The sequence below is a fragment of the Trachemys scripta genome, chromosome 4 (assembly GCF_013100865.1).
Source record: "Trachemys scripta elegans isolate TJP31775 chromosome 4, CAS_Tse_1.0, whole genome shotgun sequence".
NCBI classification, from domain to species: Eukaryota; Metazoa; Chordata; order Testudines; family Emydidae; genus Trachemys; species Trachemys scripta.
The window spans coordinates 92,580,154-92,652,242 of record NC_048301.1 but is presented as its reverse complement, the minus strand read 5'-3'; the positions used below and the strand labels follow the sequence as shown (position 1 = coordinate 92,652,242).

Genomic DNA, 72,089 nt, shown 5'->3' with positions numbered 1-72,089 from the left:
TAATGCATATGCCAAGTGGGCAGAATTAACGTTGCACAGGCAATTTTCTAACTTGAGTGTTTAATTTTGCAAACAATGTCTTTTACCATGCGTTTGTGTGTTATTTATATAAGCTAAATATGCGCTCAACTGGTGAGACAAGAAGTTAGCACTGTTTTGCATTGCAAATTAAAATGAAATGCCTAATTTAAATGTTTCAAAGATTTTATTTCCTGTACTAAAACACGTTATCACACCAATACTGAAAAAAAGTTCACCTAAAGATACGAAACAGTTCATGAAAAATAGTTCATTTACAGAAGTTTGTTGCACCTTCCATGAATCATTCAAAGCTATTATATTAACAAAATAAACAGTCACAATTCCAAATGGCATGCAAATAGCCAAATTATACCATTAACTGACATGCATTTAACGAGATATGACACACATGCAGGGGAAGCTCAAGTTTATGTGTGTCATATGGAATTATATGCACTTAAATAGAGTTGTCTGAACTTGTCTTTCATTTCCATCAAGCCAAAAGATCACAGTGAAATAGAAAGGAATAATGATTGATCTGAAAATAAATGTAATGTGTTTCAGCTGCATTGGTCTCATCCATCATATACATTAAGCCCACAATTTTAAAAGATTTGACAAGTCCAGGTATAAAGTAAAATAGAGGTATTATTCAATTATGTTTCAATCTACTTTATTGTATAATTTTGTAATAGAGTTGAATCTGAAAAAGCCATAAACATAAAAGCGGCCCCTGAGAAAAAGGAGAATACCCAGCTGTCTAAGATTCATTGCCAGGGAGTTCATTTACCTGAGAGAATCCAACTTGAAAGTAGATATGTGGGTAGTGTTTTACGGCTTGATTGACATCTTGGATTAATCACAAGAAGATTGGTGCCATTACCTCTCAAATTACTCCTTCCTACTAACAAAAATGTTGAGCATTAGTGCATTCAAGATGTCCCATTTGATATTTCACCACATATACAGGACATTACAAAAAGAACAATCCGGGGAACGCTAAAACTAAAATAGACAGGAAGTGAAAACATTTGGGCAGATTAAAATATTTATATGTATGTATGTTTACAACTCTGACTCTTTGTTTTACGTTGCTACTGTTACATGTTGATCTTGGTATGATGCATTATTGCTGTTGGTTAAACTGGAGACATAATTGAATAGTACTGTACAAATAGAAAACTTGCTCTGTAAAACCTTTTCGGGGAGGGATAGCTCAGTGGTTTGAATATCAGCCTGCTAAACCCAGGGTTGTGAGGTCAATCCTTGAGGGGGCCACTTAGGGATCTGGGGCAAAAACTTGGTCCTGCTAGTGAAGGCAGGGGGCTGGACTTGATGACCTTTCAAGGTCCCTTCCAGTTCTAGGAGATAGGATATCTCCATTAATTATTATTATATTATTATTTCTCTGTCTATAGTTAAGTAGGATTTATTTACCTCATTTCGGAGGGAGAAAACGTTCTGCTTAGGGAAAAAAAAGGATGAAAGAAAAGGGGGAGAGGCTACAGCCACTGTTTACTTGAATGTGGGGGGAAATGATCTCAGAATATGTTGGTCTTAGCAGTAAAAAATAATAAAATTATTCTGCTGCAAAGGAAGTCTAACACTGTTATTCAATGCTGGTAAGAACAGTATGGAAAATATGCTGACAACAAAGTTTTAAAATGTTTTGATGTGGTAAGGTGGACTACCATGAACAGGACAAATCATTTCTAAATCAGAACTTAACACGTGAACTTAATGAGACAGAGTGAATGAGATAGAATGAATTCCTGGTCCCAGTGAAGTCAGTGTGAGTTTTCCCATGAACTCCTTGGTGACAGGATTTCACCTGTAGGGTGTACCAATATTCCACTGATGTCTGATATTCTGCTATATGCTTTGAACCTTCCAGGCTTGGAATGGCATGCAATTTGCAATACCTTGGGTGGAAGTGCAATGAAATACTATGTAGATCTCACACAGTTTGTGCATCTATGAAGCTGTACACATTTGTTGATTCTATTTCTCTATTCCATTTCATACAGGTATCATAGACATGCATATGGAACAGAAGTTTCATTTGAAAAACAATCACCACCACATTTGACGGGAGTTCTACTTAAATAAGGACTGTAACATTGGGGCCAATTATCAAGATTTTCAAAAACTACTGCCCTAGTTTAGCCCTTTTCAATCTATATTTAGGCACCTAAATAAATGGCCCTGTTTTTTAAACTGCTGAGCTCCCAGCAGCTCCCTGTGACTTCTGAAGAGGACAGATCTATTGGGTTTAAGGCACTGGACTAGGAGTCTCAAGATTTTGGGTTCAATCCTCCTACTCATCTCACAGACTTCCTGTGGGACCTTGGACAAGCTTTTTGTGTTTCAATTCCCCAGCTATAAAAAGGGGATAATATTTCTGTTCTCCCACCCTCTGTCTGCCCTGCCAGACTGTGATCAGGGTCCATCTCTTATTATGTGTATGCACAGCACCTAACCCGAGACTTGGACCTTTGAAGGTTTCTGTAACACAAATAATAATAAACAAGAAATTAACAAATTTTCACCATATACGAATTGTGGATTGCTTTTACAAATAAAGGGTCATATTGCACCATCACAATTTGCTATTGATTTCATCATGAAACTCTGCTTTAATAAATAAATACAAAAAAATCAATGGTACAACTTGGTCCAATTTTTTTCAACTGAACATGCAAATTCTGAACCATGTGACTATAAATGGTATTTTGATGGAACAATTGCAATTGGAGGTTTTGTGGGCTTTCGGATACTAAACAGAATACTTGAGGCATGAGACACCATACATGACAACAGCGTTGCCCAAGTGATAAAAATCTGGTTCACAGTCTATATAGATTGGATAGGATCCAACACCCACTGAAACCAATGGAGATACTCACAATGGCTTCAGTGTGTATTGGATCCATCCCTTAATGTGTTATGCATTACTTGATACATTATACAAAGAAAATAGATTTGCTCAGAGAAAGGAACCAAAAAAAATCAAAAATATCCACATGAGAATTAAAAAAGAAAAACACACCCATAAAGTGACATAATGACAATCCATTAAGTCTACAGATCATGATCAGTATATTTAAGAAATGAGACAGAACGAATTAAATAGGGGAGGGAAAATAGTTTCCACTAAATATCTTGGAAAGTATCATTCGTTCAGTTACAACAGTGAGTAATAAAGTTGCACTCTATTCAAATCTTGCAATTCTTCTCCTGTTTCCATTGCACAAAGAGGGACATGAAAGATAATTGACAAAGCAGAGGACATTCTCATTAGTAAATTGATGTCTCAGCTAATCAATACTGGAGTTGCTTTATGAGTTCTTAAAGGACATAGTATCAACTTTATGGTACATTTATTTTATCCTCTTATATATTGTTTCACAATTAGTATTAGGTAAATAAAAGACATGTAAAATCTAGTTTATCTTCCAGGGGCTAAGTACCTAGCACTTTGATCTGGGGGAAATCAATTCATTTGGAGTTGTAAATGTGGAGAAAAGACTAGGGAGTGTTTAATTTTACATATAGTTACTGTTTGGGTTGGGCAAATTTGAAGTTTGAGAACCTCTCTATTTTTGGAGTCTGTAAAACTACTGTAGTTTGAGCTCACCTTCCCCTTTTTCTTACAGTAATTTAAAGCTATGAGTTTTCCCAAAACAAAGCCCAATGTTTTTTCCCCCTTAGCTGCAGCAAAGGTTATGCTATCTGTTAAAAACAGAATAATTCCTGAAAATTAAGCTGGCACAAGATAGGATGATCAGCAAATGTGAAAAATCGGGATGGGGTGAGGGGTAATAGGAGCTTATATAAGAAAAAGACCCAAAAATCAGGACTGTCCCTATAAAATCAGGACATCTGGTCACCCTAGCACAAGAGGATGGTATACATGCAAATTCAGTGCATGAACTCAAGGAGTCTTCATTTCCTATACAGAGGTATTTCCAAAAAGGAAATGCAGTTTAAAAACAAACAGAAGCCTTTAGAAGTGAATCTTAATTATTGGATAAGTAGGAAAGATCAGAGAAACAGTATTTGAACTTGTTTTATTAAAATTTCCTCTCCTTGATATAGTTTAGAAACAGATTTAGAAGACACTAAGCCCCATTTTCACTAATGGAATACTAATTTTAAAAAGATAATTGATGACATTCAATCAAGAGAGCAGATTGACAGGGATAGATGAGATAACAGGCACTGCAATGATTGTGTCATTTACATTGACAAAGCTAACTGTCAGACTTCTGAACACTACCTCACCTCTTTCTTCTGTCAAAGCCACAGAGCTGGGTGTTGAGTGACAAATCTTATCAGGCATAATATAGAACATATAATATACTTGGAAGGATTAGATTTTTATCAGCAAATGTTAATTTAACTGCACACACACAAACCGATGAAAAATATTTCCAACGATAATCAAAATGTACAGCTAGGCAAAGTAAGAAAAATGCTACTTACGAACTTCTTGGACTTTGATTTAAGGATATTTACATTGTATCTTTTGACATACAGTAGAACCTCAGAGTTACAAACACCAGAGTTACAAACTGACCAGTCAACTATACACCTCATTTGGAAACGGAAGTACAGAATCAGGCAGCAACAGATACTGTACAGTACTGTGTTAAACATAAACTACTAAAAAAATTAAGGAAAAACAGCATTTTTTCTTCTATATAGTAAAGTTTCAAAGCTGTATTAAGTCAATGTTCAGCTGTAAACTTTTGAAAGAACTAGAACTAGAACGTTTTGTTCAGAGTTACAAACAACCACCATTCCCGAGGTGTTCATAACTCTGAGGTTCTACTGAATGATGTTGACAATTTGGGTTTTAACATTTATAAAGCTTTATATTTTTGGAATTTCAACATCTACCATACCAATTATTGTCTGTCCCTCCTCAATTTCCCACAACTGTGTAAATTTAAATAAAAAGAATGCTTAAAAAAAACATTATGCCAAAACTATAAAAAATTTAAATGGAATTCTGTTATTACTAAATATACTCTAATAAGGCAGAACAGACCATTATACTTTGAACAGTTCTGCATAAACATCCATTGTTATTATTAGGAATGCATGCCATGTGAACTCAATAGGCAGTCATGTGAAAACCTGGACACCAGTAAACAGAATCAAATAGTTCTAAATATAAACAATTCTAGAGACAGATTCCTAACAGCTTTCACAAACAATTCAGATGTTGAGTAAATGTCTAAAAAATAAATTGTAATGTCCCCAAATCAGACAGATCACTAGACAATCAATACAGCCAGTGCCACAATACAGCAATTGATGTGAAGTGCCTTGAAATATTCCCCAATATTGAGCTAATCATGCTGCTGTGGCCAGCAAATTCATCTAAGTGTTTCAGCATGGAGCACCGAAGGACAGATGTGCAACCATTCCTGCCACACTCTCAAGCAGTAACAGCGGATGCCACAGTTCTAGAGCCACCAGCAAGGACAGGCTAACTGCAGTCAGGAGTACTGGGAATTGGGCACTGGGGATGTGACAGCACCCCCTGGCTTGAAGTGGTTTCCATCATAAACAGGGTTTACAGGTTTGTTCAGTGGCTTTCAGCATCCCCACTATAAAAACTGTTTTAGCACCACTGACTGGAGCTGTAAGCCTCATGCCATATGAGCTGGCATTGCAGGTCTACCAATGTTCTCAAGCAATCTGATTGTCAAATATCTCTAGCTTTCAGCTCAACAGTTGAGCCTTAATCTCCACAACATCTCCATTTCTTCTACTAGCCACTGATCTATTTACAGATGTTCCTGGAAGCTATCCTGTTTCATAAAAGCTATGTCCTAGAGGAGGTAGTCAAGGAAAATGACATGTCTCAGACTTAAAATTCCACCACACACAAAACTGAATTTTTAAATTTGATTTGTATATTTGTGTTTCCTTCCATAGCTTTGCAGCACTTCCATTCAGGTCAACTGAAAAGCTTTCTAGAATAGTTTTAAAAACCACCATAATTTTCAGAACAAAATTTTGAACATTTTTAACTTTCTTGATTCTTTTCCTCCTCAGCAACACAAAGGCAATGCAGCCTGTCCTAGAGTAAAAGATAAACTGAAACGGCTGCCAGTAATGCTAGAAAGTAATGAAATTTCCAAAAGTAGTATCTATGCAATGGCAATCTGACCAGTTGCAATATATAACATGTGCATTGTAAAATAAATATCCTATCAATTGAACAGATACTTCTATGTTCACAAATCTACAGACTCTTCCAAATTAAGTAGATCAGTCTGTCTCTTGTATACACCAATATTTTTCTGGAAATCTTCGACCATTGCAATACTACCAATGTAGTTCCACAACTGGTTGCACTTAATAGCTGTGTAATCCACACTCGCAGTGTAGAGTAACATCTTGGCTGGTTCTATGCAGTGTTGGTGTAGATGTGTTGGTCCCAGGATATTAAAGAAACAACCGGGGTGATGTAATATCCTTTACTGGACCAACTTCTGTTAGTGAAAGAGACCAGCTTTCAAGCTACACAGAGCTTCAGGTCACCCTCAGCCACCTTGTCTCTTCACTGGTCCTACGAATGTATCAACAATGTCACATCTCCTTATGTGCTAGTAGATGTAACTTTTTATATTAACTGTCTACATATACTCCAAAATATACAGCCGTATCTTTTGAGAACCCTAAGGGAGACAGGCACTGGTATGTTTATGACTGAATTGTCTAATCTTGCTTAATGTTTACACTGTGGTAAAAGTGTGACTGATCTAATGTAGGCTAAGGTTAAGGTTAACCTCAACTTTCTCAGCATTCAGAAGCCTGTAAAGACTGAAAATTATTTCCAACCCGCTGTATCCTTTCCAGGTTGTCAGCTTGACTACATCTCAAATGCAGGAAAAGCAAAGGCAAATGTCTAAAACCTTTTCTAAATTGGGGTTCTAGCCACTAAATACAGTCTGTGCTGGTATTGCCTGATTTGCATAGGTACAAATCATGTCTACAATGGATATTTGTACAAGCAGAGCTCCACTGGTGGCTAGAACCCCAGCATAGTCAAGCTTTCTCTCATCCAAAGAAAATGCTTAGGCTAAAAATAAAAAAGCGCTAAATGTTTCAGCAAAACAGACAAGAGCCTCATTAAAAAAAAAAGACTGCCTATATAGTGGAATATTGGTACACCTGCCTATATAACATATTAGCTACTATCCCAGATTTCCACAGACACCATCTTATGTCATTTTTAATGACTGCAATGCCAAAGAATTATTGATGAGAAGATGAAACACCCATATTCCATAATTAATATACTGTGCATTGCAATACGTAATTGTAAAAAAAGAGAGCTACTGGTATTTATGTGATGTTTCTTCCAGGCTGTAAGTCTAAGACAGTCAATGATGTCTCTCTCTGAGTAGGTTTTCATTTGACATAGCCAGATCCTTTTTAGTCAGCAGCCCTTAAAATTTATGGCCATAAAGGCAGGATGTCAGAAAGTTTTCCTAATAATCAAAGTCAATAACCATAAAACCAGAAGGAGGCTGTTTCAGGTCCTGATTCACTGTTCATCACAGCACTTAAGAACGTGCTTAATTAAAGCAGTATTGTGAACCACCAAGCATTCAAAAATCACTAGTCAGGCCCCCCAAAATGAGTGGCTTAAAAATGACATATGAAAAATAATGTATGATGTGTTCTTTTTCTTTGCCTTTGTAATCTTTAGCATGCACTTGGGTACATTTTCCAGCTTTTCTCTGAAAACAAGGAGGCTAGCAATTCACCATTTTTAAACTAAAAGTGAGATTTTTTTCCATCTAATCACAAGTCCAAGAGCCAACCCTTTAAGAAGAACAGTGCTTGCCATAAAACTCGCAATAAAATCTCAAAAATTGGCAACAGTGTAAATGCACATGCTGAAGTCCTACTGAAATCAATTGGACGTGTTGCCATCAACAGGACATTAATCCATACCTAAAGTTATGTATGTCCTTAAGTGCTTTGAGGAACACGGATGGACTTAAGCACATGCTTTGCTGAATTGGGGCTTCAGAGAAGAAGAAGAAAAGAAGCATCCCTTTACTAGGAGATGGGATTTTAGCCCTCTCAGAATTTTACTTTTGTCAGTGTAGAACTAGGGACTACGGGGGGGAAATATTTGGAACAAAAAGCAGAAATTTAAGGGCTGAATCCTGCACTGAGACAACTGTCGGGGTGCAGAGGAAGGGAGACTGTGACCAGGCCAGGGGGTGTCTATCACCGCTGGGATGGCACCTTCATCTGGCTGCCCTGGGGAAATAGCTTGGGAGGCCAATGCCCCTTCCTGCAGTTACACGTCATCCCTTCCCCTCTGTCTCTTTGTCTTCAGCCCCTCTCTCACTCCAGGAGCTGCTGTAGCCTCTTCATGACTCAGTACTCCTGCCAGGTCACTAAGTGGGTTCCTCTTCTAGGGTAGTCTTTCAAAGTCTCTTCTATCCACATGGCATCAGGCAGTCCTCATGCCCACTGTCCTGATCCTGTCACTCCCACAGTGACTCAAGTTGTCTTCCTGTTCACTACCCCAAAAGAATACCACTCTACCGTGGTTACTGGGGGAATTGAGCCCTGCCCTCTAATCTAGTTCCAGTCCAGGGCCCTGTAGTGAAGAGTTAAGGTGTGCAGCTCCACCATCTTAACCTTCTCATCCCTGGACTCCCTCCTACTGGGCTCCTTCTCCCTTACCTCTGGGAGAGAGAACCACATGCTTCCCCCGTGCTGTCTTCCCTACTGTTACCAGCCGCCTGGCTTTGTAGAAGCCCTGCCTGTTCCCTCACTGGTAAGCCTTCATCTAATTAGCTTCCTCCAGTTTAAGTCTGGGGTTTGCAGCCTAATTGGCTAATTGCGCCCACTTGACCTATTTCAGCCCTCTCAGGGCCAGTGTGGGGAGTATGCCCTACCACAGGGACATAAATAGATTATAATTAAAACCAGGACCATTAAATGGCACAGCTACAGCAATGATAAACTAGGGAAGAACTGTGGTACCATACCAGGTGGATGTTGAAATCCAGCTGAAGTTATTCTTTCTTTATACAAGTGAAAAAATAAACAAGGGAGTCTTCTATCTGATATTAGCACAGACGTATCAGCTAGCACATTTTACCTCTGCATGCCTCACATATCCCAGATCATATTTCAACATTTTCAAGTGTATCTGTTTAAGGTTTGATTTTTTTATTAGTATTATTTTGCATTTTAAAAACAGACCAAAATTTAGTGGGTTATATCCCAAAGTATTTTTAAACAATGCATTTTAATCATTTTATTTTATAGCAAAGATGTTCTAAGGGTTAATACATTATTTACTTTGAACTTGTATGGCAAAAATGCTGAAATATGATGTGTAGCAATGGCTGCTGCAGATATTAATTAATACCATTTCTGATGGGCTGTAGATACGGTCTTTTAACCAAAAATATCAGTGACATCAGCTCTTTGTTTAAAACTGGAGAAGGTGACAGAATGGGGACATAAAAACAAACCTAAGGAGAACAGATACAATAATGACATAAGCATCTTCATATTTCTCTATATTTAAAACATATCATTGAAATTAGTTTTTAAATCTCTATTTTTCATATTTTTATTTTTGCAAAGTGCTTTTCGGAATTCAGAAGAATGATAATTGGATTTACCCTTAATACAAGAAATAAATCACCAAATGTTTCCAGCTATGATGATATTTTCTCTTGCAAGTTATGAAGCTATTTGTCATCTATCAGAAGGAATGTTATAGTCAATTACTACCTTTAAAGAAAGGCTGTAAGGTGTTATAAATCCAACATATTAGCAGGTTTTTACTGAGTATTCATATTTTTTAACTTTGGGGAGGGTTTTTTTATTACTTTTATTCGTTCATTGATTCTGCTCCAAGGTCAATACTGGAGAATCATGTTTAGAAAAACTGTCACTCACAACAGGATGTTTCTTTGAGTGGTGGCAAGGAGATTGGGAGAATGAGGAAAGGAGAGGAGAGAGAAGGAGAATAGGATGGTATAATCCCTTCCACATAAGGTAAAGAATGTGAATCTAGTATTGAACTCTAGCTCCTATTGAGATATTGCACAGATTGAACAAAGGAAAGGGGAAATGGAGAGAATGTGGCATTTACTAATTTATGGTGAAAGGTTCAAGGCTTCTTTACTTTAAAAAGTTGACAGGGCCAACATTGATTCCAATCCTTAAACTCAATAGAAGAATCCGGGTAGTTCCACTTATCTCACAGATGTCCATTATAATTTCCTGGAGTCCATGCACAGTGGAAAAACAATAGGTTACTGCAGTGTCCAGCTGTCATAGAAATCCACTGAAATCGCTAACTTTTGTGGGGGTACACCATGCAGAAAAGCAAGATACATTAAGAGAAAAGAACAAAGACAAGTTTTAAAGTGTGCTTCTAATGTACACATTTCCAGTAAGGCCCTTTTACACCATTCTGACGCGGTAAAGGTACCATAAAGTGGTGTAAATGTAAAACAAAATTAAAGATCATGTTGAAGGTTAAACATAAATCTATCCTAGAAATTCAAAAGTACAGCTGAATCTGTTTCTATTATATCCTTTTGTGCCTAGATACTGCAGATATTAGAAGAAACTTTGCAATCTAAATTACTGTACTCTAGGTGTTCTCCTTATTTAGCACTGTATTCCTCCCTGCTCATTGTCAGTCTAACCCCAACTGGTGTAAAAACTGTCTTCTGCAGCTCCTGTAGCTATGAACATTGATCTCTTTTCAGATCTCCTATGAAAACGTGTCCTCTTCCTCTTGCCTATTATTGGGGTATATACACTGTATAGAACATAGTTTCTGTCCCCCACCCACCTGTCCCCTCAAGGAATTTTGACACTATCTTAGAGTTTGGTTGTGCTTGGTAATAAAAAGGTGACTCAACCACAACTAAGGTCTGGTACAGTGTTAAATAAATGATTCAGCCTATGGCCTATGTGTTTATTTTAAACAAAGGCACGGTTTATTATTTCACATCTACAGCGTGAGTCTGTCTCTGTCTCTCTCTAGTATTGTCCCTTTATTCCTATCCAATACATTTTAATAAGACATAGACTTATCTTTTTTAAAAGATCTTTGCTCTTTTTCTGATTTCCAGTCCCCTTTTCTGCAGTAAGGCAGGAATCTAAGTCATGAAAGATTAGTCTTTGGGTTCACAGTATAATTCATGAAAGCAATTTACTGGGGGACATGTCAGTCACTAATTATGGAGGAGTTTTACAAAAGTTAACTCTGACAACACAGAATGCTTTTCTTAAATTATGTGTGAGTGCTTCAACATTCATCAAAGCACTTCCATATAGACTCTAGCTTTCAACATGTAATTACTCTTAGTATTATTATACCTTCATGGCCATTTTTCACTTCTAAATACTACAAAGAGAAATGAGCCCAAACCCAGAAAAAAAATCCTTGAACTCTGAGGGCTGTTGAAAATCTAACCTGGATCCATATCTGAACTTTGCAGACAGCCCCCAGTATTACAAGGGGATGAATTTCAACTAGAGATCCAAATACCCCCAAACTCAAATATGTGTCTGAATTTTGTGGTTTCAGCCAATCTCTTTCTACTCAGTTATCCATACCTGTTCACATTTGTTTTGTCATGCTTTTAAGTGAAACCATTAGCATGCACAAGAAAAAGAAACTAACTTTATTTGTTTCTACAACATCGTATATCAAGCAAAGTCCCAAGAAGTGTCTTCTCTAAATGTAAGTCTACACCAAAGTTCTGTAGTGAAAAGTGTATCACATTATACAGGAAACAAGTCCTGTGTCCACATATCAGTATCATGTAAAACTTCCATCTGCCTGGTCAATCAGATGAACAGTAGTATGCAATTCAATTTACAGAGAAATCTCTAGAGTGAAATCATACCATCTGTGCAATGTGCTTACTATTTTACAGTTGAAGCATAAACTATTTATCAGTTGCTTTGGATGTTTTCTAAATAAATTGACAGCAGGGATCTATTTCAAAATGTTTCCTATCTTTACATTAGAGAGAACCCCAATCTCAAGGATTAGGATGCCAGCTCTTTCTAGCCCTTTCTCTGAGAAAAAGAAATAACCAACTCTTCATTCTAGTCATCTACAACCCATTGTGAAACATCTACTCCACTTTCTCCACTGGTCTACTGAAAAACCCTGTTTGGAGTACTATCCTGCAGCTTGTGCAGGCTTAGAATGGACTCTCCCCACTGACTTCTTCCCTGGAGTTGTGAAGTCAATTTCAGTGCCCACTATTTAGCAAACTATTGGGTGGCCTCATTCAAGATGTCCGTTAACTGATGTAATTATTATTAGTTGATGCAATATGCGTGGCTCACAACAAATAATTAGCACTCCCCTTAGGTGCCTTTTCATTCTCTAATATTAGAGTAAGGTGGATGATCTCAACAGGAAACTGCATTGGTTTGAATGTGTGGAAGATCCATGTCCTGCAAATGGATGAAACCCATGTAAATTACATGAAAATATTTGAAATATGACACATTCATCTCCTTTGCATTAAAAACTGGCATGCATCAATATCAATTGCTCAGTAAACAGAGTTGAAACAGTGGAGCAGAAGGAGGGAAAAATGGGAGAAATATACATTGATTCCATTGAGACACATAAGCAGAGGCAAAGCTTGAGACAGCACGCGGGGTCATGTGCCACCCCCAGATTTCTGCCTTCCATTTCCCACTGCACCTAGAAATGGCAGGGGACTGTGTGGGCTCAGTCCCACTTGACTCCTAACAACTCGGCACCTTCCCCGCTCTGCGTTCTCCACCAGGGCACAAAGCAGCAGGTCTAATGGGACTGCAATCCACGCTGAGCTCTTCCTCTCACTCCCCAGGTCTGGCTCCCAGGCTCACACCCTCAGGTAAAATATCACCCAGTCACAGCCTCGCCCACCTCCCCCAGTCAGCCCACAGGATGGGGCTTCTCACCTGTGAATGGCTCTGTTCTGGCTGCCAGAAAAAGTCCAGTCAAAGTCAGCAGACAAGTTTAATCTTTTCCCTATGTCTCCCCCTCAACCCAGAGGTTATGCATGGGGTGGTCATGTGCCCCTGCTCCATTTATTCAGGTAGGGTGATGTAAACTAGTTCAGAAAAGCTTTGTCTCTCCAAGCATAACAGCAACCACACAGGACCATGGTTAAGCATAGTTTCCCCTTCAATGATGTATTGCATGAGGCAATTATTTTGCCCCTTACACCTTTGTACTATTGTATTGATATAAAACAAGAGCTCAATGGGCCTGCAGAGAACTTTCATAGAGCTCCCCACCGTCATCAACTGTATTTTTCTCTTTGCTTTTCTTGCTTAAATACTTTTGATACAGGTAGGGTGACCAGACAGCAAGTGTGAAAAATTGGGACAGGGTGGGGCGGTAATAGGTGCCTATATAAGACAAAGCCCCAAATATCGGGACTGTTCCTATAAAATTGGGACATCTGGTCACCCTCGTTACAGGCCTGTGTGACTCTTACTGTCAAAGATGCTTGTGAAGTTAAGGGGCAATGGAAAAAATACATTCCATGCCCAACGTCTTTATGTTTCAAGACGACAATAAAGTAACATGCTTCTCTTAGGGCATGTCTACACATACAGCGCTGCAGCTGTACCGATGCAGCATGTGTGATGAATACGCTCTATGCCGATGGGAGAGAGCACTGTGCACATGAGCCATTATGCCAAAACGTATGACACTCATGGGGGTGGTTTATTCACCCTTCTGAGCGACATAAGTTATGCCGACACAGCCTGTAGTGTAGGCATGGCTTAAGTCACCAAATCCCTAAAAAGGATGCATCGTAACCAGGTGGAATGGCTGCAGCTAGCTATGAATGTTGATATATAAATTGAGAAATGTCTGCTTAGTGAATAGAGGGCCTAGAGAGCTCAGAGACATCATTACTGTGCTCAGCTATTCACTGTGCAATACACAAAAAAGTAATGTGACTTTTCAGCAGTGGTTTACATCAGTAGTTCCCATTTTAAATAATGCTGTCTATTTCTATCAGAGCTAGTATTTTTCCTTTTTCCCCAGGCAGCCCTTAGAACAGATTCAATCCTGAAGACCCTACTCTGGCAAAATGGGAGTTCTGCTTCAATAAGGACTTTAGAATTCAGCCTTCAGAACGAAAGATGCCTCTGTAGCCACAATGCACATGGAACACATACTTCCGCATTTTAAACAGTTACAGATCTACCATCTCAACAGAACTGTAGGATTGGGCCCTAAGTGCTTATTTGTCCTCATTTATCCATTTCCACACATTTCTATGGCAGTTAATATATGGCCTTCCAATAAAAATATTTTAAAATGCCCAAAGCAGTCTAAAATAAATTTGGCACCAAAAAATTGTTCCCAGATTGAATTCTTGTTTAACTAGTTTTAGCCTACAGCAATTTTTTACAGGTAAGCTATAAACCCTTTTATAATAGGGTTCCTAATGGAAATACTGACAGACCCTTAACTATATAGCAGTTTTAGTGGTGCTTATTATAGCATATTGAGAGAGTATGTTCTTAAAGATCCTACATTCTCAGTTTCTAAGAACACCTGACATCTTGATCAATTCATATGTCACTGGTAGCCTAAGTTCCATATTACTTTTTCCTCTCTAGCACAATTTCATTAATTACATTACTTTCTTCACAAAGAATGACTATGACACTGAGTGTTAATGAATTGTTCATTAGTACACATAAAACCAAACTGGATATTAAAAGCAGTGGATGTCCTTTCTACTTGGTAAAAGTCTTAATGTTCACCAACTTTATATTAAGAATTCACTTTGGAGGGCATCTTTTACTGAAGTCTGCTAGAGTGCGATGGATTTAAAGGATGTAATTTTCACTGGATGTACTTAATCATTTTAATTTTGATACATAAATTAGGGCCCAGTATCGCAACCCTTATTCACACGAGCTGCTCTTAATCAATGAAATGACATGAGTGATTTCAGGACTTCTTGCACTAGTAAATGTTGCAGGTCCAGACACTGAGGCCCTGATCCTGCAATATACAATGCACATGCAGACTGCCATGCCCTCCACTGGGCTCCTCAGGGGGCATAGCAACCCATCCACACACATTGTAAATTTCAGGATTCTGGCCTTACATAGCATGTAACCGGGGACCTGATCCAAAGCCAACTGAAGTAAAGTCCGACAGGAGGGAGAACTGTTTCAATTCAAACATCAAATGGAAGAGGAAACAATTATATGACCTCTTGCAAAATCATAGAACATCAACTGAGTTTACAACTCTGATTAATACAATTATATTAATATTCATTAAAATGTATATATTTTTGTTAAAATTAATATATTTTATTGATATTTATTATAAGATCTCCACTGATTCCTGAAAAGCTTTTTGAATGTTTAAAATGGTCTGTAAGTCAGTTGGCTGTCGGGGGGGAAAAAATGGATTCCGCTGTCATGCCACCTACTGGACTTGTACTGGACCCGTAATAGGACTGGCAGTTGGAAAGAGCATGTTGTTCACTGCATGCTTAATGCAGCAGCAGCAAAAAAATCCTGCTCTGATAAGAGACCTTAGGCTAAGTAACTGGTTATTAGAATGCCATTTCTTAATGGAACACTATTAAAATATTACTAGACCTACTGTTTTCACCAACTGATAAACCAGTCCCAAATATGTCTTCTCCAGCCACTGAGTTAACTGCCCAGACAGTTTTTAATTAAAAACAGAGACCACATTTCTGATGCTGTGTGTGCAACAAGTGATTCTGGCTCCCTGATTCCCCCAGAAACCTTTGCATCTCAGTTTGGCAGCACCGCTGTAAGGAATTCTCAGATATTGTGACCCAGGGACCTCTTGATGCCAATTTGCATCGGTTATAAGGGGTTCTTAAGGGTTATAGGGTCTGGTATTTACATTCTAGTTCACTAAAGAGTGTCACATATCTCCAATGAAAGCCTGTGTTACACTGATCCTCATAATCATTGAGAGATGTATGTACGAGTGATATTTAAGGACTTATGATCAGGGCCGGCTCCAGGGTTTTGGCCACCCCAACCAGCCAAAAAAAAAAAAAAAAGCCGCAATCGCGATCTGCAGCGGCAATTCGGCAGGAGGTCCTTCGCTCCAAGCCGGAGTGAGGGACCATCCGCTGAATTGCCGCTGAATAGCTGGACGTGCCGCCCCTCTCCGGAGTGGCCGCCCCAAGCACCTGCTTGACAAGCTGGTGCCTGGAGCCAGCCCTGCTTATGATGTATCTGTATAAAAATTCTTAAAGCATGTAAGGTGACATGCCCTAGAATGGTTCCACCAGAAACCAGGTAAAAAAGTTTATCTCTCTGGCTACGTGTCAATGAAGAAGTGTAACATTTATAATTGAAGCCTATTTACATATGGAGTCAAATGCTAATGGCAGGATGTGAAATCGACACGAAAGAAGCACACACAGGAAAAATCAATCTGTGTATTCGGGGTAGGGGAGTTATCCTGTTTGCAAACTAAAACAATGGTCTGGGGGACTCTTTCTATGGGGTGCCAATGGGCCTCAAGTTATTCCTTCAATTTATAAGGACAAACTACCAGTAGGCTTGATTTTTATCAAAAGGCATCTCAATCAAATTGGTTGAAAATGCGAATTTGGAGTAAGCTATCTTGTAGGAGACAGGGGAATGCCTGTCTCTAGAAACTGTTTTCTGACTTTGTTTTATATGTAACCACGTGTTTCCAGTATTCTTACTTACTTTCACTTGAATCTCTGTTCTTTGATGATAAACTTATTCTTGTTTTCACTATATGTATACCTCAGTGCTGTGTGGTAAGCAAAATGGTCCTCCTGAGGGGACTCTTGCAAGCTGGGGTGTACTATTCTTTCAGTGGATTTAAGAGTTCTGTGAGAGTTCAGTGGAACGGAGGCTGAGTACTCTAGAGAGACAGTCAGAGTACTCGGGGGTTGGTGCCTATCGCTAACCTGTACAGAGACACCGAGGCCTGAGGGGGCCCGGAAGGCAGTGCTTGTATTGCCAGAGACTAGTGGTTTCTGGGAGCTGATCAACAGCAGGCACAGACAAGACTTCCTCACACTAAGGGTAGGTGGTGGTGAGGTGCCGCACAACCCTGGGAACCCCTGAGAAGCATCACTGTGTGAAAGAACCAACAGTGGCCTGCTCCACACAAATAAGCTGAAACTGGTACATCCTTTTGTAACAACAAATTACACTGATAGGAGAACAGATAGGTTGATGGAAGAAATGGAGGACTGACTGAGCAATTTGGGGCTCTGCTAGAACTCCATCTTTGCCCAGGCCATGCATGTAAAGGCACAGCTCTACCTGTAGCTAGCATTTTAAAAAACAAACAAAAGATGCATTTCACTATATTTGCCATATCAGCTGGTCAAGTTATTTTGTTTCTATGTTACTTATTTTTATAATTAATACATTTTTCACCTATGATGGAAAATGTATTACCTACAATTTGGGTTTTTAAAAAAACACAAAGTTAAACAAACCATGGTCAGTCTTTAAAATGCAACCAAGCCAATCACCGAAAGATGGCTGAATTTTTGCAATGGCAGGAATACATCAATCAGATGGATCATTCAACAGGGACAAAAATTAAGAGCAATTGCTCAGTTTTGCTTTTTACTTCATCAAACGACTCTCAAATCAGCAAAAGAGAATGCTGCAGCGATTCCATTTCCCATTAATGCAGTGTTGATTTATCTGACCCAGTGTTTCAAAGCACCAGGCAATAAACATAGTAATAGTACAAAATCCCTTTGTTGGTCTAGTAAAAAAGGAGTTGTGAATTAGTATTGCCTTAGGGCTGGATGGCACTACAGTGTAGCAAATAAAAGTCACTTTGGTATAATTAGCTGAACAAGTTTTCAAGTATCCTTAGAGTCTCCCTGGGTTGGACCTTCCCCACACCAGTACAGAAATTTGATTGAGATTTTGAGAAAAACATACAACAGAAATTTGCAGATAAAACTTGAAAATCCAGACATCAAAGAATATAAAGAATGAAGAAAACAAGAGGCTACAAGAGTACAGGAATCTGTGGCACAGAATTTAAGGCCAGAAGGGACCACCAGATCATCTAGTCTGACCTCCTGTATATCACAAGCCACCAACACCACCCAACAACTGCACACTAAACCCAACAATGAAAATGTACAGCGAAGTATTACAGCCTACTAGGAGACTAGACTATTGTGTGCCATAGGTAGAGAACAAGAGGGACCGAGGTAAACCAATGCTCCAGGCCCCAGCAAGGGCAGGGAAATGATTAAGTGAGATGTATCCAGATAATCCTTGCAAATAACCTGCACCCACACATTGCAGAGGAAGGCAAAAACCCCCATGGTCACTGCCAATCTGACCTGGTGGAAATTTCCTTCCTGACCCCACATTTGGCAATCAGTTTGACCTGAACATATGAGCAAGAACCAGCTAGCCAAGCACTCGAGAATCCTTGGTGCCACCACAAAGCCCTGATTCTTCCTGTCCTATGTCCCATATCTAGCCTGGCCATCCCTGGTGCTTCAAAGAAGGAGAAAAAAATATCCCAGAATACACTGTGGGGGGAGGGGAAATCTCTTCCTGACCTGGCTAAAAATCTTAAACATAACGCTTTGACAGCTGAGAAAGCCCTGCTAATTCCTGAGATATGACCAAGCCCATGAGCCCAGAGACATATGTTCACTAAAAGTCATCAGAGAATTTATTTATAATATTTTGGTTTTATATTAAATGGTACTTCCCACATGAGAATCTCAAAATTCTACTCTTATTAACTACTAAAACATCATAATATCCTTATGAGGGAATTATTTTACCTATGAGTTATTTGAGGCACAGAGAGGTCACATGACTTGCTCAAAGTCAGTGGCAGTGGTGGGAGTAGAAACCAAGGAGTTCTACATCCCACTGTGCCCACCTCATGCCACTCCTTCAGGAGCATAAATGTAAGACTACCATATAGCCCATGGGCCAGCCCCAGCCCACGAGATGTATATATAAATGACCCACATGACACATTCATATTTTGCAGAATGTAAGCTTCCTTTTTTCCCCCCAAAAAATAAATTTCTAGTTCTCATGGTTGCACAGAATCTTCCAAACATGAATGAAGAGTAATAGAAGCAATGACATCTGCTTGAATCTGCAGAGAGAATGAAACAATAACCAAGAAGTGTTAACTCACTATACATTGTGAAGAAAGTGTCTAGTCCAGGTTTGAAACCTAGCCCAAGGACCACAAATAATCATAGAATTTGGCCCTCTCTTCTGCAATTTCCTGGCTATTATGTCCTCATAGCATAATATATTTGATTTGTATAAAAGAACTCTCACAAGAAGAGAGATTTTACTGGTATGAGGTCTGAAAACCATGGTAAGGAGGTTACTATTAGCTCTGTTTAACAGGTATTTTCTGTATCTCTGTTCCCGTGTTCTTACTTCTAAGCAGTATTTCATGAAATGTTCTTTCTATTCCTGCTACTTATTTTCCCAATTGAAGTCACAGGGAATCCAAAACTGCAGCTTGGAGCAAGTTTCTACAGCTGCTCTGGAAGCTTTCAAAGATTTATTTCCTGGAAATCTCTCTGCTCTAGAATCATTTTAGAATTAAAATGAAACTTTTGGATGTTCAAAACATTCCCCTAAGTGTCTTGCTCCTCAGTAGAATGACTCCAAAAATTTGCCACAAGAAATTTATTTGGAAACTTGTGAGCCCCAAGATGCCAGAACTCACAGGATCTACTAGTCCACTCTAATTTTAAAGTGATGGCACTTTAAGATCTGTTTGTAAATACAGCAGAATGTTTTGAAAAGCATCAGCTGTTTTTGTGTAGGATGTCTTTAATCAATGCCGCTATATCCTTTCTATGTTTTTCAAATGAGACTCTTTCCCTTGTGAAAATCTAGATGTCAGCTATACCTCATTTCAAAACAGATGGGAGATATCATTTGAACTGTCTAAAAATCCAAAATAATGCTTGTTTTCAGCCCTCTACACTTGAATCATCTTAACAGTATTGCTATATTTTAGTTTATGTCCCAATTTGCATTATGAGATGTACCTATATGAATAATACATGAGCATACAGTTTCTTTGGAAATCTAAGTTCAAGTGTAGACACCCTCAATGACAGTGTTTGGACTGCTTATTATCATATATAATATTTACCCAATCCCATCTTTGTGAAAATATGTCTCCAGTCTTAAGAAATAAGTAGTAATTTACTTCTTCGTTCTATAGCCATGTTTCTATTCTAAAAGAAGCAACCACTCAGTTATACTACTATGTTAGTTTGCCTGTGTTACTGAATGAAAGCTTCTTGAAGGCAAGAAACAAGAAGTTTTTATGTGGTATTAAAGAAGACAAAATGACTCAAGAAATAAGGAGGAATTATTTTAAAGTGAGAATAGTTGTTTCAGATTATTCATATTTTAAATTATTATTACTTTGTAGATTCTTGCTTATAGAAAAAACGCTATTTACTAATTCAGGAAGTATAGAGATGCTTAGTCTTATGTGTCCAAAGAGCTTATTTGCATAAATTTTGCTCTATTTGTACAAACCAATTTTCTTGTACAGTCTTGTTGCCAGAGGACCATATCCTGCAGTTCTTATTCAAGCAAAATTCCAAATGAGATTTTTGCTTGAGTAAGGGCTGCTTAAATATTGCAGGCTTAATACTTAAAGGTTGAGATTTTCAAAGCAGTGCAGGGAATGTAGCTATTAATCTTCCATTAATTTGAATCAATGCATTGCTTTAAAAGGCTCAGTCCAACTGTCTATTAGAAGATTAAGAAAGGCCCAGTAATTTCACCATTCCATTTATGGAACTCCAGACATCAACAGTGTCAAACGGCTACAGAACTGGTCCAAAGGATGGGACTTTCGAAAGTGCTTAGCAGTGGTCTAACTGCTCCCCATTGAAGTTAAAGTCCCACTGATGTCAGTGGAGCAGAGTTAGAGAAAAACTCATCACTTTTGAAAATCCACCCAAGCTGTCATGGGAATCCCTGGGATCATGAATTCTCTAACATACTGTTTAACTCTATTTAGTTTCTGATCTAATGTCAGTTTGTAGATTCATAGAACATATGGAATAATACATCTAATACTTATAGATTAAATTGACTTTATTAACAACACAACAGAAAAAGTAGAGTTCATACTTAGTTATCCTCTTGAACAGAGTTTTCTGGTATGCTTAAAAAGTATGGATTAAATCTTAGTCTTGGACTATGAGGAGCAGTGCATGTTGCTAAAGTTTGGCATTACCAGTCTGCTGCTGAGTTTGATAGGAGCTATTTCTATTGTTCCACATTCTCAGCTAGATCTCTGAACTCTTAGCTATCTTAGGTCCTTGGAACACTCTCAGAGTGTCATATTCTTGACTCAAATCTATTTAATTTATTCCCTCACCAGTCTACACAATAATAAAACCACTACACCAAGTGGAGAACAAAAACATTTTCCATTTCATTCTGTCAGAGCTGTTACTAATGGCTAAATCTTTTACCATATTGCTTTACAAGAATTTTACTTCCCCATTCTTCAGATTCACCCAGGTTAATTAAAAGCAAACTCTCAGTCACTTTTTAATAATTGAAGAAAATTCCTTAGCCCAATCCTCTCTTAGAAAAAAATCCTGTTGTGTTTCAACACTTTTCTGCTACAGGAATCCCCTTAATCTTCAAGCCCAAGCCCTCACCATTTAGCTTGAAACATTGCAAAACTGACTCTGGGCAGAAACAAAATATACTCAACTGTGCCTTCCTGACTCCAATTCTGCCCTTAGTGAGAGGAAAAACATCCCTTCATCACAAGTTCAAATGTAGAGAATTACCTGATAACAGTCTTCAAATACATTAAGGTCTATTATAAAGAGGATGATGATCAATTGTTCTCTATGCTAGTTTCTTGAATCAGTGTCTAACTTGCTCTTAAAAATCTCCAAACATCCTATAAGAGATAGTATAGATTATACTTATTCCTGCCAGGAGTGCAAGGGACTGGACTAAATGACCTCTCAAGATCCCTTTCAGTCCTATGATGAGGGCCAGCTCCAGGCACCAACCGAGCAAGCTCGTGCTTGGGGCGACAGATTCTAAAGGGCAGCTTCCCTCCAATCCTTTCTTGTTTTTTTGCCTCGCCACTCCGGCTGCCCCACAGGTTTATTTTTTTGCTTCGCCGCTGCGGCCACCCCAGAGGTTTTTTTTCTTTTTGGTTCGCCACTCCAGCGGGGGCGGCGGCACGGAGGAGGGGAGCGCCCTGCTGGGAGTGGGCTGCGCACTCCGTCTGCCCCAGCCAGTGCCAGGTCTGCAGCAAGCCCGGCAGGGCAGCCCACGTCCTTCCCTCCCCGCCGACCGGAGCAGTGTGGAGCCCTCCCGGCAGGTAGCACAGCGGGAGGGGCCGCGTGGTGAGCGCCCCACTGAAGGAAGCCCTGGCCGCCCCCCTTCTCTCTCCCGCCCCGCTCCCTCCCCCTCCCCCTGCTAGCCAGGGTGCACACTCCGCTGCCCGGGGCATGTCTGCAGTGCAGGGAGTCCCCCTGCACCCTGGCTCCGGCCGCCCACACGGTTTTGGTTTTTTTTTGCTTGGGGTGGCAAAAAAGTCAGAGACAGCCCTGCCTATGATTCTATGTCCACTGAAGGTAGGACAAGTACTAATGGGCTTAATCTCCCGCAAGGCAGATTAAGGTTAAATATTAGGAAAAGCTTTCTAACTAATAGGGTAATTAAGTATTTGAATGGGCTTCCAAGGGACGTTGTGGAATCCCCATCATTGGAGGTTTTTAAGAACAGGTTGGACAAATACTTGTCAAGGATGATCTGAGTTTATCTGGACCTGTGTCAATGCAGGGGGCTAGAGCTGAAGACCTCTCAAAATCCCTTCCAGCTCTACATTTCTATGATTCTATTATTCTGCATTACTTACTGCCATTTCAAATGGATACAATAATCATCTTGACAACCAGCACTCAACCAACTTCCAGTGTTGTGTACTTCTGCTGTGTGTTATAAAAGGGCTCTGTGAAGTGATCCTTGTGTTTTCTTTACGTACCCCGCAGTGGTGCTGTTGTGATTAATATTTGTAAAGCAGTTTGAGATCTTCAGATGAAAAGGCACTACAGAAGTGCAGATATTGTTTTTATGAAACTCATTTGTTTTGCATGCTTCACATTTCATTTTGCAATTTGTACATGACATTTAAAAGTTATACATCACTTCCATTGTTGCAGCAAAATTATTGAAAATGTGTCTTTTCAGTAATCTGCCCTTAAGAAAGAGCATCTTCACTCTCCTTCTCTGCATTAGTAGGATTTTCCAAATACGTTTTAAGAGCATTTCAGTTATAGGTCACTGATCATTGTCTTTATTGCAACCAATGTACTAAACATTCAAAGAATAATTTGTGGGGAGAAGAGGAGCGGATTTTGAAAATGAAGTTGTTTGAAAGTAAAAAGTGGCCAGTGATTAGAGTGAGAATTGTTTGCTAGTCACAAACTGCACTGATGACAACTGTCTGAAATGCAGATCACTTTTAAATGTATCTGTGATATTAAAGAATAAAATCTAATTAAACAATAAAGGAATCTGTTCTGGATAATAATTAAATTACAGCTCTGAGAGGGATTAGTTCAGACGATAACCAAAATGTATTACTTACATATTATTTATGTAATTGGTAACATACTGGGCTCAGACAAAAAAATAGAGGCGATTGGGTCCCTTCCCTGAGGAATTTGTACTCAAAAACCCATGATCCTATCTGCACAGTGTGGAGCCGTCATGGCACATCTCACAAAAACAGGGGTTTGCACTAGTGAGCTTGTCCGATGGTTCCTCTCTTCTCAACAGTGTGTGCAGTGCCTAGGTTTTCATAATGTTTGTCTGTGATGAAAGGGTCCATGTAAGCTGTCTCCTCCCACCCCGGCCTGCATATATTCTACAACGCTGCTTCCTATGTGTGACATACTCTCTTCTTCCAATTTACCAGTCTCTCGTCATTCGAGTATCTCCTTTTTAAAAAAAGAACACTTCTGAGAGACTTATGTGAAGTGAATTTGTAATTAAAAAGCCAACACCACATAAACAAATACTAAGTCCTCTTTACCTCTGGACTGCTAACATCCCAAATCAATGAAGTCAAAGCACAGCAACTGCCTGCAAAGAGTACTGTGATTTTGATCTCAACACCGCGGCTGATGGCAGTGATTTTCTAATTTCATACAGTGATGAACTCAAAATGCCATAGTTTACATTCTATTGAAGCCAACCCTGTAAGTTATGAGCCAAACTTCAGCAATGACCTTTATCCTTAGAGAATGCAATATCTCATAAGAAAGGCCATACTGCGTCCGACCAAAGGTCTATCTAGCCCAGTATCCCGTCTTCCGACAGTGGCCAATGCCAGGGGCCCCAGAGGGAATGAACAAAACAGCTCATCATCAAGTGATCCATCCCCAGTTGCCCATTCCCAGCTTCTGGCAAACAGAGGTTGGGACACCATCCCTGCCCATCCTGGCTAAAAGCCATTGATGGACCTATCCTTCATGAACTTATCTAGTTCTATTTTGAACCCTGTTATAGTCCTGGCCTTCACATCTTCCGGCAAAGAGTTCCACTGACTAACTGTGCATTGTGTGAAAAAATATTTCCTTTTGTTTTAAATCTGCTGCCCACTAATTTCATTCTGTGACCTCTAGTTCTTGTGTTATGAGAAGGAGTAAATAACACTTCCTTATTTACTGTCTCCACACCTGTCATGATTTTATAGACCTCGATCATACCCCCCAACCTAGCCATCTCTTTTCCAGGATGAAAAGTTCCAGTCTTATTAATCTCTCCTCATATGGAAGCCGCTCCATACCTCTAATCATTTTAGTTGCCCTTTTCTGATTTTTTTTTTTCCAATTCCAATATATGTTTTTGAGATAGGGTGACCACATCTGCATGCAGTATTCAACATGGGGGAGTACCATGGATTTGTGTAGAAGCAAGATTATATTTTCTGTTTTATTATCTATCCCTTTCTTAATTTAGAACCCATAATTTTATATGTATAGTTGGGATTATGTTTTCAAATGTGCATTACTTTGCATTTATCAACATTGAATGTCATCTGCCATTTTGTTGCCCAGTCACCCAGTTTTGAGAGATCCTTTTGTAGCTGTTCACAGTCTGCCTGGTACTTAACTATCTTGAGTAGTTTTGTATCATCTGAAAATTTGGCCCACTCACTGTTTATCCCTTTTTCCAGATCAGTTATGAATATGTTGAATAGGACTGCATCCAGTACAGACCCCTGGGGACACCACTATTTACCTCTCTCCAGTCTGAAAACTGACCATTTATTCATACCGTTTGTTTCTCATCTTTTAACCAGTTACAGATCCATGAGAGGACCTTCCCTCTTATCCAATGACAGCTTACTTTGCTTAAAAGCCTTTGGTGAGGGGCCTTGTTAAAGGCTTTTTGAAATCTATATCCACTAGATCCCCCTCGTCCACATGCTGGTTGACCCCTTCAAAGAATTCTAGTAGATTGGTGTGGCATGATATCCCTTTACAAAAACCATGTTGATTCTTCCCGAACAAATTATGTTCATGTAGGTGTCTGACAATTTTGTTCTTTACTATAGTTTCAACCAGTTTGCCCAGTTCTGAAGTCAGGCTTACCGGCTTGTAATTGCCGGGATCACCTCCGGAGCCCTTTTTAAAAATTAGCATCACATTAGCTATCCTCCAGTCATTTGGTACAGAAGCCGATTTAAATGATAGGTTACAGACTACACATTTGAGTTTGTTCAGAAAGCCTAAAAACAAAACCCAGTCATGGTAGTGCAGGTGTGCAGCCAACAAAAAACAAAACAAAACAAAAAAACAGAAATAAGGTAAAACACTAAAGAGCATAAAAATCAATATTTTACACAATAGAATGAGCTGGAGGTCGGGTTTTTCCCCTTATGACATAGGTTTGGTACTGCTTCTACATCCTACAACAGTATTTGACTCCCCGCAAAAATCTGTTTTGTAAATAGAGATCTAATAAAGAGCTGCACCAAGCCACAAAATATCAGTGTGGATTACCAACACCCAAAACTGATCAGATTCTGCATTTTGGTTAGTCCATATCTTTGTAAAGGACAATTTCAAACACCTGGATTTCAAACACCTTCCCTCTCCTGACGAAGTTTAGTCTTGTTTAGATCTAAGCGTTGGATCGGATTGATCTCTAGTATTCAACTTTTTAAAGGGACACTGTCAACCTGATTTTAATTGGATCATTTAAAAAAAAAGATCAATTTTCTGATAGAGAACCCTTTAAGTAGTATGGAAAACATGTAGAAGGGTTTCTCTGCTCCTCCACTTTTAAGGAGTTATAAGGTTTTGGGGATAATGCCAAAACCACCACCACCAAGCATTTGTAGCCCAAAATCCCCACCAAGCTTTCTCTCTGTACGCAGAGACTGTGTGCCGCCACTTCAGCGTCAGAGCCAGGTGAAGAGTGTGCATGTGAACTGCACTAGGGTAATGCAACTGACCTACAGAACCCTGAAAAGGACTCTACACAAAATGCTTATAATTACACCAAAGCAACAAACTGAAAACATAGGAGACTGTTCCCTCTAAGTTTGTTCTTACTAATCTTACTAACAATAGTAAGTACAACATTTTTCAGATCGAAATGTGATTTTAATGTTAGTGGTGTCCTTTTAAAAAATATCTTGCTAGGTACTGGAGAATTTTCATAATTTGTGTAATTTCAGTTTACGGCCAGTGACTACAATTGGCGTCATGGAGTTTTACATTAGTAAACTCCCACAGAGTCTGAATGCATTGGCTCAATGACCTGCATGTCTTGAGCCTACGCTCTGAATCAAATTTCTAAGTCTAACACCTTTTTAAGTACTGTGAACAGGCATGGTCTAGTGAACCAAGTGAAGCATTGTAAAACAAGAACTCCTGGAAGTAATTCTGTAAACAAGTCATTTGTAACCATGTGGGGGGGCTTTTAAGCTATGCTCTCTGATTGGGACATCAACTCTAAATCAAGGTTACAAAGACTGAATAATTTATGCTTAATTCATGCTTAATTCTAAATGGGAATCTTTCCACTGACTTCAATGGGTTTTGGATCAGGCACTCCATGTGCAGAAGTACTCAAAGGCCCAGGCCCTGGATTGTGGCTGAGGACCTTTCAGTTCAGCTCTGAATGGGGATGTACAGATGGGGCTGTCAGAGCACTACTCCAGCAGCAGGGCATCAAGGCACACTGGCCGTGTCTCAGATACTGGCAGCTAGGTGTCAGGATGGCAGGGAACTTTACACTACTGGGTATTTCCCTCCCCAGTGGCTAGCTAAGGTAGCTTTAGTGCAGTTTGAAGTTGTTGAATTGGTGCAAAGCTGCATCAACTCTCTGGAGAATAAGGCCTAAAGCATGAACAATGTTTTCAAAACATCTTCACTTGTAAATAGTCCAGGGATAAGCGTAACTATAAAAAATGTACCATTACTCAGTCTATCAGCAGCTCTTTGTTTATTTTTTATTATTCCCCTTGAGTAGAAGCTTTAATTTCATTCAAATACACATTCACTTCAAAGCTTTTAAAACTGGACTAAACGTTTCAGCATTTAAGTTCTAAACTACGTTTCTTCCAGCCTTAGTGGTGAATAATTTTAAACCACTTACTTCTGCATATTTCATCCAATTCAATTAAACCACACTATAATATGTCTTTGTTTTTGTGTACTGTCTCTGTCCTGTTTATTGAGGAACTTTCTTAACAGCTGGATTTACTGCATATATCCATTAACGCTAGGCTACTCCCCCACCCTCTTCATCTCAATTCCCATTAACTGCATTATCATTGGAATGGAAGGGCAGCAGCTTTGCTTACAACACAACATTTATATAAACACACAAGCATGAATCATGCATATTGCACTGGGCTCAGCGGGAACAAAGAAAGCAAATCTCTTCACATGTGGGAATAACAATTGGCTGGTAATGAAGGAAATTAAGTGCACTCCTACACTCATGGGGAAAGGATCCCACTCCTCCTCTAACCACACCAAAATAGTACTTCATTCTGTATGGTTCTGAGCAACCTCAAGTCCCATTGAAGTCAATGAAAGTTGAATGCACTACGCACCATGCAAAATTGGGACCATCATTTCTCACCCACTTACTGAGACTCCCTTCACTACACACAATCTCCCTTTATCATATCTATCTATCAATACACACACATACACACACACACGATTGTCCTCAGCAGTAGATCTCTTTGGTGCTTCACAATGCTCATGCAGGAGCTCCATCTGCTTCATTCACACAAAAGCAAGGGTGGAAGATAACAGGGGCCATCCCCCTTCCCCCTCTCTACTCAGAGTCCTGCTTTCCAGGGAGCAGCAAGATCAAGTAGCCCAAGGCTTCTCATGATGAGGAAACATTTTGTTTCCCCTGTGTAGCCAAGAAGAGACTGCTCACAATCTGGGCTCAAATGTCTGAATAAAGTAGACTCTCATCAATCTCCAGTAATATATTTTTCTCCTAAATGATCACAGCTTTGGACAGCACCCTTGAATCTTTTGTTTCAGACACGAGTCCAGGGAAGCTACAGGAGGTACAGAATACAGCTGCATGTCTGCATAGGAGTTTTAACTGTAGGGAACAGATTAGACTTGTCTGTAAACCGCACTGGTGTTCTATTGGCATCTGTGTGCAATTCAAGGCATTGACTGTAATCTATAAAATATATTTTACTGCATTGGCTCTGGCTACCTGGGAATCTCCTCCCCCCCCCTCCCCCCCATGAGTCACCATTATAGATTAAGTCAGCTGAAATTCTTGTGTTAACAGTCTCTATACCCAAAAGGCGGGTAGCTGAACAGACCTTGCGAACTGGGCTGACAGAACATAAATTTGATAATTTTTAGATCACAGTGCAGAACCTAGATATTTTCCCAGGTTTCTGCTTGAGAGTGTAATGAGGGTAGGGTGCTTGAATTTACATTGGAAGAAGCCCTTTTTATTGTTCATGTGGATTTTATTATACAAAATGCACGAACGCTGATGTGCATAACTAAATGCATTTTGGAAATCTAACAATGGACAATAAAATAAATAAAAACAAGGAGTCCTTGTGGCACTTTAGAGACTAACAAATTTATTTGGGCTTTCATGGGCTAAAACCCACTTCATCAGATGCATGGAGTGGAACATACAAGTAGGGAGGTATAAATACACAGCATATGGGAGTTGCCTTATCAGGTGGGGGGGTCAGTGCTAACGAGCCAATTCAATTTAAGTTGGAAGTAGGCAATTCTCAACAGTTGACAAGAAGGAGTGGAAATCACTTTTGTAGTGTTAATGAGACCAGTGTAAACAAGGTGGCCCATTTGAAACAGTTGACAAGAAGGTGTGAGTATTTACCAAGGGGAAATTAGTTTTTGTAAAAACAATGAGGAATACTTGTTGCACCTTAGAGACTAACAAATTGATTTAGTTTCTGTAGTGACCCATCCACTCCCAGTCTCTATTCAGGCCTAATTTGATGTTGTCCAGTTTGCAAATTAATTCCAGTTCTGCAGTTTCTTGTTGGAGTCTGTTTTTGAAGTTTTTTTGTTCAAGAACTGCCACTTTTAAGTCTGTTATTGAATGACCAGGGAGACTGAAGTGTTCTCCTACTGGTTTTTGAATGTTATAATTCCTGATGTCAGATTTGTGTCCATTTATTCTTTGGCGTAGAGACTGTCCGGTTTGGCCAAATAAATTTTAGTCTCTAAAGTGCCACAAGGACTCCTCGTTGTTTTTGCTGATATAGACTAATACGGCTACCACTCTGAAATACCACTTTGAAATCCAGAAATGGCCCTTCATTCATTATGTTACTTTAGCAATCCTCCCCGCCCCTGTATAAACACTTTTTTCAGGCTCATTGTTTTGTTACCTGTGTAATAATAGCAGCCATTCCAGACACTGTTGTCTAGAAACATTCTCAATTGTGATCATTTGCATCTCCTGGACATCTGCAGCACACACAAAATAATTGGTAAAGCGGATTTTAGGAAGTTTGTAGGGCTGGGACAGGCAAGAGAGCAGACTGTCTGTGAGCAATGTCGGGCAAGTTTGAGGGTCTCTGCTTCTTACTGGTATACTTTGTGAGGCTCTTATAGCTCTTCAGTGCACAGGAGAAGGTTCCCTTGTAGCTATCAGGGCCGGCACCAGCGCAGCAAGCTGGTGCTTGGGGCGGCCCATGGAAAGGGGCGTCACGTTCGGGTCTTCGGCGGCAATTCGGCAGCGGGTCCCTTAGTCCCTCTCGGAAGGAAGGACCGGACGCCGAATTGCCGCCGATAAATGAAGCCGATCGCGGCTTTTTTTCTTCTTCTTCTCTTTTCTCTTCGCTGCTTGGAGTGGCAAAAAAGCTGGAGCCGGCCCTAGTAGCTATGCTGACGTGGGCTTCTTAAAGCTGATAAGGGGCCTCACCCAAAGCCAACTGAAGTCAGTTAAAAGATTTCCATTGACTTCAAGGGGCAATGGATCAGGCCCAGGGGGAAGGTAATCTAAGGAACTCAGAGGGCTACAGCTGCAATGATTCCCTGCTTGCCAGTTACTCTCCTCTTCAGCAGAAGTGAATTGTCTTTGAGCTGGTCAGGGATTTGGCAACATGGTGTCTGCGCATGGAGAAGATTCAATAGACTTATCAGGTAAATCTTCTAATTTTCTTCTTTGATTCTAAGGCCTTGTCTACATGGTGCTTTAGAGTGCACTTGAGGAGTATAAATTCTAGTTCACACTAGCGTATTGCACACTAACTGTCCCACGCGGACCCCCCTGGCATACACTACAAGTTCCGTAGTGTGCATTAATGTAGTCCTGTTTAAACCAGGGCTACGTTAATGTGCCGTAGAGAACTTTAAATCCATGCCAGCAGGGTGCATATGGGTCGTTAGTGTGTGATATGCTGATGTGGACTAAAATTTAGACCCTTCTGGTGTGGACTAAAGCACCGTGTAGACAAGCCTTGAAAGAGTTGGTGTTTCTAACTCCTATGCACTTTAATTGTGCTAATTTTGGGCTTTATCCTACAAAATGCTGAAGATCTGTAGGAGGTCCTGAACATCAACAAACCCCACTGAAATCAGTGAGAAAAGAAGGCATTTGGCACCTCCAGGCATTGCTCAGTATTTTTCAGGATCAAGACCTTAATGAGCTGTATAGTTGTGACCAACCTCCCAATATTTAGTGAACTGTTTTCAACATTAACAACAAGGAGTCTGGTGGCACCTTAAAGACTAACAGATTTATTTGGGCATAAGCTTTCGTGGGTAAAAACCTCACTTGCATCTGAAGAAGTGAGGTTTTTACCCACGAAAACTTATGCCCAAATAAATCTGTTAGTCTTTAAGGTGCCACCAGACTCCTTGTAGTTTTTGTAGATACAGACTGACACGGCTACCCCCTGATACTTGTTTTCAACATTGTGATTTCTGGGGACTAAGAATCTGGGGAAGGATCCATGGCAACACTCTTTTTAATATTCAACTCTCCCGTTGTTCTTTGAGGATTCTGACAGAAGTGGCTTTTAACCAAAACTCTGTGCACTTTACGCTTTCTGCTACAGAAAGGCTTCTTTGCTGCTACTGCAAGGCCTTACTCATGACATCAGTGCAACAAGAAGAGAATATAAGAATAGAGGGTTTTCAAGTTAGTGGTAAAAAGAAAAGAAAAACTTGTTGCTCAGCTGGCTATACTCCTACTAAGCATACCAGGAAAAGCTTTGGGAGAAACATCTTGTACAGAAAAGTTAGCCGGGTCCAGTTTTCAAATGTTAAGGAACATGCTGCTAAGTAGCAGAAGACTGTCCAACACCTGTTTGTTAAATCCATGGACCAACAGGAAACACCACTTTGCTGAAGTACATTGCCTGACCGAAGCACTGTTTCATTAAACATTATGTACTTATTTCCTGAATCAATAACGTCATTTCTATATCAACTGGCTCTAAATTTGTACCTTGAAAGTAATCTACAGAATACTGTTGCCATCTCTATAACTTAACTGAAAAATCTGTATCTGACAGAACTTTTTGAGAGCCACAAATCACATAAAGGATAAAGGCTGATAAGGTGCAATGGACTTTCGATTTTATGTGTTATAACAACTATGTAGGTGTATTTTAAAATGTTTCTGTGGTACCTAATGGTGAGGCTATTGTCAACTCTAACAATTTCTCACTGGATTCTAATTTACTTGATTGTGTAATAATTGACTTAGTTAATCTTAAAACTGATCAAACCTGTAACTGACGTAATGAGTAGTATATCAAGTAACAGTATCCGTTTTTATATTACTAACAATGCCACCTGCACGTTGAAGGCTTGTGCTTAACTTCACCCACTGTCTTGTCTTGACACTAAAGTTAAAGGGACTATTCATTGTGCATAAGAGTTAAGCATATGCCTATGTCTTTGTAGGATCAAGGCCTAAAACTATAAAGGGAAAAAAGGAGTCTTTTTTCCTTTACTTTCACATCACAAATCTTCACTGTACGTGTTTCAGTAGCAAAGCAAATCACATTGGGAAAATAATATCCACCAGGTTCCGCAGTGCAGCCCTTTATTAAAAATGTAAATTAAAATTTGACTCCCCATGGAAGCTTAACCTTCCACCACTACAGCATCTGTTAAACTTACCTGCCTGATATAATAATGTAAATGCTTGGTTCTCATTTAGTGGGTGACTGACTAGCAGTACATACACATTCATTCATTATAATTGTAGCTATTGTGAAAGCCTATTGTTTTATTTATCAATCCAGTAGAAGTATCTGTCACACTGCATTAGAGCGCACATTCTGTTAAAGGAATGCTTGCATGAGCTTACCAATTTTAATTTATTGACTACATTATAGCTCTACAGGATAACCAAATAGATGAAATATAATATGCTCCTCACATTCAACTGTGTCTTAGGAAACCAGCACATGCCAATAGAAATTTCAAGGTTCAGATTTACATTTGAATCTAGTAACACCAGGTGATTTGGTATCTTTATTGTAAAAGTAACCTGGCCCTGGCTGTGGAGTTTATTCCCTTAGTGATAACATGAAAATGAAAGAAAGAAAATACATTACAAACTCTTTGACAAGCATATTTCAGCTTGGGGTTACACTGATTTGAGATATAAATCATGTAATATTCTCTGCAGACATTTCCAGAGTAACATGAGTCTTTGCATTTGTTTTGATACATTCCGGCTAATTAATTCAGATCAAATGTTATAAAGCAAGAAACATTTATTTTAGCTAGCCATTCAGTGTGTTCTTATATGGCACTTTCTTATTAGCCTGAGAGGAAAATCAGATTGTTCTGCTGACATGATCAAAAGCCATAATGTTAGATTTGTTGGCAATGTTACATTATTTTATTACAGTTCTAAGTGTTAGTTCTTCAGTGTTCTTACACAAAAATAAAGTGCAGTAGCAGGACATGTTATAATGCCATTCCTTGGAATGAATATCATATGATCTTGAAACTTACCATGGTGCTGAGATGCTGGGAAGGTGACAATGCATTTGTCAATTTCATTACATTTGCAATGGATCATTGGGGTCCTGAAGAGGAGGCTGAGAAGCTGTTTGCAACCACAAGGTAGGACTGCTCTCCACTTTGCTCCAAAAGACATGAGAGATGGTGTGGTTAAAATTTCAGGCCTGGTCACTTGGAAATCTTGTTGAAATCCAAGCTATGATACTGACTTCCCACATAGCCCTTCACCTCTCTATTTCCTAACCTGTAAAATGGGGATAATACTAATACCACCACCACCTTACTGACAGGAGTATTGTGAGTATCTGCTTGAACATGCAGATATGGAGCATTATTATAATGCCTGGAATGTAAGGATTCCTGTTGCCTGCACACAGGATGGAATCTCCCAGCAACTATAGACAAACACCAGTCAAGGGCCACTGCAATCTGATGGGATACAATAAGGACTGTCAGCTAGTTGGGCAGAGGGGAATGAATGGGCTGGCCTTTCTTTTTTTCCGCTTAGGTCGATGATGTAATCAATCTAATTTTAATAGTTAATAACCTTAATGTAAAGGTGGATTAGAAAACTTCTGACTGAAGAGTTCGGGATACCATTCTGCATGAGACAGAATGTGAAAATTTGCCTAAAGGTATTTGGCTCCCTGAAGGTGACAGGAATTTGAGTTAATAATCTCAGAGTGAACTTCTCCTCTGCGATGTATGTATGCAACTGCCACTGAAGTCAATGGGGGCAGAAGACTTATGGAGAGGCAGATACTTAGACTGTTGTGTCTTTAGGCAGGGACTGTTTTTTTGTCACATGTATGTACAGCGCCTAGTACCATGACACCATTATTCTTGATAGGTGATTTCTAGGTGCTACCACAATACATAGAGTAATAAATAATGATCCATCAAACATCCTAAAATGTGTATTATATAGAATACACACATGTATTCAATATCACAGGCCTTGTCTACTCCGTGCCTTAATCCTCACCAGAAGGCTGTAAATCCTAGTGAGTACTAGCATTGAAAACACTTTGCTACTTCCAGGTGGCTTGTGAAAAAAATAAGAATTCAGAAATTATACCCCTGCTTCAGTTGCTTATTAAGAAGACAGTAGTCATTTTTGTTATCAAATATTTTGGAAAACTTGCTGAAAAAAATAAGGAAAAATGAAGGCCTTTCAATACCTTTTCTTAATATCCATGACTTCAGGTAGCTTTTCTTCCAGAGATTTTTAAGTGACAGTTTTCAGAGTAGCATCCGTGTTAGTCTGTATCCGCAAAAAGAACAGGAGTACTTATGGCACCTTAGAGACTAACAAATTTATTAGAGCATAAGCTTTTGTGGACTACAGCCCACTTCTTCGGATGCATCCGAAGAAGTGGGTTGTAGCCCACGAAAGCTTATGCTCTAATAAATTTGTTAGTCTCTAAGGTGCCACAAGTACTCCTGTTCTTTAAGTGACAGTGTACACCGATGTTCAGAGAGTTTGTATTATGTACTCATAGACATTTCCAGGGGCAGCTCTAGGCACCAGCAAAGCAAGCACGTGCTTGGGGCAGCCCATTTGCAGGGGCGGCAGCGATCCAGCATGGGAGCTGAGAACCAACAGGGGCCTCTGGGAGCTGTAGTTCCTTGGTTAGCTCCCTGCCTATAGAGCCAGCCCTGGAGCAGGGAAAGAACTACATTTCCCAGCATTCCCTTGGCCACTATCAACAGGAAAGAGGGGGAGGGAGTGAGGAAGCTAAGACCTCATGCTGGAGAGCTGCACTGTGAGTAGGGATTCCATATTTTAACATTCAAAATATAGGACACTCCACGGGGAGGGAGGGTAGCCGCACCCTGCCCCCATCCACTCCCTCCAACTGCCCCCCACAGAAACCCCAACCCATCCAACCCCCTTGCTCTCTGTCCCTTGATCACCCCCTCCCGGGACCCCTGCCCCAACTGCCCCCCCCAGGATCCCACCCCCTATCTAAATCCCACTGGTCCTTGTCCCCAACTGCCCCCTCCTGAGACCCCCCCCAACTTCCCCCCTAGGACTCCACCCCCTACCTGTCCCCTGACAAACCCCTGGGACTCCCATGCCTATCCAACTGCTGCCTGTCCCCTGACTGCCCCCCCCACCCCCCCTGCCCCACCCACCCCCCCCCTTCTCCCTGCCCCTGACTGCCCCCCCAAACCTCCGTTCCATCCAACCCCCCCCTGCTCCCCTGGAACCCCCTACCCCTTCTCCAACCCCACAGCCCCCTTACCGTGCCACTCAGACCAGCGTGTCCGGCTTCGCGCAGTGCCAGACATGCTGCTGCATACATGCTGCCGGGCTCCCCAGTGGATCCACAGGCCCCCCACGCCCCTCAGCACCTGCTTCCAGATTTGAACACCTCAAAATTCAGGAGTGCTCAAGCTCAGTTTGGGCAGCTGTTACTTTATTTCTCCCAAATCAAATATACTGATCCACTGTAACTTGCTGTAGAAAAAGTAGGATAAAATTGAGCAAGAAATGCTTCCCAGTGGTTATTAGGACTGGAATTGCTATTTTCAACAGCCATTGCCTTTTGTTTGTTTGTTTGTTTAAAAGGAAGACAGTGATATTGCATTGACAAATTCCCCATAGAAAGAAAGAGTGGAACAAAAGAATAATAAATAATAAATCAACTTTTCCTCATCTATGTAGGACAGTCTTATAATATGCATCCAGATATCCTCCAATCACACAAGCTGAAAAATTATTCCACTTTACTGCAGTTCTGTAACCATATTGGAACCAATCCTGTCTGTGTTCTGTGCACATCTAAAATTCCTGCTGAATGACCTGCCCTGGGAGCGAGTTACCAGTGACTCAGGGCTGCGACGAAAAGAGGGTGCAGGTGGGGAGGAGGGGTGAGCCCAGGGCTGGGGTGGCAGGGGAGGTGTGGCAAGGAACCCAGGGCTGGGACGGGGGGCAGCCAAAATTTTTTTTGCTTGGGGTGCCAAAAAACCTAGAGCCGGCCCTGGACATTTTTATTGTGTTCATCACTGCAGCATCTCAGTGATGTATTTAAGATCCACTTTCCAAGATCACTCTGGAACATAGACTTTGCCTGCACTCTCTTTTTAGCCAGTTTCTTGTTTAAACAGCTCTATATGAAGAGTGCTGTATAGATAGTGAGATTTCAGCTTAACTGATATTGTGTGTGTCCACACTGGGAAAAATGCATCATATTAGAAAGTGATACACTTTTTCAGAGTAGACATGACCAAAGGGTGTTCTGTATGTTGGATTCTTCACCAAGAATGACCTGTATTAAGCCATACAAGCTGGAAAGTAATTTTATAGACTCCCATATTGCCTCTTAGGAAAACTTTATAAAGCATTCTATTTAGAAATCACTCTGCCAACATACGCGCATTTCTTAGGAAGTGCAAGGAAAAAAACCTAATTAAGAACAAATAATCATTTGGAAATAATTTTCCTGGGATTCCCAGGGCTTGTTGTGGAGACAAGAGGCAACTTTTGTTAGACAATAAGAGACTAGATGTGGGCATATGACTCTGGCTTTACCAGCTGTGCAAAAATGCTCAGCCATTGTTTCCAAACCTTCACAAGAGAATCTGCAAACATATCAAACCTCAAAACCCAAGACTCCGTTCACTGTGAATATTTCTCACAGCTCCGGTGGTAAAGCGGCTCAGAAATGTAGAAAGAAAACAAAGGTAATAGCTTTTAGTATTTCTGGAAGAATTCAAGTTAGAAACCCACCCCCAACTTCCTCAAAGTGAAGAGAATCTCAAAGGGTAACACTTTAATAAAGCAGTGGACCCACAGAGATTACCAAAAATTATTAGAAGAAACTGGGGAAAAATATCCCCACTGCAGGAAAATTACTCTGGAATTTGACATCTTACTGCTGCTTCTATTAAGCTGTTCCAATATTCAATTCCAGTGTTTGGTGCAACAGTGCGTTTACCAAATATAGGAGATAGCCCATTTTATTAATAGCAGTAGTAGTAATAGTAGTGTTGTGGTAGCACCTAGGAGCCCTAGTCATGGACCAAAATCCCATTGTGCTAGGTACTGTACAAACAGGACAAAAAGATAGTGCCTGCCCCAAAGTATCATTGGCAGGACTATTAAGATGCTCCAGCCAAGTGACAACTAGCTAATTGATGGGCTAATACATTCAGTAGTATTAGGGGACAAAATAAATAATGAATTATGCCTCGTACTCCAGCGAAAATAAACATTAGGGATATGCATATGCTATTTCAGGAACCTTCAAAAACCTCACAGTCCAAAAAGAAAGCCTTCCATATGAACAGACATGATGTACATCCTAGACTCCTCATAACTTTCATTACAGGTGAATGAATTTTCCTCCTCCTTATTTGTATTCCCCTCATACAACCCCTTTAATCCAGAGAGCATTAGTGGTGGTGCTGGTGATGATAAATAAATAAATTATTTGCCCGTATGTAGCACCAGAGCCTGTTTTAAGGTGGATAGGTATTATCCATATTTTACAGATAAGGAAAGTGAAGTGCAGAGAGATTGAATTATTTCCCAAGATCAGACAGCAAGTCAGAGTTTAAGGCAAGAATTTGAACCCAAGTTACTTAACCAAGGTTCCTCAGTCCACTTCCCCATCTCATTGTGTATACGGCCATCTAGCTATCTGAACTATCCATCTAACTATTTACACAGCTTCCATCATTGTATCATCTGATCTTCTGTTCATCTATGTCTCTTCATCCACATTACAAAAGCTGGATAGTTTAGGCCTGGTCTACACTAGGAGGTTATGTCGAATTTAGCAGCGTTAACTCGAATTAACCCTGCACCCCTCCACACAATGAAGCTATTTATTTCGACATAGAGGTCTCTTTAAATCGATTTCTGTACTCCTCCCCGATGAGGGGAGTAGTGCTAAATTCGACACGGCCATGTCGAATTAGGGTAAGTGTGGATGTAATTCGACGCTAATAGCTCCGGGAGCTATCCCACAGTGCACCACTCTGTTGACGCTCTGGACAGCAGTCCGAGCTCGGATGCTGTGACCAGCCACACAGAAAAAGCCCCGGGAAAATTTGAATTTCTTTTCCTGTCTGGCCAGTTTGAATCTCATTTCCTGTTTGGACATCGTGGCGAGCTCAGCAGCACTGGCAACGATGCAGAGCTCTCCAGCAGAGGTGACCATGCAGTCGCAGAATAGAAAGAAGGTGTCATAACTATAAAGGGAAGGGTAACAGCTGTCCTGTGTACAGTACTATAAAATCCCTCCTGACCAGAGACTCCAAAATCCTTTTCCCTGTAAAGAGTTAAGAAGCTCAGGTAACCTGGCTGGCATCTGACCCAAAGGACCAATAAGGGGACAAGATACTTTCAAATCTTGCGGGCGGGGGGGGAAGGCTTTTGTTTGTGCTCTTTGTTTGGGAGTTCGTTCGCTCTTGGGACTGAGAGGGACCAGACATCAGTCCAGGTTCTCCCCATCTTTCTAAACAAGTCTCTCCTATTTCAAACTTGTAAGTAAAAAGCCAGGCAAGGCGTCTTAGTTTTACTTTGTTTTTCTCAACTTGTAAATGTACCTTTGACTAGAGTGTTTATCTTTGTTTGCTGTTCTTTGAACCTAAGACTAGAGGGGAGTCCTCTGAGCTCTTTAAGTTTGATTACCCTGTAAAGTTATTTTCCATACTGATTTTACAGAGATGATTTTTACCTTTTTCTTTAATTAAAAACCTTCTTTTTAAGAACCTGATTGATTTTTTCCTTGTTTTAGATCCAAGGGGGTTGGATCTGTATTCACCAGGAGTTGGTGGGAGAAAGAAGGGGGGATGGTTAATTTCTCCTTGTTTTAAGATCCAAGGGGTTTGGATCTGTATTCACCAGGGAATTGGTGAAAATCTCTCAAGGCTACCCAGGGAAGGAAATTAGCCTTGGGATGGTGGCAGCGGACCAGAGCTAAGCTGGTAGTTAAGCTTAGAAGTTTTCATGCAGGCCCCTACATTTGTACCCTAAAGTTCAAAGTGGGGATACAGCCTTGACAGAGGGCCCCAGCATGGACTGATCGGGAAGTCTTGGATCTGATCGCTATGTGGGGCGATGAGTCCGTGCTTTCGGAGCTGCGATCGAAAAAACGGAATGCGAAGATCTACGAGAAGATCTCCAAAGCCATGACGGAGAGAGGATACAGATGGGATGCAACGCAGTGCCGCGTGAAAATTAAGGAGCTGAGACAAGGGTACCAGAAGACCAAAGAATCAAAGGGACGCTCCGGATCCCAGCCCCACATATTCCGTTTCTACGAGGCACTGCATTCCATTTTAGGTGCGGCCGCCACCACTACCCCACAACTGTCCATTGACTCTGACGATGGGGTATTGTCGACGGCCGCTTCCTCGGAGATGTTCGCGGACGGGGAAGATGAGGAAGGAGATGAGGAGGACGAGGCAGTCGACAGCGCTTTCAATGCTGATTTCCCCGACAGCCAGGATCTCTTCATCACCCTCATGGAGATCCCCTACCAAACCTCCCAAGGCGGTAACCCAGACCGTGAATCAGGGGAAACATCAGTAGGTAAGTGTTTTAAAAATTTATTTTGAACAGACTAGGAATGGCATCTTAACAATGGGTTTTTCATGATTAGTTTGCCCTAGGTGCTTTAGTTTCTAGTCCTTGCCAGTGCAGCTACTGGAAAAGTTTGTCAACATGGCCGGTTTTTCATGATTAGTTTGACCTAGGCGCTTTAGTTTTTAGTCCTTTCCAGTGTAGCTACTGGAAAATTCTGTCAATGTGTCTGGGGATAGAGCAGAAATCCTCCTGGGACATCTCCACGAAGATCTCCCGGAGGTATTGTGAAAGCCTTTGTATCAGGTTCCTGGGGAGAGCGGCCTTATTGCGTCCTCCATGGTAGGAAACTTTTCTGCGCCAGGCTAGCAGCAAGTACCCCGGGATCATTGCCTCGCAAAGCATGGCAGCATACAGCCCTGGTGCTTGCTGGCATTCACGCAGCATGCGGTCTTTCTCTGTCTCCGAAATCCTCATCAGAGTGATATCACTCATGGTGACCTGCTTTGAATTAGAGGAATGTTAGTATTGGGACTGATTGCCTGTTCCTTTACATAACTGTAACTGGCCATTTACAGCCACGTGGTGGAGGCGTGACAGGGGCAGCATGGAAGGATCTTTCCCGGGGACAGCCGCGAGGGGGGTGGGACAGGGGCAGAGTTCATGCTGGCCGGATTGCCGGCAGCAGGAACTGGCCAACACTAGGAACATTGCTTGGAACGTGAAAGGAGGGCACTGCTATAAATTAAGCTTTAAGCAGCCAAAAGTCTACGGCTTACCATGTCCGCCTGCTAGCCGAATTCCGTTGTCCGGCCCCGCTTGTGTGATCTTTACAACAAGACCCCAGGCGGGGGTCAATGGGAAGGCCGAAAATTCGACCTTGTACTGAGTGTGCATGTGATAGGTGCTGTGCATGGTCTTGTTCACAGAGAAAGACTATATTCATTGTTCGCAAAACTGTATCTTTCTGAGGAATTCACTCCCTTTTTTCCATCCCACAGCTGCGAGCGTCTCCCGAGCTATCCAGCATCCCCCTCCCAGAGGCTGGCACAGATCAGGCGACGAAAGAGAAGGACACGGGACGAGATGTTCTCAGAACTTATGGGCTGCTCCTGAGCCAAGGCGGCACAGCAGACCCAGTGGAGGGAGAACATGTCGCAATACCAGCGATCACACAGCAAACGGGAGGACAGGTGGTGGCAGGAAGACCAGCAGGCGACTCAAATGCTGCTTGAACTAATGAGGGAGCAAACGGACACGCTCCGGCGCCTTGTAGATGTTCTGCAGGACCGGAGGCAGGAGGACAGAGCCCGGCTGTGTTCACAGCCCCCGCCACAAAGTCCCATCCCCCCCTCACCCAAAGTCCCAAGAAGGAGGGGTGGCAGGGGCTGTGAAAACAGTCACTCCACCCCTGCAGACTGCTCAAGTAACAGAAGGCTCTCATTCCCAAAGATTTGATAAGTCCTTTCCTTCACTCCAAAAGCACCTCACCCAAGCCCCTGTCCCAGTTTCATCCCCTAACTGTGTAGTTGTTAATAAAAAATATGTATCTGTTAATTACTGTTTCCATCATGTTCTTTTAGAGGAGAGTGTGTTTGAAGGGGGAGAAGGGGGTTGGTAATTGGAGAGGACAGTCACCTTTACCAGGGTTCAGACACAGGGGCAGGTTCAGCAGAAGGTCACACACACATTGCAGTCACTAGGCACCCTGGTCAGCCTGGGAGGTGGTTTTCATGTTCTGTATGGGGCGGCTATGTGAGTTTGTGGCGGGGAAGGGCGGTTACAGATCTTATGCAGCGGTCCTTAGCCTGGATGACAGAGCCACGCAGCAGGGGATCTGTAACCTCCCTCCCCCGCCACAAAGTCACATAGCCCCCACACACAGAGTTCCGAAAAGGAGGGGTGGCAGGCTCCGTTGAAACAACCAGTCCACCACTGCAGACCGCTCTAGGAGCAGGAGCCTGTCATTCCTTGAGTTTAGAAGCATCCTTTCCATCACTACACCCGCTCCCCACCACAGTCTGCGTCCCAGTTTCAACACTTTACCACGAAATCCTTAATAAAGAAAATGGTGTTAATGAAAGCAACAGAGGGTCCTGTGGCACCTTTAAGACTAACAGAAGTATTGGGAGCATAAGCTTTCGTGGGTAAGAATCTCACTTCTTCAGATGCAAGTCCTCAGTTTCTTTGATAGTGTATGGCATAATCTCTCACTGTGGTCTGTGCAGTATGTAGAAAGCAATGGATTTTTCACCTTCAATCCATTTGGTATGATGTTCATCCATTTGCATTTGGAAAGGAAGATGATATCTGTCTGTATTTGTGCAAGTTTCTTCATGAGGTTGATAGATTTCCAATCCATACGGCTAAATGCAGTGCCTTGCATGGTGTCAAGTATCAGAGGGGTAGCCATGTTAGTCTGAATCTGTAAAAAGCAACCCAGAGGGTCCTGTGGCACCTTTAAGACCAACAGAAGTATTGGGAGTATAAGCTTTCGTGGGTAAGAACCTCACTTCAAAATTTCATTTATTTTATTTTTAAAGGTGTGTTGGAAGGAGGGCAAAGGGGTTGGTAACTGGAGAGGATAGTCAACATTAACTGGGTAAAGAAATGGGGGCAGGTTCAGCTTCTTTTTAAACAAACTTAATAGTCACAGGTTACCCTGCTCACTCGGGAACCTAGCTTTCAAAGCTTCCCAGATGCACAGCGCGTCCCGCTGGTCTCTTCGAATCGCCCGGCTGTCTGGCTGGGCGTAATCAGCAGCCAGGCAATTTGCCTAAACCTCCCACCCCGCCATAAACGTCTCCCCCTTGCTCTCACAGAGATTGTGGAGCACACAGCAAGCTGCAATAACAATGGGGATATTGGTTTCACTGAGATCAGAGCGAGTTAGTAAGCTTCTCCATCTCCCCTTCAGATGTCCAAAAGCACACTCCATCACTATTCTGCACTTGCTCAGCCGGTAGTTGAAGAGTTCTTTTTCACTGTCCAGGGCGCCTGTATAGGGCTTCATGAGCCAGGGCATTAGCGGGTAGGCTGGGTCCCCGAGGATGACTATAGGCATCCCCACATCCCCAACAGTTATTTTGTGGTCCGGGAAGTAAATACCTTCCTGCAGCCATCTAAACAGACCAGAGTTCCTGAAAACATGAGCATCATGAACCTTGCCCAGCCATCCGACGTTGATGTTGGTAAAACGTCCCCTATGGTTCACCAGTGCTTGCAGCACCATTGAAAAGTAGCCCTTTTGATTAATGTACTGGCTGGCCTGGTGGTCCGGTCCCAGGATAGGGATGTGAGTTCCATCTATAGCCCCACCGCAGTTTGGGAATCCCATCGCAGCGAAGCCATCTATGATCACCTGCACGTTTCCCAGGATCACTACCTTTGAGAGCAGTAGCTCAACGATTGCGTTGGCTACTTGCATCACAGCAACCCCCACGGTAGATTTGCCCACTCCAAAGTGATTTGCGACTGACCGGTAGCTGTCTGGCGTTGCAAGCTTCCAGAGGGCTATGGCCACTTGCTTCTGGACAGTCAGGGCTGCTCGCATCCGGGTGTTCTTGCGCTTCAGGGCAGGGGACAGCAACTCACAAAATTCCAGGAAAGTTCCCTTAGGCATCCGAAAGTTTCGCAGCCACTGTGATTCATCCCAGACCTGCAGCACTATGCGGTCCCACCAGTCCGTGCTTGTTTCCCGTGCCCAGAATCGCCGTTCCACAGCATCAACATGACCCATTGCCACCATGATGTCCACGGCGCGGGGTCCCGTGCTTTGCGAGAGGTCTGTGCCCCTCTCAGATTTAATGTCCTCACCGCGCTGCCGTAGCCTCCTTGCCTGATTTCTCAGCATCTGCCTCTGAAAAAGGTGGATGATAAGGTGCGAGGTGTTGACAACGGCCATAACTGCAGCAATGATCGCAGCGGGCTCCATGCTCGCAGCAATGTGGCGTCCGCGCTGTCAATCACCAGAAAAGTGCACGAACTGATTGCCCGCCGGCGCTTTCACCGATGGAGGGCGGGAGTGATGGTTGAATGACGACTGTTACCCAAAACCACCCTCGACACATTTTTTGCCCCAGCAGGCATTGGGGGCTCGACCCAGAATTCCAATGGGCAGCGGGGACTGCGGGAACTGTGGGATAGCTTCCCACAGTGCACCGCTTCCAATGTCTACGCTTGCCCCGTTAGTGTGGACTCACAAAGTCGAATTACTGTCCTTAGTGTGGATACACACGTTCGACTTTGTAATATCGGTTCCACAAATTCGCTTTAAGTAAAATCGAACTACTCTCGTAGTGTAGACATACCCTTAGAGAGAGAAAGAGAGAGAGAGAGAGTGTAAGTGTAAAACTGGCCAGGGGGAAAGTTTGGCATGTTTAACAGAGAAAAATTAGCTGTGGATAAGTACCAGAATGGTGACACGTGGATTTGTGCTACACCTATGTAAACAATACTTGGAATTTGAAATGTGGGCCAAATTTTAAAACCCTTTTTCTTTCAGTGCCTAAACTTTTGATGGTTACAAGAATTGCAGGATCCATTCCATTTGAAGAGGGGGCTCTTCCATTCCCCTCCCTTCCTTTCTGAAACACAAATGTGTATGTGACCTAACAGCTGAGTCTTTTTATGTAGGGTATTGCTGACTGTGGCTGGCACAGTTGGGGACAACACAGAAGCAGGATTATAATACAGTGCCTGATCAGTTCATTTTCATGAGGTTGGTTTTAGCCCTGTCTTGTGCATCCCAGGACCTTCGGCAACACTGGGGATTTTTACCAGACACAGATTAATTGATTGATTGATAGATGGGTTAACTGACTTTGGACAGTTCAGTAATAGCATCTTCACTCATTGGCATGGGGAAAGCCGAGGGCTGGGGATGGATCAGACTGACAGGCTCATGCAAGCAAGGAGTGCATATTAATGAGGGTGTAAGTGCTTGCAGCAAACTGGCCTTTGGAGTGGTTGGAAGACTTCATCCCCAGTGGAGCTGGATGTTATACACAGGCATAGATTTGAAGAGCGAGTTATATATCAATGTGTCTTACATGGTAATGTTTTGATGTCTAGGGAGGTCCTGATGCTGTTAAATATTTAATCTGATTATCTTGTGGTGTTGTAAATAAAGCTTCACTCTTCAATAGGTAGTCTGATTGATCTACTAGTAATGGGAGAAGGAAAGGTGTGACAGGCTGTCAATGTTAATGAAGTGTTTGTGGGTGTTTCACTGTATTACATTGACACAAATGAAACTTCCCCCCTTCCCAGCCATTACATTTTCTAATAGCTAATCCCATCTCTGTGTTTTATTATATTCTGCAGTCTGGCTATAATGATGAATGCATAATTCCTAAAGAAAAGGAGAGAAAAAAAATAACACACATACTACTGACCTTTAATGCGACAGTTAATTCTTATGTCTGTGACAGCCCTATTTTTTAACATGTACTATCTTAGCTCACTGGCTATAAAGCATTCCACGTACTGTACAGTGTTAAATCAAATGATGTGCTAAAGTGGTTCTTGCTGCCATATGTTTTGTTATAATGGAAAGCACAGTAAAGGGCATGTACTGTAGTACAGCACTGAAACTAATCTGGAGAGAAAAGAGAAGAGAGGCTGTAAGACAGGATCCTGAACAGTAGGAGCACTAATACTCACCCATTGTAATGTTCTGTATTTATCTTTTAAAAAAGCAACAGCGCTGTAAGCAGATTTCCCTCCCACTCCCAGCCTTTGAATTTTTTTTTAGTGTAGCTCATTTGTTCGTTTCCCAGTTTGGTTAAATATTCAGAGCAGGTAGCCCTAAGCAAAGAACAAAGATTGCGTAATTTGAACTTTAACTCATACTTCACAGGCCGGTGCCTCAGTCAGTTGTGAGGAAAAGCAATTATTGCACTTGAGCTAGCACCAGGAACAGTATTATAGAGAAGGGTCAATGACACACCATTTCACTGGTACAAAAATCAATTTTGTTAAAAGCACTATAATTTCACCTTCCTGACTGAAAAACCTTTCAAAAGCAAAAAGGAACACTGGCAACACATTAGCTGCTTGAAACCCTACCCCTAAGTAGCTTTGGACTACGGTTATAACAAATGATTAAGCATCATTTTTTGTCCTAAATAGCCCCCTTCTCCCTCAAACCCCTTAACTAAATACTTTCTTAACCAAGATGTAAATAGCGCTCACTGCAAAACAAATGAGAGAAGAAAAGTGATCTGTGCCTGATCAACATTAATTTAAACTGATCCTTGATACCGTTTGTTGCTTCTGTTTTAACAGTGGCTGCTCCCAATCTTTAAAACAATTGCTGCTCCCTTTGGAACAGGCAAATTGCTTCAGTGAGTGACAAGTTAGTCCTCTTGCTGTGAGATTGGAAGCTGTTTCTTCAATCAAAAGTGAGCTAGTTGGAAATAACTGATTTTATGCTTCACTGAGTTTGGTCTTGCCTGAATACAAGAGCGCATTATATTACTTCTTGCCATGGATAAGAAGCTCCCTATGTGACTGATGCATAAAGTGCTCAGCCAGAGTTTGTGCCTGCTGTGTAGTGGGAGGAAAGGGTTAGCTAGGAGAAACATCCTTTTAGCAGCTACAGTGTGATGTGGGAGCAATGGCTGGCCCAAAAGAATTCCTCTGACACACCCAAAAATGTCTTAAACAGCACCCCTTCATTCCCCTCGCATGTTTCTACAAAACCCTTCCATTTCAGCATGTGTTGGAAGGTTTCTCTCGGCTGACTGAATGGTTTAACACAGCGTAAAAGGAAACAATGTCAAATACCACCCTGTCTAGTCTTTATTTCTCATTCTCCATGAGGTGGTCAGTCTGTGAGGATGGAAACATTGAATTAAAGACCTCTTTAAGTGCTGAACTGCTGACTTGGTGCTTATCTGCCTCTGCCCCACTCACCCATGCAGTATGGAGATGTATCATGTGCCAGGCTAATTATAATTCCCCAACATGCACTACGCTAGGCTTCTGAACTGAAGCAAGGAGGGCTCGACAGTCATTTGAAAAACATTCCCAGCTAATGGGAAAGCAGCTGGGGTAATTCTTATACAAATCCATCCTCTGTGGGAAAAGAGAAGCTTAAGTCAGTAAATGCAGTATCAGACAGTGCTTGACCTCTGAAATGGTATGTCAGCTTTGGTGGGAAAACAAACATTCTATTCGCCATTAACGTGCTATTGGAGAACAAGTGAGACAACAGAGTATTGTAATAGGGAAGAATCCATGTCTTCGAAATCTTATATTAATCCCATTTCTCACTCAGAAAAGAAATCAATGTTGTTCCCTTGGACAGCTTCTTACGTTTCAACTTCTAGGTTCCATAATGGTCCCAGAGTATTTATTTTTCAGATAGAAAGAATGATAAAAATACAAAAGCAAAATTGGAAGCGACCTGTATGCTTCCCTAACCCATTCCCATATTCTAGAGCCTATTAATAACTTTGAGGGTGAAAAATGTGACCAAATACTTTAGTTTTCTTTTTAATGGAACATGAACAGAACCTTGCAAAAAAAATCTAAGCTCTTAACAAGAATTGCACTAGTATAAGAGACATGACTCATATCAAGGGGGAGCTCTTCTCTATGGAGAAAAATATTATTTACAAGAGAATACTGGGAAAGCATGTCTATTCAGCTAGTATTACATTCCATTACATCTTAATAGGAATTTTTAATACTCATTTTGAAAATTAAATTTAAAAATGTGCATAGTGAAATATTTCAAGCTGCAATAGCACAACTGTAAAATTGTGTCATTCCATCCTTAATATACAAAGCCTATTGAAGCACATTGAGGTACTTAATGGATTTTGCTCTTTTTAAAATACATCATAACATTGTATTATGTAATTTAGGAAAGCTGATCAAATGGCATAGTTAAGCTATAATTCTTAAGTAAAAATGTTTTAGCATTCATTATGATAACTTAAAAATCTAAATAAACTCTTCTTAAAATCCAGTATATCTGATATTATTTTAATATTGTATATAAAAGTATTCCATATTTCTGAAATGGAACACAATATAAATTTCCCAATTAAGTTGCAGTTTATATGTACAGTGGGGTATTTAATTGTATTGGCTTAAAAGCCAGTTTTTATGTATCCACTAGAGGAACTGTATTAAAAAAGATCAGTTAAGTAAAAGTGGCATCTCAGCCTGTAATATTACCTCACATTTCATGCTTGCAACCAGTTCAATTTGTACTGCTTTGTACAATAAGTGGAATAATCAAGAAAACATAGTAACATAAGCTGGTATCAAATCTTCGAGCTTTGTTTAGCCAGGTAATGATGTATTCACATATCCACTATCTCTGCAACTAACTGGCTGCGTAGGTCCAGTCCATGGGATGTCAATAGAGCTGGCTGAAACTCAGAATTTCCAGCTCATGGGAAATTCAAAAATTTTGAAATTTGCTTTCAGTCCAGCTCCAACCCTTTGTCCCTATCTACTCCTTCCATAGCTCTGGCTCTTATCCCCTTTTCATTCAAATCAAGAAGCTTCCTCCTCCAGGCTGCCTGGTCCCAACAGCATGGGTCACAGTGCACAGGAGAGACAAGCTTCCTGCTCACAGCTCAGATGCCCAGATCCTGACCTGGCATTGCCCACAGCTGCCAGAGTGGTAATTGCAGTAAAAGTCCTGCTCATCTCCAGTCTGGAGCATGCTCAGTGTGGGCAAAACCTTTGGCAAATTTAGTGACTAATATCTAAGAAGTCTGTAATGTGCATGTGCAAACTGCAATTTTTCTAAGGCTTGTAACTTGGCCAGATTTGGGCAGATTTTCACTGGGATGACAAAGGGCCAATCCCTGATACCAAGGCCCCTCTCTGTTTTGTGAACAGTGGCTTTGCAGAACTGGGCCCTTGGATAGCCTGACAGTAGTGCTGGCTGAGATGAGATTTTATGATCTATCTTAGTTTTACACGACTTCCCTGCAAGTCAGTAATATGACAGAATGGCTGTCCTCTCTGAAACTGTCTAAGACAAGTTCCCATTAATATTTTTACATGAATATCCCACAAAACAGCCCATTTACCAAGCTTCCATGCCTGCAAAATATCAACCTTTTCTCCATTCACTTAATCTATTTATATTATCACACAATACCATAAAATCAATACCTGACCACCTAGCATGCAAGTATAGCAATAAACAAAATTTAGATCTATTTTAAATTACCTGCATCCCCAAGACTGCTTATTTGCCTATATTTCTTGCTAAGTTACTGACTCAAGCAAAACTAGATACTTAAAATGAAACAGTGCAGAACAATGCTACACAGACTCGGTTGCTTTAGTTTATATCCACTAGTAAGAAGAAACTTATAGCACAATTAGAAGTGCTCAGATCCTGGAAAGTACCAAGACTGCAACCTTCAATAGGTGTGATCACACAATTCCTTAGTGTCCAATTTTTAAAAGATGCAGTCAAACCAAGGGCTTAATTTTCAGCTATTGTAAATCCAATTTTGCATGTAGCCATTTGCACAGACGAATGCTGGTCCTCCGTCACTTTGTTACTGGATCCGAGTGTAAATGCTTACTTGCATGCTCAAATGAGGTAACGGTGTGAGCAAACAGATGCATCTGTAATTTAGCACATAAATAATTAGAGACTACTATCTGAAAATTTCTTCCACAGTAACTGGTCTTTTCAATTTATAGAGGAAACTTTATTCTTGGGCCATAAGTCTTCAGCTTCAAAAGAAAGTGGCTTAAGTGTTTTCATCCACCCCTCCCCCATCCCCCACACATTATTAGATTTAACTCGAGTCAATTTATATGTTGTTTTTGAATAAATTCAGCTTCAGATTTTCTATTATGCCTTCAACAAAATAATTTGCAATCTAAACTTTCTGTTGTGAGCTAACCCTTTGAAATAAAAATTGATAGGTTAGACATATGTGGAAGGAAATAGTGTGAATCCTCCTTTTAAAATGATTGCTTTAACACATTGTTAATTTAAGAAGCAAATCCTATTTTTTTTAAAGAAAAGATTTGCCGCTTGCCTCCAATATTTCAGGTTCATATCAGATTTACTTTGAATCCTTTTGATACATAAAAATAACTAGAAAATTCATTATTTTATTCAGTCTGAAAATAATGAGTCATTTAAATGGAAAGAAAAAGGCAAACATAGTTAAGTGTCTGTTTTGCATAGTCAAACAGAGCAAGTGTCAGGTATGCTATTTCCTCCCTTATGCTGCAGAGATGATGCAAACATTCATTTCTCAGATCAATATTCGACATGGATGAAAGAAGAGCAATATTGTAGCCAGTACTTCTGAGATTTCATTCATGTCTTGTTTTACTAACGAATTACTTACTTTTCTCACTTCAAGCATCTTCTAGTTAAACATCTCCAACCAGGGTGGTCCTTCAGGGGAAACCTCAATCAACCTACTATATCAATGCCACTGGAGTTCCACTTTATACTTCCACAACAAACTACGAAGCATGATAATAAACTGATTTAAAAATCTTATTCCCATCTCAGCTCATCCTGTCGTTTCAGAACTGATACCCCAGCAAAGTTTTTAAGCACATGCTTTAATCCATGCCCCTTCAGCAAAGCACTTCTGCATATGCTTAAATCCCATCCAAGTCAATGGGAGTTTAGCACATCCCTAAAGTTAAGCATAGGTTTACCTTTAGGGATGCAGAATAGAGACTGGCTGCTGAACGTCTAAAAAAATAATAGTTTTTAATCACATAATTTACTTGATGCTACAGTTAAATCAATGATGTATGAAATGCTACATTTCTTTTACTGTTTTTAATTTTTGCTTTGATTCCCACCTTATATTTATAAGGTGAATAAATATTGAAAAACAAAATTTAAGTGGAGGCATGCGTGGCTATCAGCCATACAACCCTTCACTAGCTGTCACTGAGCCGTAGAAATCCAGTGTTTCCTCACAAAAACAAAAATTAAAACAGCCAGTGCTCTCACACCCTATTCTCCTTAGGGAAGTTTTACTAGCAGAAAGCTGTAGTGAAGTCTCGTATTACTACTATGGGCTTCATTCTCTCCTTCAAAGGTCAGCTCAGCATGTGGGAGAAATGTCAGGGAGCCAGAATACCTTCCTGATTCTCAAGGCAAGCCAAAGCCATGATGAGTTAGAGCCACTTCCAGGTAGCTCTAACTGATGCCAATGATGTAGAAGCCATTACACAAGGAAAAGATGTGTGAGGCAAAATGGTACTCTATTATGCCTGCTCCCCATTGTTCCCCCATCCAGTGTCAAGGGGGCATGGCAATTGTAGGACCTGGAGCCAGTGCAACTGCTCCAAGCAAGGAGTTCTCTTCCAATAGGGCAAGTCTCTGGGGCCAACTGTGGCCAGTTCCTTACCCCTTTGTCCCTCAAGTGGTACCATAAGACAGACTGGAATAAAGAATCCAGCCCTCTGTCTTCATTACTTTTTCAAATCGTATATTATAATAGTATATTATGAAGATGTATAAATGTCACTGGTCAAGAGAAATAAAAAAGAATATCCCGTGAAGCAGTCTCTTTTTTTAATCTTGACCTTTTAAAATTCTTGATCATTTTATTTAAACAGTCATATTTGTTCATATACTCACTAGCATGAAAAGTTTGGTAATCACTAATGGGAGGTATTAATCCCAGTGTGGAGGGCCAGATCCAGGAACCACTTAATTTCCATTTAAACTTTCAAAATAGGGTTTAAGAGGCGCTTAGGCCTCATGCTGGCTCGCTGCACCGGGATGAATTTCACATTAGCCAAGCAAATTAGTGAAATTCTCCTGTATTCTTCTCTGAGTACGAAAGTATTCCTCCTCTCATACACCACTGATTCCATGAAATCTTTTGAAAATGACCCTGCTAGATCATTCCACAACCTCAATCTTTTGCCAGCACACCACAGATGCTGTTGGCATCTGATCTGTTTTGTCTGTGTCTGAAGTAGATTCTAACATCCTCAGAGCAGGAACTATACACACAGCATACATATACGTACATATAAAAGTGTTAAACAACCTGTTGATACTCAATAAATAATACTTTACCAGATCAGACAACTCCACTGTTGAATTGCTGATTTACTCAGGGGTGGCGCTAGCTTTTTTGCCGCCCCAAGCACAGCAGTGGGCAGCATGCCTGCGGGAGGTCCCCGGTCTGCGGATTCGGCAGCATGCCTGCGGGAGGTCCGCCGGTCCCGCTGAATTGCTGCCAAAAGCCTGAAGCCGCCGCTGGGTATCAGGAGGGTTGCAGGAGAAGAGGTGCAGGGGAAGGGGGGAGGTGCAGGAGGAGAGGGCTGGGGGAGGGTACCAGGGGAGAGGTGCGGGTGAAGGGAGAGTACAAGGGGAAGGGGTGTGGCAAAGGAGCGATGGGGGAGGTACAAGTGGAGGGGCTGCGAGCGGGATGGGGGGGTGCAAGGGCTGAGAGGGGCAGGCGCTGGCAGCTGCTTCCCTAGCCCCATGCAGGTAGAGCTGAGAGGACGGACACTGACCCCCAGGTGCCCGAGCCGCAGGGGTCCCCCTATGGGGCAGTATCCCCCGCTGCCCTGCTTGGAGCCGGGCTCTGCCTCTCCCCGCCCAGGGCAAGCAGTGCGGGGCTGAGGTGGGGGAGGTGCACGGCGGGCTGAGTCCAGGGGCAGGAGGGGGCGGAGGCAGCTCCCTGGCAGCTCAGGCTGCCCAGCCACTCGCTCTGTCAGCGCGCGAGCCGGGATCTGCGCTCCCTGCCCAGCCCGGCGGTGCCCTGCACAGCCCACTCGGGTGGGGAAATGCTGCGCCGCCCTGGGGAGACTCAGAACAGCAGCGACAGTGGTGGCGGCAGCAGGACCCCTCGTCCATCCCTGCATCCCGGGCCTGCTTCCCTCCCTGGATTTACTCTTGCTGCCACTTTGACACACCCTTTCTGTTGAGATCTGCAAAACCGTACAGCTGATCACTTAGACTCAGAGCTGCACGAAATTCAGAAGTTTGGGAAACACTTCACAAATTTGCATGTTATCCTTGTACAAGGGCCAGGCTAATCTTCTCTATATCATTCCAATTGTAATATATGTGCTAAGTTTGTAAAAACAAATCTCTTCATGCTTTGGTTTGGTGGGGTTTGCACTTCCTGAGTTTCAAGTCTGAAGGAATCTCAAAAGAATTCAACATGAAACTCAGTCAAGGAAACTGCTAAGTTCCATGTGGTTCTGTGCAAACAACTATACAGAGCTACATGTTTAACATGGGGTCAGCACAAAACAGTAACTCAACCAAGTTTTACTCATTTCACTTAGCACTGGATCCTGCTTGGCTAGAAAGGCTTGTAAACTTTCAGCAAAACCTTTGGACAAACCACTTTCCATTTGGAGAGTCACTGTATGGGCACAAACCAGAATATTATGAATTTGTCTCTCTCTCATAATAGTCTGAAATAATAAGCAGTTAAAATCTAGAATAAAACAAAGTGTGGCTAATATGCTTTTGAAATCAAATAGTATGTTGGTGTTTCTGTCAAAAGCCTATGTGGGCTCTCAGAATGAACAAACATAGATAAAAATCAATGTGTAATTAAATGCAGATGCTTTAAGACAAACTGCATAACCACCAGTGGCTCATTTATAGTTAGCGTATAAGTACCGGGAGTTGAGAATCTTAAAAATGGCTATATTATTGTGAGTGGACATTTAAAGGCTTGGTTTACAGATTTTGCTGAAATTCAAAAGCAGATGTTTAACTCGAGGCATCAGTGCTGAAGTTAGGAATGGCATCTACAATAATTAGCTGCTCTAAAGCCTCCACCTATTATGAAAAGCATAAGAAACCTAAAGGAAATTGGAATACAGTTGCAGGTGATATCCCAGCTCGAGTGAAGACTATGGCAAAATTTTGCAATGCTTGGCTGATAACACATTGGACTAATGCACACTGCTGGTAGAACTCTGCTCCCTGAAGCAATATTGTTACCCTCTCCTCCCTCCTTTCTTCTCACTGATCTGACAATATGGAACAGATCCTAACTGTATTGAGATGGAAGCCAGGGTATCTGGGCCAACACAAAATCTGAAGTATGCAGACTGAAATTTACTCCCATCCAGAGGTCAAATAAGGGCCTATAAACCAAAGTGCCAATTACACTCTCAAAATAGAGCTTAAGTAGCACATAAAGCTTGTGCTGGCCCCTGACATTCAGAGAATTTCACCCACAACATCTAGAAACACTAGTGGTTTGGTCAAGTGATTATCACTGGTTCAACAAATTCCTCTATGAAACAAAAATACAAAAAAAAAATCATTCATAGGTTGGAACCACTGTAGTTTTTTGCTGTTTTCATATTTTCCTGGGCATACATTAGAATAAAGTCACAGTATCGAGAAGAAACTGAAGTCCCACTTAAAACATATTTTAATAGTAGTCGCAATCAAATTAAATAGGGTTGATTGACTCCGAGGTGTGATTACGGCCTCTATGCGTTGATTCCTCCTTTGAGGCAGATGTGCAAATGCCATGAAGGAGACCAGACCCGACTTCGGTCCAATAGCCTTGCAAAGCGCATCTTGACTCATATTCACACTTGAGAAAATGAGCACCTGTGCCCCACCCTTATGCACTCATGCCCCATCCACATGCAGCAAACAGACACATCACAGTGTGCCAACAATGTTGGTGCATTCATGTGCCTTCCCCATGTGTTCAGTAAAAGCAAACGAAGGAGTGCAGGCAAGGGACAAACTACAGAGGGGAAACAGAAAAGGAACAGTGAAAAACTCTAAGGAAGCAATAAGAAAAAAACTCCACAGGGGCATAAACAATACAAACATCAGAAGGACAGAAATCTTTTGGGATATAAAATGTGGGGCAGTCTGTAATGTAATAGACTCCACTGATGTCAAGTGACACCAGCTGAGAATCTGCCCTTGTATTTGTCTTATCCCCACTCCTTTTCCTCATTCTGACTCCCACTCCTTTTCATGTAGCTCTATGGGACGTGGCATCCTTGTGTCTAAGACCTTTTTTCTTGGCCAGAGAATGACAGATAAAAATTAAACCAGATGATATAAGCAGTTGAAAGATGAATGGTGTGAAACAAAACATGCTTCTCTGTTGTGTCGTGGGTGCTCCCTTCACTGGATCTTCTTCCCAATGTGGGTGAGTCAAGCAGTTGGAGATATCTATATCTGCAGAATGTAGTATGCTATGTAGTCAGCTATTTACGGCACAACAATGCATGATGCTGAAGTGGTTTGCTTGCCAGACAGCAACCAATTTTAGGAGAAAATCAAATGGGAAGGAAGATGGGGGCAAAAACAGAAAGAATAATTCATCATCTGTTCATTTATTACTCCTCATTCTGCCTTCTTCAACAACCTCTTCCTATGAGGTATAGATTAGAGGGGCAGGTATATAAACTGTGTTGTGTTTTAGATCTATTTATAGAGTTTATTTCAAATGAGGTCCTCAGTTCTGGCTGAATTAAGCAGGGACCTTTGGTGTACTAGCTGCACTCTAGAGAAAAACCCTTAGCTGGTGTATATTGTCGTAGCTCCATTGAAGTCACTGGAGCTGTGACAATTGACAGCTGAGAATTTGCCCAGAGATGTGCGCCTAGTATAGTGTGTCTATATCTACTGTTGGCTTTTCCTATTTTTTTTTCATATAAGGTTTGTTGCCTAAAATATATTGTGAACATAGTAAATACTGGGTGTTTTCAATTTCCGATTTTCAGGATATTTAAAATACACAGTATGACAATATGTTTCACATCACACACACCAAATATATTGGGCAAAATTCTGCTCTTAAGCTGGAAGTCAGTGGAGTTGCATAGACTTAGAGCAGAATTTGACTTGGCATGTACTGCTGAATAACTTGTATATGAAATATTGCCCATTTCGTATTTCACTATATTTTCTACATATGTATAATATGTAATGAATAACCAATATATGAAAAATATTTTAGTTTTCCATAAGGGCTACTCACATCTCTTAACTCCCTCTTAAGTATGTCACTGAATATCCCAAACCAAAGGAGTAGATATGTTCCCCACTTCTCTAGTCAACTCAGTGATTTGTTTAAACAATTCCATAGCATGCAGTTCTCTGTATTTCACAATGCCCCTATGTTGCTACCATCTCACACAAAGTTGTATGGATACACTGTGACCAAAAAAGTTACCAAATGATACAGTGTTAAGTGCACTCCAAGAGTTACACGACTAAATGCAATATAAAACGACTTGGGGCAGAAAATCCCTGTCCCTATTGTCTTCTACTAAAAGGTATTTCTCATTTTGGGGCAGAGGCAAGGAATCCTCATGCCCTTTTTACAGCTATTGGGCATCTAAATTATACACATTCATCATTACAAAGACATCTTACTATATCTGCCATCAGTACAATAAGGGGAACATTTATTTAGGAGGGACTAACCCTGTTTCCTCACAGTTCTGTATTTCTGATCCTTCAGGACTTACATTTTGCCACTGCAATTCATTTCACTGGCTGTTTTTTTTCCAACAGCTGTCATGACAACCAGTGAGCTTAATTTGCTATTAAATTCTCAGGGTATGACCCAGCTCTTATTATTTCTGTTGTGATCTCTTCATGCCCATCTAAACTGTTTTTAAATCATGTTTAATAATGGTTCTTAAGTACAGTTTAAAGTTGATTGCTGTCAAAACCAGTTTCTAACATGGTTTGGCAGGTCTATGTGAGCAGGAACAAACCTTCTTCTAGAACAGATCCCTAACTTTAATAGTCAAGCCTGGAATTAAACTTTGGCTTTTAACAAATGGAGTATGCACATTTGTAGAGCAGCTTCTTATTAATAGTAGTGCTAAAATACATTTCTACTCTTAAGTTATAGCTGTCCACTATAACTGAAGATTTCTACCTAGATACGATTCACGTTGGCTGATCAAATTGTGTTAGAAACCAGTTTGGCTGCAATCAAGTTAAATATGTTTCAGTATAGATTCTAGGACTGGAAGGAACCTCGAGAGGTCATCAAATCCAGTCCCCTGCCCTCATGGCAGGATCAAATACTGTCTAGACATTCCTGATAGACATTTATCTAACCTACTCTTAAATATTTCCAGAGATGGAGATTCCACAACCTCCCTAGGCAATTTATTCCAGTGCTTAACCACCCTGATAGTTAGGATCTTTTTCCTAATGTCCAACCTAAACCTCCCTTGCTGTAGTTTAAACCCATTGCTTCTTGTTCTATCCTTAGAGGCTAAGGTGAACAAGTTTTCTCCCTCCTCCTCATGACACCCTTTTAGATACCTGAAAACTGCTATCATGTCCCCTCTCAATCTTCTCTTTTCCAAACTAAACAAACCTAATTCTTTCAGCCTTCCTTCATATTCTCAAGACCTTTAATCATTCTTGTTGCTCTTCTCTGGACCCTCTCCAATTTCTCCACAACTTTCTTGAAACCTGGTGCCCAGAACTGGACACAATACTCCAGTTGAGGCCTAACCAGCGCAGAGTAGAGCGGAAGAATAACTTCTCGTGTCTTGCTCACAACACACTTGTTAATACATCCCAGAATCACGTTTGCTTTTTTTGCAACAGCAGCACACTGTTGACTCATATTTAGCTTGTGATCCACTATAACCCCTAGATCCCTTTCTGCCGTACTCCTTCCTAGACAGTCTCTTCCCATTCTGTATGTGTGAAACTGATTGTTCCTTCCTAAGTGGAGCACTTTGCATTTGTCTTTGTTAAACTTCATCCTGTTTACCTCAGGCCCTTTCTCCAATTTGTCCAGATGATTTTGAATTATGACCCTGTCCTCCAAAGCAGTGCAATCCCTCCCAGTTTGGTATCATCTGCAAACTTAATAAGCGTACTTTCTATGCCAATATCTAAGTCGTTGATGAAGATATTGAACAGAGCCAGTCCCAAAACAGACCCCTGCAGAACCCCACTTGTTATGCCTTTCCAGCAGGATTGGGAACCATTAATAACAACTCTCTGAGTACGGTTATCCAGCCAGTTATGCACCTATCTTATAGTAGCCCCATCTAAATTGTATTTGCCTAGTTTATCGATAAGAATATCATGCGAGACCATATCAAATGCCTTACTAAAGTCTAGGTATACCACATCCACCGCTTCTCTCTTATTCACAAGACTCGTTATCCTATCAAAGAAAGCTATCAGATTGGTTTGATACGATTTGTTCTTTACCAATCCATGCTGGCTATTCCCTATCACCTTACCACCTTCCAAGTGTTTGCAGATGATTTCCTTAATTACTTGCTCCATTATCTTCCCTGACACAGAAGTTACTAACTGGTCTGTAGTTTCCTGGATTGTTTTTATTTCCCTTTTTATAGATGGGCACTATATTTGCCCTTTTCCAGTCTTCTGGAATCTCTCCCGTCTCCCATAATTTTCCAAAGATAATAGCTAGAGGCTCAGATACCTCCTCTAGTAGCTCCTTGAGTATTCTAGGATAATTATGATTTAAAAGTCCATCTACAAAGAGTCCCAAGGACAGACAGATCTATCTGTCTACGGCATTTGTGGTGATCCCATGTATAGTATATAGGCAGGTACAGATCTAGAAACACTAGCATCATTTATGTAAATGATTTTTAGTCCTAGAAATGAAAAGCTAACTATCTCTATGAAGAAAAATCAACTCTCCCCTAGCAATTTCCCTCTGTTACTGCTGATATTTTGAAAATTAATTGATAGAAGGCCAAAGAATGAACTGAAAACAGACCACTCTCTACTCATTGATTCATGACTCTCTCAAGCATCAGTAGTACTTTCAACAGGACATAAAGACTGTTTGGACAAAGGGAAATGTTGCAATGAAAGACATACTCCCAAGATAGTTCTGTCACAGTTTAGAAGATAATTTTAGCATATACTTTTTGTCTTCTCTGAGTGCATCTTCTCCCTCTTTCTCTGTCAAACAACTTCTCAGGCCTTGCACAGTCTTCCCTAGCAGAATGGCAAAAACATGCCAAACTACGCAAAACACAATGGGTGACCTTACTTTTATACCAGCTACTTAAACTCACCTGAAATCATGGTATGTTTGACAACAGGAAATGAGATACCTCTAGAATCCAGGAGCACAAATGAAGGAGGTGGAATTCCACAGCCTCAACTTTCATTTCTTTCAGCACTTCTTTCTGCGAGCAATCTCTTCATAGGCACTCTCTGCCACAACTCCTGAACCTTAACAAAGACAGACAGGCAGCAAATTATGTGGCATATGAACCTAATCAGCTGAAAGGATCTGGGCCCAAAACAAAGAAAACATTGCTCCCTCAAAAGCTGCACTCCGCTTCCTTTGTTTTGTCCCCCCACTTTTTCTAACTCATATTTGTGAGCTCCTTTGTGCAAGGATCGTATCTTATCAGTCTGTAAAATGCCATGTACATTCTATCACGCCATGTGAATAAGAAAGAGTAATAATACAAAATTTGCCTTTAATGTGTTTGCTGATAGAGAGGAGACTAATTCTGCCTACATTTACATAAGTGCAGCTCCGATTTACTTCAATAAAACTGACACCCATATATCTTAGAGCAGAGCAGGGCCCAGTAATTCATAAATCAGCAACTTAAAAATATAAAGGGCAAATTAAAAACGAATTTGAACCACAAGCAACTTGGACTTCCTTGTGGAAGCATAGAGTGTAAATCATCACAGAATTCTGTCCACTATAATAGGAATATGTCCTGCAGTCTGTGATATCATTGTTGGACCAGCCATCAGGGATAGTAAACAAAGGAAGTGCTCTGACTGTATTTAATAATGAAATAATACTGCATTCATATTGCACTTCACATCTTCAAAGTGCTGAACAAATACAAATCAATGTTAACAATTTCCCAAGGAAAATCTTTAAATGTTCAACAGGATGATCACATGCACTAAAACCATTTCTGTTGCTCCAGTGAACAGTTCAACACATTTCCTGGGGAAAAAATGGTGCACATAAAGGTATAAATTTTTAAAGGGACTGAGGCTCAGTCTCTCTTTTTGCAACAACAAAAGGTATCAGAATATTTGCCTGCACAACCAATTAGTCTGACAAGCAAGTACCTAGATGCAAGGTCTGGAAAATCTGCCTTCCAGTCTGATACTAAAGAAGATCAATCTATTTAGTTTACCAAAGGAAAGGTTAAGAAGTGACTTGATCACAGGCATATACCTACATGGGCAGGGCCAGCTCTAGGGTGGGAGAGCAGGGCAAGCACCCGGGGCAACAACTTCCTGGCAGGGTGCCAGACTTCAGTGCCATTCAGTTCTTTGCTGGTTTGTTCATACCACTGAGCTGACTGGCTGCTGTTGGATCTTCTTTTGTTAAGCTGATTGGCCACCTATTTGGTTTTTGTGGGGCTTTTTGCTCAGCCAATTGGGGGAGAGGGCCTGGAGTACGGGTGAAAACATTTTCCACCGTATGAATAAATTTCTGATATTGAGGGCTCTTTAAGCTAGCAGTAAAAAGCAATGGATTGAAGCAGAAGCTAGACAAATTCAGGGTAGGAATAACAGTGTACATTTTTTTTTTAACAGTGAAGGTGATTAACCACTGGAACAGCATACCTAGGGATCTGCTGGATTCTTTAAATGAACATATGCTGTGTCTAAAAGATATGTTCTAGCTTATCCAAAAGTTATAGGCTTGATTCAGGAATCAGTTGGTAAAAATGTATAACCTATGTTATGGAGAAGGTCAGATTAGATTATCATAATGGTCCCTTCTGACCTTAACATCAAAGAAGATATGAAATCTAAGTCCATTATTAAACTGTGGACACAATATTGCATGCATAATTTTTGTATGTGGAAATGATTAATATAATGCTGTAAATATGGTATTGTGCAAACAGATTATATTAATTACATCAGGAACTGTAACTTTAAATTGTCAATGTTTTTGTGCAGTATAATACTGCACAACCATTTCAGTGAGATGCTACAGTATTCCCCGAAAGGCTATCTTTAATCTTAGCACTTTCTCAGGTTGCCTGCAGTAGTAAATCCAATTTGAGATTTGTATTTACAATCCATAATATTTCATAAAACAGCAGATTCCTCTTATATTCTTGTTTAAAATATAGGCCAAGTAAAACATTATTTTGCCAAAAAGTACCAATAACCCCTTGCATGAAGCTGAGATGTCAGCATTTGAATTTCTTCACCTTCCTGTCTTTAAATGGTATTGGGGTATCCTGATCACCTTTGCTACACAGGAACAGAATGTACACATTTAACTGGTTTTCAATAAAATAATACACTGACCTTACACTGGAAGCTCTTCAGGGAAAGGACATTTATTTACGTACAGACCCCTGTGCATTTAGGGCACCATTTAAATTAATAATTATCTTCTAACACCATATGGAGGTGAGATGAATTGGTAGTTTTTTTATAATGTTTTTATGAATCCTATGTGTGCCTCAGTTTCCCCTATAATTTGCATGGCTACCCGGGGGGAAAACAGGACTATGCCTGCCCTCAGGGTAGATCTGGAGACATAGGTGTGTGTGTGTCACTTAGCTGTCTGAGTGGGCTCATGGGGTCATTAAAAAGGGACTGGCTGAGGCCGAGCCATATCAATGGAAAAACTGAGAAGATATAGGAAAGTCCAACCACCAGGACACCTAGCGACAAGGACCCAGAGGGAGGATGATGTCCCCACCTCCCTACAGGGAAATGGAGCAGAGACTCCAGCTCGAGAACAAAGTATGAAAGGTGAGGGGATAAAAGTTGGCTTCTGGAAGAAGCTAGTGGGTCTGTCACCAAGGAACTGGCTAAGGAAGGAAGTCAGAGAGAGACAGAGAGAGCTTGAAAATGGAGTTCACTACAGCTTGGCTGCTGGACCACTCTAAAATGACCAGAACGGACTATGCTTTAACCTTCATTTCTCTGTGTTAACCTAAGTCCTTCCAATGCTATGTTCCAGATGAATAATAAACCCTACTGGTCTGAAAACGTTGGTTGAGTGTCACTGTAAATACTTAGACAGGTGCATTAATTTAATCCCAAAGGATGTACAAGTCTCTACCAGGAGGTTATCTCATTTGGACTCACTGAAGAGAGTTCATAGCACAAAGCAGGAGTGCTGAAGCCTGACAGCAGGCTGAGTCTCAGAAGGTGGTGAGGTTGCATGGCCTACCCTGAAGGATGAGTGAGACCCATTGGAGTTCTGGCATATCGAAGAGGTTCCCCTGAGAGACTGTTCCAGGTTGGGGGCAAAGCACTGATCTTGTGGATCCGTGACAGCAGAAGGAAACCTGTCCATTTTAATGAACTTTTCTCCCTGAAGAAATCAGAACCATCGCTGTTGATATGATATGCTGTGTAAACATGCTATGGAAGATTTAGGAGCAGATTCTTATCTCAATATACAATGGCATAATACTAAAGTAACAACATTAACCACTGTGGAATTATGCCAGATTTGCACTGGAGTAAATAAGATCATAACATAGCTCAGTGTTTTTATAAATGTTATATGTTGTTTGCTATCCCATTGCTAAGTTGTGGTATTTTCAGTCTAACCATAAATTATGACCGTATACCTTCAGATCCCATTAGTAGTATGAAAAGCAAGTATGAGGCAGCAGTGGCAGCTGCATCATTAAAAATGTGGACCTCACATGTTATCCTCAGCTGTCTGTGGGTTATGTCGCTAAGGCTTTTTCTAATTGGTTATTCAACTGCCCCAGATTTATAGTACATTTTCAGCAAGGGATGTGGGGAATTAGTCACATAACTGCTATTATCAGTAGTTCCATGTTGCACACGTACAGTAAAACTGTTCTCTGTATGGAAAAGTAACCCTTTAAAGTCTATTCAGAGCCCACGCAACAACTGGCCTTGGATTTTTGCAGGTCACTTAGGCTATATAGATTTCCAACTAAAATAATAAGGGAGGCCATTTTTCTTTTTCTTTTCTTTTTTTAAAAGTATGACCACAAAAAGGGTCAAATTCATCTCTTATGTAAACATTTCAACCAATATGATCACTTTGGACCCAAAATGTTTTTAAATGCCCTAAAATGAAACTTTGCTAATAGAAAACACTACTGAAAAGAACTTTAAACAACATGAAAAAAAAATTAAGACCCAAAGATGGCTTCTCTAGATTATCCCTCCAGAAGAGAACACTGCTACTTCTCACAAACAGAAATTTCTATGTGTACCTTTTCTCCCCACAGTGAAAATTAATGTATCATAAGGCAAAAAAAAAGGTCCTAACGGTACTTGACCAGATTTCAAAAATCTCTGTGTGCTACTGATTAGGAAACTGTTTATAGATAGGGAAATAAAAGCAAGTTGTTTCCAAAACTATAGCTAGATACAGTGTTATAAAAAGAACTATTCCTTCTATCATTCAGAGTTGGTCAATTTATTTGTTGACAGAACAGTCTTCCAACAGAAAATTCCATTTCATCTAAATCAAAATGATTCCAGGGAATGATCCCCCGCCCATGACTGGAGAGATGCTAATGAACATAAGAACAGGTGTGCTGGGTCAGACCAATGGTCCGTCTAGCCCAGTATCCTGTCTTCCAACAACGAGGGAATGAACAGAACAGGAAATCATTGCATGATCCATTCCCTGCCATCCACTCCCAGGTTTTGGCATCTCTTTTCCAAGATGAAAAGTTCCAGTCTTTAATCTCTTCTGATACAGAAGCTGTTCAATACCGCTAATCATTTTTGTTGCCCTCCTCTGTGCCTTTTCCAAGTTTAGTCTATCTTTATGGAGATGCGACAACCAGAACTACGTGCAGTATTCAAGATGTGGGAGTACCATGGATTAATATAGTGGCATTATGATATTTTTGGTCTTATTATCTGTCCCTTTCCCTAATGGTTCCTAACATTCTGTTCGGTTTTTTTTATTGCTGCTGCATGTTGAGCAAATGATTTCAGAAAACTATCCACAATCTTGGATTCCAAGATTCCAAGATCTTGTTCTTGAGTGGTAACAACTAATTTAGATATCATCATTTTGTATGTATAGTTGGGATTTTGTTTTCCAATGTGCATTATTTTGCATTTATCAGCATTGACTTTCATGTGCCATTTTGTTGCCCAGTCACCCAGTTTTGTGAAATCCCTTTGTAACTCTTCACAGTCTGCTTTGGACTTAACTATCTTGAGTAGTTTTGTATCATCTGAAAATTTGACCACCTCACTTTATACCCCTTGTTCCAATTAATTGATGAATATGTTGAATAGGACTGGCCCCTATAGAGACCCCTGGGGGGCACCACTATTTACCTCACTCCACTCTGACCATTTATTCCTACCCATTGTTTCCCATCTTTTAACCACTTGCTGATCCATAAGAAGACCTTCCCTCTTATCCCATGACTGCTTACTTTGCTTAAGAGCCTTTGGTGAGGGACCTTGTCAAAGGCTTTCTGAAAGTCCAAGTATACTATATCCACTGGATCACTTCTGTCCACGTTTTTGTTGACCGCCTCAAAGAATTCCAGCAGATTGGTGAGGCATGATTTCCACTTTTCCCCAACCAATGATGTTCATCTATGTGTCTGATAATTCTGTTCTTTACCATAGTTTCAACCAAATTACCTGGTACTGAAGTTAGGCTTACTGGTCTGTAATTGCTAGGATTGCCTCTGAACTTTTTTAAAAAACTGGTGTCACATTAGCTATCCTCCAGCCATCTGGTACAGAAGCTGATTAATAGTTAACAGTTAATAGTTGAGCAATTTCCTATTTGAGCTCCTTCAGAACATCAGGGCTGGTGACTTACTGTTTAATTTATCAATTTGTTCTAAACTTCTCTATTGACACCTCAATCTGGGACAGTTCCTCAGATTTCTCACCTAAAAAGAATGGTGTGGGGATCTCCTCTGCTGTAAAAACCCATGCAAAGAATTAGTTTAGCTTCTCTGCAGAGTCTTATTTTCCTTGAGTGCTCCTTTAGGAGCTCAATCATTCAGTGGCTCCACTGATTGTTTGGCAGGCTTTCTGCTTCTGATGTACTTAATTATTTTTGCTGTTAGTTTTTGAGTCTCTGGCTAGTTGCTCTTCAAATTCTTTTTGGTCTTCCTAATTATACTTTTACACTTGACTTGCCAAAGTTTATGTACTTACAATTTTTAAAGGATGCCTTTTTGCATCTAACCACTTCTTTTAATTTGTTGTTTAGCCATGGTAGCACTTTTTTGTTCACTTACAGTGTTTTTAAATTTGGGGATATACATTTAATTTGAGCCTCTATTATGGTGCTTTTAAGAAGCATCCATGCAGTTTGCAGGCATTTCCACTCTTATAACTGTACATTTTAATTAATGGGCCACTGCATCCTGAATAGTTCTTTGAAATGTGTTAACTATGTATACTAACAATCTGTTCCATCTTGATTTAGCTAGGACATACTGAGTACATTTCTACTTATTGCAATATCTGATCCCATTTGGGACAAAAGGTAGATCAGCACCAGGAAACCTTCACCCTAAACCAGTTGTGTGTGGGACTCGAACCACCGTGTGAGAGCCCCCAAGGTTGTTAGCCCATTGCCCTAATCACTTATCTACCAGTACAAGAGTGCTGCCAGTCCCTATGACCTCTATATAAGCTCAAAAGCTTGTCTCTCTCATCAACAGAAATTAATTCAATAAAAGACATTAACTCAGTCATCTTGACTCTGAAGGGAATGTATCAATTTCAACAAAAATTTTGAAGGAAATTTTTTTAACTTAATCAGGATTGAAATGGAATATTTCATTTTGACATTCTCATTTTGTTTCAACTTTTATATTATTTTTACTATTTCATATTGTAATGTTTCAATATTACCAAAATTAATATTTCAGCATTATTGAAGCAAAGTGTTTCACTAAGGTTGTTTTGATGTTTTCATATCCAAATTTTTCAGAATTTCCATTCCACAAAAAAAGATTTTAAATTTTTGACTTTTTATTCCAATTTGAGACAAAAATTTTTTGCAATGTCCAAACTTTCCATGGGATGCATGTTCCTTTTTCTGATGGCTCTCTGTTTTCATTGTACTCCCTTGTAGGCTAGATCATAATTTTACAATGTGTAAGAGATCAGGAAGACAACTATGTAATTCATAAAGTTGCAGATTTTAAGGCCTTCAAACACAGATCATAGAATTTCTCCCAGTGATTCCTCTATTGAGCCTATAACGTTTAGCTGAACCAGAGCATATTTTGTTGACAGACATCCAATCTGGAATTCAAGGTAATGGTTTTAACCTAAAAAGTTCCAGCTGGTTTGAGACCTGCTTACTTTATTGGTAACCACCCTCTCTGTGCACCACTGGGCCATCTAAAATCAGTGAAGGCATTTTTTGATGCTAGTTTCATGGCTTCATGCTTTTTTGGTCAAGCATTTGCTTTTGATTAATTGTCTATAATTTCCGGTTGATTTATGTTTGCAAGAGTCAGATTCAAGAAGGTGAGCTGCTTGTTCTATCCATTGTGGACAGTTTAACATAATGTGCTGCTTGTATCTAATCTATGTATGGCACCCAAATGTCAGAACAAAAGGTGCTTGGAGGGGGGGGAATCAATCATTCAATTACTAACTTTCCTTACAGGCAAAGATTTCACAAAATGTATTAGATTTGCTGTTATAAAAAGTGAAAACCACAAGCTTCCCCCAAGCCTATTCCAGACCTGTTCAACCAGGTTTCAATCATATGAAAATAATACACCATCTCAGAGGTTTATTTTCCTCTCACTGCAAATGACTTCTACTGAAATAGATTCAGAAAAAAATATACCTCAAATCTGCCTTTTAAAGCTGTATTCAGTTATTGGCTTTTTCCCTGTTCTGTTCAAATTGATGAAACATCTCGAGTTAATTCCACTTTCTTTTCTCTGCACTAAATCAATAAGAGATTTAAAATCTTAAGATAATTTAAATAATCATGGCATCTTCCCCCTTCATTAAAGAATGACTGGAAGTACATATGAAGTAGATCCCATAGGTAAAATCTTCATCAATGGCTATCGTTCTTTAATTTCTTGCTTTTTTGTTCTCCTAGCAGATGTATGAGATTTTCCCCAAATATTTCCAGTCATTGTGCTGGTATTTTCTTTAAAGTTTTCATAGTGCTGATAGGAGAAGAAGAAAAGAGAGGAAAAAAGGCAATTAGCAATACTTGCATTCCTGGTCAACATGTCAATGGTCAGATGCATAAGCCCATTTTTTCTCCCTGATTACCTGACATAGAAACTCTCAGTGACATGACAATTTTATGCATTTACTGTGGAAAAATAAAAGCACCTGTTATTCTGTGCCTCTGTGATAGATCTGCATCAGTATGCCCAAACCTAGAAAGAACAAAACTATAGTGCATACCAGTTATATTGGACATATCCAGAGTCCAATATGTCTTGAGGCAGCAAAGCAAGTGTGACAGAAAGAGAGAGAGAGAGAGAGAGAGAACGCATGGACATAAGCAAAGGACTAACTGAAAGATAATCTTGTTGAAGCTGAAGTGTACTAAAAATTCTGACTTGCAATCTTGCTTCCTCAGTCTATGTATGTTTACAATTTTTTTGAAGTTAGGGTGCACAAATGCTTTTGGAATAAAGCTTACTGTTAAAGTGTGTGGGGAGGAAATACTTGGTTACCTGTTAAAATGAAAGTTTCAGTCAGTTGTACCTGGTTAAATATAAAGTGAATGTAATGCGTTTGTTCTGGGAAATCTATTCAACCTGTTATAAGTGGAATGCACGGTAATGTAGCTGTTGGGCTGCTGCTTCAATGTGTTATTTTTTGTATTGTGAAGAAGGCAAATGTATTTCATCTTGGCTTCAAACTGCTCTTCTTATTTGAGTATGAAAGTATAAGTCAGGGAATTCTTTTATGTTTGTAGATGAGTATTGGTTGAACCTCCAAAGATTTGGAACACAGTGGTTCAAAGTCTGGAGAATAAATCATGAAAAAGACACATAGAAAATATTAAAAGTGGTAATTATTTTACAACTTTTGATCCATCCTATTGAATTTTATAGAGAATTCTGATATAGAATTCTATAGGGTGGTTCCAAAAAACCATGGAAGCTATTCAATTTCACAGACTTTTAAGGTAGCTTCTGTAGTACCCTATGGGCTTCATCCCAATTCAGTTCTATATTTTTTTTCATAGGATTAAAATAATCTGATCCCTTATTTTCTTTTTGTAAATAAAACTTATTTTTTGTTTGCCACCTATTTATACTCACAAAGGTCAGCCTATATGAAAGCTGCACATTTGACTATTTGCTTTTCAGGGTTCCTGGCATGTGACTAATCATCTCTATCACATGGTATTGTTTCTCCTCCCTGACTGGATGGCAAAGTTTTTAAGCGGGAGAATTAGATTGTGAGCCCTTTGGGCCAGGGATCATCTGTGTGTGCATAGTACCTAGTACAACAGGAACCTGATCTTGATTGAGACCTGTGAGTGTTCCCACACTGTGTATAAACAAACAATAATGGTAAATAGAAAATAAATTGCACATTTGGGGTATGTATATTAGGATGAGTAAAACTCTTGGAAACCAGCCTTTCTCCAAGTACTTAAAGACGATGAATAAGATGACTCCACCAGCAGCAGTGCAAGGTACTTTCTCAGGGTGACACTGGCCCTGTAAGAGTCAATAGGCCAGTGCACCTGTGATTGGTTAGCTGACCCCAAATGGGCGCTAGAGGGAAGAGAGACTGAGCCATTGGAGGATCACTCAGGAACAGGGCAGATAAGAATGCCTGGGAGCGAGAAATCAGCAGGTGAGGGCTGCCAGAGACCAGGGGACTGTAGGAAGTCCCTGAAGGAAGCTATAGGTGGTTCCTGGGGGAAGGCTGAAGGCAGGAGAGCAGCAAGAGAGTTTTACCAGGTGAGCTCCCTGAGCTGCAGATCCAGGGCTGGAAGGACAGGGAAGGCTGAAGGCTAGAGAGCAGAAAAGGAAGTTGCCTGCTGACTCCTAAGCTGGAGAGCTGAAGCTGAGGGCTAGAGGCAGGAGAACAGCAGAGAGGCTTACCCAGTCCACGCTGGAGAGCTGGAGCCAGGGGAGTAGTGGAAGGGCCTCCCTGTCAAAAGGTTAACAGACCATGGAGAGTGAGGGACACTGCCCTAATGAGGATGAATTCCCAGCAGAGAGGCTCTGAGGATTCCTGCTGGCAAGAGCAGGGTTGCACTCTGCCTGGAAGGGCTGGGGTGGCTGTCCTGGTAAAAAGACAGGAGAGGACCAAAGAAGAGCCAAGATGAGGAGGAAGAGGCTGTATTGTGGTATGTGGGGCAACTAGGAATATGCTGTTTGGGGATTTTAAGGACTATGAACACTGGGTGTGAGAAATGGACTATGTTTTTGTAAAAACGACGAGGAGTCTGGTGGCACCTTAAAGAGTAACAGATTTATTTGGGCATAAGCTTTTGTGGGTAAAAAAAACCAGATTTTACCCACAAAAACTTATGCCCAAATAAATCTGTTAGTCTTTAAGGCGCCATCGGACTCCTCGTTGTTTTTCTGAATACAGACTAACATGGCTACCCCCTGATACTTGGTACTATGTTTTTGTAATAAGCTAGCCCCAAAGAGGGGTATTATTAGGCAAGAAAGTTGTTGTGCAGTTACTGGGGACTCTAAAGGAGAGAAACTGTTTTGCCACAGCCTGCCACTGGACAGCACTTCAGGGGGGGCCACCTTGTGACAGTTCCTCACTACATTTGGCAACAAAAATACTTGGGAATCACTTTGACGCTAAACTAGAGTTTAGGTTCAGCTGGAATTCCTATCCAATCACTTCACCAAACAACTGCCACTTCACTGACCTTCTCAAGCCCGTAAATGTGATTAGATGTCTGATGAAAACAAACTTTTCTGTGATATTTCCAATTCTTGTTTCTTCTCAGTTGGGCTAAAAATACTATGAGAAGTTGCGCTTCCTTTTTCTGAGTGTATTTCAGCATGGGCCTGGAACACATTGATGTATACAAGTCAAAACTGCTGGAGAAAAAAATGTGAGAAGAATGTAACCAAGAGTCAGGATACCAAAATACTTCCAAACTGTGAGGGTAGAGGTAGAGGTATCTAGCATCCAATCTCAGAGCCACTATTGTCCCCTACTTTATCTCTATAATAGGTTGCTTGGATCTGAACACCAAACTCTAAGATGTTTGAAATCTGAATCCAAATTCCATGGCTTAGACCCGACTCTTTACCTTCAAAGAACGGGATGTGGGTTTAATGCTAGAGATAGGCCAAGGTTTATAGTCTTTTTTGTTCTTGGCAATTGTTTAAGATTCAGTTTATCTTTAATTCAATATTCCCAGCTGCAGATGGGAGAACTCTTGCCTCCACAGGGGAACTTCTTTGTATTCCCTTGGTGGCCTAAAGATTTGTATGGAGAAGAATTTGTTTTAAAAGAAAGACACACACATTCTTCCTCACTGGAGATCTCTTTGGGGTTTTTAAAGTGGTAATAGCCAATCAGAGTTTTCAGTCCCCTAACATTTTGAGAACAGCATGAGACCTGTAAAGATTAGAGAAGACACTAGAGATTGAAGAGCACTGATTAACTGGTGGTAGCTCAGTAACACAGAATATCACTCCTTACTACTCTGTCCTTAAAATCTTAAATCAGCATTACACTTCTCCCAGAAGCACCCTGAAGTTTTCCATCTTAACCTTATGAGCTTGGAGGTATGTATTTATTGGTGCTTGCAACTCAGAGCATACTGCATCTTTAGTACCAGAAACTTCACATCATACCATTTGACATTTTATACCACCAGACATGCCAAACCCATGGGAACAATGTGGAAATTGGGTTTGTTTTTGGCTTGTGAGTTGTTTGTTGGCTAGCTTTTGGCTTGTAGCTTGTTGCTTCTTTTTTTTGATCGACTCCTGGCAAGCAGCGGCAAGGGGGGGAGAGAGTCAGGGGTGCACAGCAGGTCCACCACAGTCCCAGACTGCACGTCGGGGGGATCTAGTCACATAGAGTGTTGGGGTTCTTAGGGATTGGTTTGTTTTGGTCTTGTTTTGAAATGAGATTAGCTTGATTTTTGGCTTATTGTGAAAGTCGGGGTGCTTATTTACCGCATGAAAGTTGGCAACTGTGCCACTAGACCACTTAACTGGTTTCAAGCTTAGAAAATTCAGTATAAAAAAAAAAGTTAAAATAATACTTCCCCTGCTCCCAAGACAAACAAATGTTGCTATTTCTTAGATGTATCCCTCCAGAGTTCCCAGGTTCTTCCATACAGATACTTTTCACCTGGTTTCTACTAGTGTTCTAGCTGTAATTATTAAAATCAGTCTGTGTTTTACATGGTGGTTGCCTGGAAAATGCTCTCTTTTGGGGCTTTTTTTCAATTGAATTTAACTAGCATGTTCACTGTTGATATAAATAACGTTCCAGAGAATGTGCATCTTATTATAATATATTTCTGAAGCTTTTACCACCGAGAGACTTTCTTCCATTTGAAGGCATTTAATGAAAGAGCTGGAGTACAATATTTTCTAATTAGTGACCAAATCTTTTCAGGATCATGTACTTGTTTTATAGTGTAAGTTTTGTGAAGGTATAAAGGATAGAGCTGTAACCATCAGCCAGGTTACATCTAAATTGCTCATTAGTGTCATAAACTCATTTATTTTCACTAATGGGTTCAACTTCATAAGATTCCAACCACTGCAACACTTTTTATTAATCTTTTATCCATGAGTGACAGTGTGTTTAGTGGCTAGTACATGTTGGACTGGTATTTAGGACTCCTGGAATCTATTGCCAACTTTGCTCTTTGGTGACTTAAGCTAAACAGTATCTGGCTTCTAACTTCCCTTTGCCCCAGTTTTCCTATCTGCAAAAGTGTATAATACTACCCACTTCAAAAAGTCATTCATGTTTGTAAAGAAATTTGAGATGAAAATTACTACATATAGTAAATTTGAAGCATCACTAT

At 40.7% G+C, this 72,089-nt stretch overlaps 1 non-coding gene across 1 annotated transcript; it reads right to left on the bottom strand.

Annotated features, from left to right (window-relative positions):
- Positions 1–53,130: 53,130 nt before the first annotated feature.
- Positions 53,131–53,237, bottom strand: LOC117877504. Its single transcript, XR_004645729.1, has one exon. It is a non-coding gene; the product is annotated as a U6 spliceosomal RNA (small nuclear RNA).
- Positions 53,238–72,089: the final 18,852 nt, after the last annotated feature.